This window comes from Phodopus roborovskii, unplaced genomic scaffold (assembly GCF_943737965.1).
Source record: "Phodopus roborovskii unplaced genomic scaffold, PHOROB, whole genome shotgun sequence".
Classification (NCBI taxonomy): domain Eukaryota; kingdom Metazoa; phylum Chordata; class Mammalia; order Rodentia; family Cricetidae; genus Phodopus; species Phodopus roborovskii.
Window position 1 is genome coordinate 29,934 of NW_026126603.1, and position 60,948 is coordinate 90,881.

General features: G+C 40.3%; 1 protein-coding gene across 1 annotated transcript; it reads right to left on the reverse strand.

Moving 5' to 3' along the window:
• Positions 1 to 50,305: 50,305 nt before the first annotated feature.
• Vim (vimentin) lies at positions 50,306 to 58,506 on the reverse strand. Its single transcript, XM_051205895.1, is given in 10 exon segments — positions 50,306 to 50,663; positions 51,413 to 51,498; positions 52,312 to 52,355; positions 52,782 to 53,002; positions 53,571 to 53,696; positions 54,117 to 54,278; positions 54,368 to 54,463; positions 57,219 to 57,279; positions 57,825 to 58,057; positions 58,059 to 58,506. Coding segments are annotated over 10 exon segments (1,401 nt in total). The 5' UTR covers positions 58,389 to 58,506; the 3' UTR covers positions 50,306 to 50,621.
• Positions 58,507 to 60,948: the final 2,442 nt, after the last annotated feature.

Below are 60,948 nucleotides of genomic sequence, written 5' to 3' on the forward strand. Positions count from 1 at the left end.
ACAATATTTCATCCTAAAAATTTGTGCAATAGAGAAGGTCCCTCAATTCATTTGCCCAGCACTTGCCTGAGCCTCCAGTACTTATGAATTTCAGCTCATGTGAGCTCCAGGGAAGACAATTTAAAATTTTTTTTTAACGTGTCGATCCCAGTTCCCTCACTTGCCATCCCTCCCTCCCTCTTACTCTCTCTGTCCCCTCACATGAACCCTTACCACGCTCCCCTCCCTTCCCCCTACCCCAATTCCACATGGCAATGCCATCCGGGTGAGGTCATATAAATCTGTCAAGTCATTTGAAGTAGGGACTACAACTTCTGTCCTGTCTCTAGATTAAGGCAGTAGCCCTCCATGGGGGATGTGTCTGCAAGGTCCTTTGTGCACCAGGAATACATCCTGGTTCCACTGTCTGAGGTCCCTTAGACTGCTCAGTCCTTCTGGCTGAGCCCCATATTCAGGGAACCTGAGTCAGTCCCATGCTGGATTCCCAGCTATCAGTCTATGTGCAAGTTAGCTCCTCCTTGTTCAGGTCAGCTGTCTCTATGTGTTTCTGCAACCTGGTCTTGTCCTCTCCCTCTGCATCTGGATTCTAGTTTGACTCAGTGTTTAGGTATGGGTGTTTGCTTCTGTTTCCAACAGGCACTAGATGAGGGCTCCATGATGGTGGATAACTTAGTTGTTTATCTCGCTATCCAGGAAGGGCATTTATCATAGCCTTTCCACGGTTGCTGAAATTGTTAGCAGAAGTCTTGTAGGTCTCTAGAACTTTCTTTAGGTTCAGTTTTCTCTTCAAACCAATCATGGCTCCCTCTCTTATGTTCATTCTCTCTGTCTCTGTCTCTGTCTATGTTTCTCTCTCTCCCTCTTTCTTCTGCCTTCTATTCCTATCCTGGCTCAATCTCCCTAATATCATGTGCTTTCTTCTCTTCTCCTTCCCTTTCTCTTACTTCTCTCTCCATTCACTGCCCCCCCCACTTCCCATGTGCTCTGGAGAACTTGTCCCTTTCCCCTTCTGTGAGGGACTTTATAAGAACTCTTAGAATACACCTTGTATCCTAGTTCCTCTGGAGGTGTGAATTACAGGCTGGTGATGCTTTGCTCTAGGTCTAAAAATCCATATATGACCAAGTACATACCATGTTCCTCCTTTTGTGACTGGGTTACCTCATTCAGGATGGTTTCTTCAAGTGTCATCCACTTGCCTGCGAATTTCAAGATTCCATTATTTTTTTTCTGCAGAGTAGTAGTCCATTGTGTAGATATGCCACATCTTCTTTATCCATTCTTCAATTGAGGGTCATCTAGGTTGCTTCCAAGTTCTTGCTATTACAAATAATGCTGCTATGAACATAGTTGAGCAAATGTCTTTGTTGCATGGATGGGGATCATTTGGGTATATGGCTAAGATGGAGATTGCCGGGTCCTGTGGTAAACTAATTCCCATTTTTCTGAGGAACCGCCATACTGATCTCCAAAATGGCTGTATGACTTTGCACTCCCACCAGCTGTGGAGGGGTGTTCCCTTTTTCTAATCCTCTCCAGCATAAGTTGTCATTGGTGTTCCTATTTTTAGACATTCTGTCAGGAGTAAGATGGTATCTCAAAGTTGTTTGGATTTGCATTTCCTGATACCTAAGGATGTTGAGCAATTTCTTCTATTGAGAATTCGTTCTTCAGTTCTGTACCCTATTTTTTAATAGGGTTATTTGGTGTTTTGTTGACTAGTTTCTTGGAGTTCTTTGTATATTTTGGAGATCAGCCTTCTGTCAGATGTAGGATTGGTGAAAATCTTTTCCCAGTCTGTGGGGGTGCCATTAGGTCTTGTCCACTGTGTCCTTTGGCTTACAGAAGCTTCTAAGTTTGAGGAGGTCCCATTTATTAATTGTCAGTCTCAGTGTCTGTGCTTCTGGCGTTATGTTCAGGAAGTGTTGTTCAAGGTTACCTCTTACTTTCTCTTCTACAAAGTTAGTGTGGCTGGATCGATGTTGAGATCTTTGATCCATTTGGACTTGAGTTTTGTGCATGGCGACAGACATGGGTCTATCTGCAGTCTTCTACACACCTCATCCACATTGTGCCAGCACCATTTGTTGAATATGCTTTCCTCCCCCATTGTATTCTTTTGGCTGTTTTGTCGAAAATCAGCTGTTCATAGGTGTGTGGATTAATATCAGGATTTTTGATCTGATTCCATTGGCCTGCCTTTTTTTTTTTTTTTTTTTTTTTTTTTTGTGCCAATACCAGGTTGTTTTTAGGACTATAGCTCTATTGTAGAGCTTAAAGTCAGGAATGGTGATGCCTCCTGAAGTTCTTTTATTGTACAGGGTTCTTTGGCTATCCTGGGTCCTTTCTTTTTACATATAAAGTTGATTATTATCCTTTCAAGGTCAGTGAAGAATTGTGGTGGGATTTTAATGGGTAGTGCATTGAATCTGTAGATTGCTTTTTGGCAAGATTGCCATTTTTACTATGTTAATCCTACCTATCCAATAACATGGGCGATCTTTCCATTTTCTGGTATCTTCTTTAATTTCTTTCTTTAAAGTCACAAAGTTCTTATTATATAGGTCTTTCACTTGTTTGGTTATTGTTGCTCCAAGATACTTTATGTTATTTGTGGCTATTGTATAGGGTGATGTTTCTCTGATTTCTTTCTCTGTCTCTTTTCGCCTGAAAAAAGTAGGGCTACTGTTTTTTTTTTTTTTTGTTTGTTTGTTTGTTTTTTTTTTTTGAGTTTATCTTGTATCCTGCTAGTTTTCTGAAGGTGTTTGTCAGCTGTAGGAGTTCCCTGGTAAAGTTTATTGGGTCGCTTATGTAAACTATCATATCATCTGCAAATAGAGACAGTTTGACTTCTTCCTTTCCAATTTGGATCCACTTGTTCGCCTTTTGCTGTCTTATAGCTTTAGCTAGCACTTCAAGTACGATATTGAAGAGATATGGAGAGAGATAGGGCAGCCTTGTCTTGATCCTGATTTTAGAGTAATCGCCTTAAGCTTCTCTCCATTCAGTTTGATATTGGCTGCTGGTTTGCTGTATATTGCTCTTATTATGTTTAGGTATGTCCCTGTTATCCCTGATCTCTCCAAGACCTTTATCATGAAAGGGTGTTGAATATTGTTGAAAGCTTTTTCAGCATCTAGGGAGATGATCATGTTTTTTCTTTTTCAGTTTGTTTATTATTGGGATCATGTTGATAGATTTTCATATGTTAAACCATCCCCGCAATCCAGGGATGAAGCCTACTTGGTCAGGGTGGATGATTTCTTTGATGTATTCTTGGATTCGGTTTGCCAGTATTTTATTGAGTATTTTTGCATCAATGTTCATCAGGAATATTGGTCTGTGGTTTTCTTTCTTAGTTGTGTCTTTGTGAGGCTTGGGCACCAAGGTTATTGTGGCCTCATAAAAAGAGTTTGGTAATGAACCTTCTGTTTTTATTGTGTGGAATAATTTGAGGAGTATTGATATTAGTTCTTCCTTGAATTCCTGGTAAAATTCTGCACTGAAGCCATCTGGCCCTGGGCATTTTTTGGTTGGAAGGCTTTCCATGACTGCTTCTGTTTTATTGCAGTTTATGGGTCTATTTAAGTGATTCTAAACATTCTTGTCTGTGTCTTTTTATAGTGAATTTTCTATATTGTAATGATCTAGGAGAACTCAAAAACATTATTTTTTCATAATTTCATCAATGAAGTATGAGAGACTGGGAAAGAAAAAATAGTGTTTTTTTTAGATAAGATTGGGCACATTCAGGGAGATATGGCCACAACGTGTTTCATTTTGACTGAAATAACTCAATGAAAAGAGTGCTCTGTACTCCCTCCCTCTCCTCTCTCTCTCTCCCCCCCCCCCCTCCCTCCCTCTCCCTCTCCCTCTTCCTTTCCCTCTCCCTCTTTTTATTCCCCTCCCTCCCTTGTTTCTTTCCTCCCTCCCTTCACCTCCCTTCTGTCTTTCTCTTTCCCTCTCTCAGGCACTTGTATGCTGTGGTGCACATGGACACATCAGAAGGGAATCTCAGGAGTTGCTTTTCACCTTCCAGCTTGTTCTGAGGCACGGTCTCACTTGTCTCTGCTGTCTCTATCTCCCATCCCACCTTAGGAATGCTAGGAGACAGGTATGTGTGCTACCTATTGCATCTAGTTTTTTATGTGAGTTCTAAGGATCTAAATTCAGGTTGACAGGGTCATATGTCAAGCACTTACTCACTGAGCCATTTCCCCAACCTTTTTCACCTTTCTCAGGCTGTGCATCAATTTTCTCATGCTTCCAGCATCCTGAAATATGGTAGTTCAAAGGAAATAGCTCTCTCTCTTTCTGAAGATACATGTGGGTGCATGTGAACTACTTTCTGTAACTGATTGTAACTAATTCTGACTTACTAAACAGGGACCATCAATAAACATGAGCAATATTGACCCTATGCTGTAGAAAAATCATGTTTATGTCCCCAAGCCTATAATTTTTCCATGAGGGTCTCAGAATGGTGGCAGTTAATCAGTAGTTCTAATGAAAACGAAAAGCTAATTTCACACCCTAACAATACTCGCCCAGTATTACAAAGAGAGACTATCAAAAGATTTACTTGGGGTTGTCCAAATTAATTATTTATCATCTATGTCATTTGTTCAAGATGGTACTATTTATCAAACATCTCCTATAGTCAGTATCAGCTACACTTGTAAGCTGGACCCTTATATGGTACACAGTAAACTTTGTAGGATACATACAATTATTAAATGTGAATAATCTTGATATTAAACAGACTGGGTAATGTGGCATAGAGAAAGCCTACCCATTTACAACTGAGCAGCCTAGCTCAACTCCATGCTACTGTCAGGAAATAAAAGTATTTAGGGATCATGTGGTCTCTTTAACTATGAAGTCAATGGAGAGCTGTGGGGACAGTAACAGAGGAAATTCTCAATTTCACAAGACATTGTGATTAAGGAAATGTTTATTGTTGTAAATACCAACTTCTGGTTACTTGTTTTGAGCTACAGAACTGTCTCCAAGTATGCGGTCACTTGGTACATATTGAGGGATAAATCAGAACTGTGTCCTGTGATTAAGAACCCACCAAGGCAGGTAGTCAAGGAAGATATAGAATAAAGAATTCTAATAAACATGAGAGGGAAACATGGTATGTGAAAAGTATGGCAGCCATTCGTGTGTCACAGAACTTTGTGGTTCTTTCTCTCCTACTGGGAACCCACAGTATGGGTTCATTAGTGTCATTAGTATGGAACTCAGGGTGCCCTGCAGAGATTTCACCCAGGCCTTGCTCACCCTGGTCTGCTCCTGGTCAGTAATGCATTTGTTTCTGCTGGCACAAGACTCTGAGACTCGGTCCTTGCTCTGGGCATCCCCATGGGCCTGATGACCTCAGTTTGCTCTCCTCCATTCTCCTTTCTCCTGTTGCAGATATCATGTTGTGAGTGTGGTCTGAAGGCTCTACCCCCTTAGTTTTTTATATGTAAATCTTCTAAATCTCTGTGTCTCATTCAATCATGACATTTCTCCTAGACCACTTGAACCAATGTTTAAAGATACAGTAGCTTGAAGACTCAAAGGAGTCATCAGCTCATCTAATTATATGACACACAGAAGGTAACTTCTGAGCTGGGCTCATCTGGGACACATGTAAAATAAAAACGAGCCCTCAGCACATTTGTCACCAAGTCTCAAACAGTTCATGGCAAAGATATCCAATGCCATTCTTTGAGGCTGCAGAGATGCTCCATTCACATCAATACCAATTCATTGTTGGGGTCCAGGGGCCTCTTTCTCACTGTTATCCAGCAGATCTCTCTTAGCCCTTTCTTTTCTCCTCCATCCCCTGTTCTGCAGAATAGAAAACTGAAAAGCAGTAAATTCCATAAATCACCAAGAGCAGTCCAGTGACAGAATGGAGAAAAGATGTTCTCCTAATGATCCCAGCCTTGAAATATCCCATTGCCAGGGGAGGATTTATGACTTCATAGGGACAGCCATTAGTGTCTAGCATCTCTTTTCTAGATTAATTTACCACAAACATTTACTCTTTCAAAATACTTCAGTAGGTTTTACTCCCCAGGAAAGGTAAGGAGAATATAAGATTTCAAAGTGCTCTCACCCCCCAATAAAGGAGGGGGTAAGGGAGTCTATAAATAAATAAGATCTAGAAACATCTGTGCTAAATTCTATACTGCTAGAACTTACGTACATATTAGCACATGGAAAGTGCTGAAAGAAACAAAGTAAAATATTCATTCATGTTCATCTATTTTGATGTTTCACAAACTTACTTTATTATGTGCCCTGACCAATAGGGCAAAAGGAAGGTCTGAACCTCAAAGGACCTGGAATGAAGGACAGGAGACACGAGAAACTGGCAGCATGACAGGCTTTCTGATCAAGCTGCAAAACTGTATTTTTCTCAAGCATGTTATATAGTGGTTAGGGCAGGAAGCTAGATAAGGTGGGGAATCAGAGGGACAGGTCATTGCCTGGACACCAGACTGCCTGGTGTTCTTCATTACAGGTCACTGAAGATGAGCAGGGTATCTCGACTAAGAGCAAATGCAGATAAGCAAGTTGTTAGCAGGGGAAGAGGCCTTGGAAGTTGCTAAATAACTGCATAAAGAGGGGTTACCTAACTGCATTTCTGTAAGCCCTAAATTCTACTTCTCAGGACATTGGGGGGGGAGGTAGATTGGGACTGAAGGTAGCAATCTTCTAACTCAAAAGAGCTATTCTGAGAAAAAGGCTGGCAACCTCCGTAGCTTATGCCACGATTGCAATTATGGAATTCTTAATTCAGCTTGCCTAATAAATATCTCATAAAACTAGCCTTATTTGAGAAAATCTGACTCAGAGAAGGCAAATTTACTACCTGCCTTGTATCAACCAAGTATGAAAGAGTTAAAAATCCATATCCTAATATCCTATAACTCAGCACCATTTAAGTTTGAAGACTTGTGTTTCAGACATGTGTCTGTACACACAAACATATAAAATGGTGTATAGATATCATAAGATTATTCAGTTCTTGAACCTCTCCTCATTATCCCTCTGTTCTTTGCCTCCATTCCTCCTCTCTCTCTCTCTCTCTCCCTCTCTCCCTCTTTTCCTCCCTCCCCATCCCCCCATCCCCTATCTTCTCTCTCTCTCTTCTCAAACACTGGCATCACTATCATCTTCCTCCTTTCTCTCTTGAGTTCCCAGTACAACAAACTTCAGACTTCAGGATGACACTTGCCCAGGGAAGTCTAACTTCTGCAGACCTGGCAATAGACACTGCACCTTCTGGAGAGGCCTGTCTTCATTGGCTCCTGGGAAATGAACTCCGAACTGTTGAATATTCACTAGATCCAAGCTTCTTTGCATACTGAATTCTTGGGCCATGTGGTAAACGTGAGATAATTATGTTAGCAATAAGATTTCTTGTGAGCCTGCTTTTATTCTGCATGGTTGAGGTCATTCTCTTAGACATTAAATGTATTCCTTGCAGATGGATTCTCAGTAAGAGCCCTGCTATTCAAAGACTCATTGCACTCCCTGGCTGGTAATAACTCAGCTGCAGTGTCTGGCATCACTGCTTGGAGAATTAAGTGTGTCCCTGTGACCCAGCTAGTGAGAACACCTACAGTTGGCACCTGGTTTCTCATGGACTTTGCCCTATAGGCCTTTTGTCTTTGGTAATTTAATACAGCTCCTGTCCCTGTGATAAATGACAGCTCTGAAGACAGTAACTTTTCTGAGGCTAGTCCTAAGCATCCCATACCCAGCCTTCATAGTCACCATCTTTCACCAGGTACCGTTTTCACTTTGTCCATAGATTCTACAGTGCAGAAATCTTCCTTTCATTGCTTTTCCTACAGATCATGTTTCATTTTGATTTTTTTTTTTCTTTTGCGAAGTCTCTGACATGGATCTCCTACCTCCAGAGGAAAAGGACATTCTTTTTTTGTTTGTTTGTTTGTTTAATTGTATTAGACTGCAATCAGAGAATGTGTTTTCTTAATATTTTTCACTTTTGAAAATATGTTGGTTCCCTTTGTCTGTGAACAAACACTTTCATAATCCAATATTATTCCTTCACAATTATTTGAAAGCACTATAGCAATGTCTGTACATTTAGGACACTGTTTCTCTGTTGCATCCTAAGATACAGTAGAAATGAAATATGCTTAGAATAGCTTTATTTTTCTTTGACCCCCCCCACCCCATCCCTCCAGTCCCGGTTTGACTTGATTACTTTTTACATGTATTCATTTCTTTGTATGTGTATGTGTGTGTGTATATGTGTGCCTCTATGTGCCTCTGTGTGTGTGTGTGTGTGTGTGTGTGTGTGTGTGTGTGTGTGTGTGTTGTATTCCTAATGCCCATGGGGGACAAAAGAGGGCATTACATTCTGCGGAACTGGATTTTCACACAACTGTGAGCTGCATATGGATGCTGGAACCTGACCTCAGATCCTCTCTGAGAACAAGTGCTCTCGTCACTGAACACTCTCTCCAGTCCCACCCAGGTTTGTCTTTTATGAGATTCGTGTTGACATTTCCCTCACAGCATGTTCAGGGGCAGGCAGGTTGAAACATTTACAACCTGTTGTTGGGGGAAAGAAGTGTGGATGGTAGAGAGGTGGGTGAGAGACACAAGTGACCCAGTAAAATAGAAGAGCAAACACAGTGTGGTAGACTCACTGATGAGAGGTCAGAATGGTAGCATATGAAATAGAAGGTTATTTGTCACAAGAAGAATGAGTTCATTTATAGTAAAATGAGGAAAATCAGTTTCCTGAAACAGACATGTTAAAGTGTTAGGGTTAAGTCACCATCTCATAAGCCTGGTTGTCAAGTACATATTTCTCAGCAAGTTTTTTTTTTTCTTATCACTATCTCATTTAGGAACAGCATCTTGTTTAGCAAGCAGTTAAGCAGTTCAACCTTGAAGACTATGGATTCTCCTAGCAAGTATCCATTGTTGTCTGTTGCCTGCTTGCTATTTAATGAGCTCCAAGGTCACTAGATGTAAGCATCTTTCACCTTTCTCTTCCCTTGCCTTGCTGGAAGAAAGGCAGCACCATTGGCCCAGCCCCTGCAGCTCTAGGATTAAGATTCACTTCCTCCCCAGGCTTACTATCAAATGATGAGTTAGACTTAGTGTTACTGTGGCTGAAACCCCTGATAAATCTACTTAAAGGAATGATCTATTTTGACTGAGGTTTCCAGTCTATCTTGGCAGGAAGGCATGGCTGAGCTGCTTAGTGCTTGCACCAAAAGCCTGATAGAAACTGTTCACATCATGGCCCACAGAGATCGGAGACCACTACAGAAATTAGTGAAGACCTGTGCCTGGTTGACCGATTCCCATGCTGGGTCCCCGCTCTTCCAAAGTAGCACATCAGCTGAGGGCCACGCTGTCTTAGGGTTACTATTGCCGATGAAACACCATGACCTCAAGCAACTTGGGGAAGGGAAAGGGTTTATTTCACTTAGAGTTCCATATAACAATTCATAATCAAAAGCTGTAAGGGCAGGATCCTGGAGGCAGGAGCTGGTGCAGAGGCCATGGAGGAATTTTGCTTACAGGCTTGCTCCTGTGTCTTCTCGGGCCTGCTTTCTTATAGAACCCAGAACCATCAGCCTGGGGATTGCACCACCCACCATGAGCTGGTCCCTCCCCCCCCCATCAATCACTGAATCAAGAAAATGTCCCACAGCAGCGGTTCTCAACCTTCCCCAATGCTTCAACCCTTCAATACAGTTCCTCATGTTGCAGTGACCCCCCAACCATCAAATTATTTTTGTTACTTCATAACTGTAATTTTGCTGCTATTATGAATTTTGATGTAGATGTATTTGTTTTCTGATAATCTTAGGTAGCTCCTGTGAAAGGTTCATCTAATCCCCAATGGGGTTGCCACCCATAGGTTGAGAACCACTACCCTACAGGTTTCTGTACAGCCAAATCTGATTAAGGCAGTTTCATAATTGAGGTTCCCTCCTCTCAGATGATCTTAGCTTGTGTCAAGTTGACATAAAACTATAGCTTGTGTGGGACATTCAGTCTAATTTATAACAGCCACTAACCTCTGTTTTCTCTTTGCCATTGTCTAGTTTCCAAATCACTCATTTAAGATATTTGTTATTTGGTTTAAAGTGTTGTGTGTGTGTGTGTGTGTGTGTGTGTGTGTGTGTGTGTGTGTGTGCATGTGTGTTCTGGAATATGGTTTATTAATTATGTTTCTATAGCAGTACACATATCTAGAAGTATCTTTACTTTTGTTGGTACATGCATATGTCACTTTTTGGATTTCATTTGGATGTCCATTGTCTTCCATTGTGCATTCTCCTACTTAATGCCAGGGTTATTTGTGTGTGAATTAAATATTCTTCCTAGAACAGTTTAAAACAAATGCGGAGATGGTGAGGTAGCTTATTGGATAAAAGCTCTTGCCCGCTAAGTCTGATATAAATAACCAGCTTCCAAAAGTTGCCTTCTGACCTCCACATGCACACCCAATTTTCATTAGGTATACACAAGGATTTGTTTTCAGAATCTCAGTTATTGAATTAGACTCAGCTGATGTAGTAAATAAAATAAGGAGCCCCCCATAAATATTCTCATTTTGAGAAACGTAAATGTGCTATGTAATATTACAGGAGGAAATGAAATGGTGAGTGGAATTAGAGCTATAGTCTCAAGATCCTGAGATAGGAGATTACCCTTGGCTATCTGGGTGGAACCAGTAGCCACAAGGGTTCTTCAAATTGAATTAAGAAGGCAGGTAATTCAGAGGCAGACTAATATATATTTTTAAATTTTACTTTATTTATATGAGTATGTGTGTATCTCTGTGTGTGTGCATATACACATGTGTGTGAGTACCTGTGCAGGCTAGAAGAGAGCACTGGATCCTCTAGAGCTGGAGTTGCAGGCAGTTGTGAAATACCCTATATGGGTACTAGGAACTGATATTGGGTCCTCTGCAAGAGCAACACACTGTCTTAACCACTGGGCCATCTCCAGTCCTCTTGCAAGTATTTAAAAATGTTACTAAGCCAGATTCAAAGCTGAAGATCAGGACCCAAACACAAGGAACAAAGGCAGCCTCTGCAATCTGGAATAATCAAGAAACTGGGTTTTCTTCCAGAAGGGACTCAGCCAGTATGATTCTGATTTTTAGTCACTGAGACCCAGTTTGGACACCAGAATCATAAAATGACAGACAGAATGTGCTTTAAGCCACTAAGTTGATGGGTATTTGCAATAATAGTAATAGAAAATTAATGCAGTTGATAAAAGAATAAAAAGAATTTTGCCTGCCCCATCTGTGACTTGGTCTGAGGTTCTGCACATATCCCCCACATCTGCAGTGACAATACACTCCAAGCTGTGGATAAAGAAGTAGAAACTGAAGTCAAAAAGGAGACAATGGCTGAGGATGTAGCTCTGTCTCTAATGTGCTTACTGTGAAGGTATAAGGATCCGAGTTCTTTCCCCAGATTCACATAAAAACCTGATAATAGTAGTCAATGCTTCCAATTCCAAAGCTGAGGCAGTGGGACAAATGGATCCCTGAGGCTCATTGATCAGTCAACCTAATTAGTGAGACCCAGGGCCCAGTGAGAGACTCTTTTCTCAAAGGTGGACAGTTCCTAAAGAATAGCATCTGAAGTTGACCTCTGACCTATGTATACACACACACACACATACACACATGCACACATATAATACACTCACATACACATAAACATATATACACACATGCATGCGCCATACAATACACACATATACATACACACACCATAAACATACACATAGAAACCATAAACACACACACATACACACACTCATACGCACATACATATACACACATACACATACATACACACATGTACACAATACACATAGCACATAGAGGAGGCCAGCGTGAAAATACTCAGATGGCCTCTTGGCAATTTTTAAAGAAAGGGTCTAATTATACAGTTCAGAATGACCTGAACTTGACCATGCAGTCTAGGAAGCCCTCCAATTAGTGTGTTATTCTCCTGCCTTAACCTCGTACTGTTAGAACTGCTGGCAGGTGCCACCAGGTCTGGATCCCCTTTCCATTTTCATCCTTTTTCTCCTGCTAATTCCTAGCAGAATATTTTCTTTTTTTAGCTTGGAGACCATCCATCTACCTATTCTTTCAGAGTATTTGTTTGGACTCTAGTGCTCGGTTTTGCTATAAATTAGAGGTAGCAGGTGAAAGCAGGGAAGATAAAAGGTTCTGAAAGACAAACTGGTCTGCTGAATGACTCAGCAGGCAAAGATCCTTGTCACCAAGCTGAGACCCTGAGATTAATCCTCAGGACCCACTGAGTGGAAGGGGAGAGCATTAACCCTGTGTGGTCCTCTGACCTCCACTCATACACTGTGGCATACGCCCATCCACCCACCCCACCCACCCCACCCCACCCCCACACACAATATAAGTCAGTAAAATGCAATTTAAAAAAAAAAGACAAAGCCATTTTAGGTATTGATTTTGTTGTCTGGGAGATAAAACTGGAAGTCTTTGTGGAGAGATTTTGACATATCCTGACCTGTGTAGGTTAAGATGGCCTCTGCCTGATTTTGACATTTCCTGACCTGTGTAGGTTAAGATGGCCTCTGCCTGAGACTAACAAAAATTAGTGGGAATAACTGACATGACCTGGAGTGCAAGCAAGATTAGGGTAGAGAGAGGAATGGACATGATGGGGTAGAGCCGTGTTTAGATATCCCACACAGAATTAAAAAGCAACAAACAAATTTAAGTAGTCTGGTACACTGTTGAGAACTTAGAATTTGATTGTTAATTAGAAGTCTTGCTTTATTTAGCAATAATTACTGCTGACCTGAAAATGCATATATGCAACAAAACTGTTTTTAATGAAGAAAATGTGTTCTCAAACACATTTTTTAAATCAAAACTTTGTATTATCACAGATAGAAATAAGTAGACTTAGGGTTGATTATTTAGGTTATCATACTAAAAGAGAATAACATTTAAGGAATGAAGTAAAATATCATCAAATGTTCAGGGAAGAATATAGTAGTGTGTAAGGGGGAAATGTAGTACATGGTCCATGAGAGAAACCACCAGATATAGGTTGAGTCAGTGAAGATGAGGCAGCCATAGGTATGAGAAGGTTCAAGGGTTGGTTAGACCCAGACCCTCTTAATATTTTCCACAGAAGATGCTTATTTGCCCAACAAATTTGTATGTGACCCTAGGTGTATGCATATCTAAAATAAGATACAACAATTAATGATAGTAACTCAGGGAAATCCATTTAAAAATACTTCCTTGATACATATTTTACCATTTATTAAAGACAAACTGATTTTGAATAATGAGATTGTATAAAAAGATTTTGGATGATTCTTTGACGAACATAGAATATCTTTAACATTTTTCAGAGTTCAATAATATTTTGGTTTTAGAATCATCAATGCTGAGATGTCATTTCACATATGTATATGACATACAAATCTATTTTACATATCTATATATCAAAGTGGAATAATGGATTTTCAGACCCATTTCAGAAAATTTTGAAATGTCACATGTATCCAAAGTCAAATTCACTGGATTTTTAAAATAAAAATAAAACCTTCCATTCAACAGCAAAATTTAAATCCAAATATTTGAGCACAACACATGCTAATCTGATACTTGAATGTTGAGAAATGTCAGTGGGGAACTATTTGTAGTTTTGATTCCTACAATTAATCTTTTGCTTCTATAAGAATAGAAGACTTTGTATGTACCATAAAAGACACAATTGCCTGGGACCAGCAAAATGGCTTGCCTCCCAGCTCAAGAACTAGAGTGAGATTCCTAGAAACCAATTTCTGCAAGTTGTCTCTGACCTTCAGACATTCTGAAGCACAGACACCAGCCACACACACTCACACACATACGCATTCCCATACACATACATGCAGACACACACACACACACACACACACCAAACACACACACACAAGTTTTAAACTATTTTCTAACACTGTAGTTTCTAACATCTGAGCCAAGACTTTTTTTCAGTAGCACTTTCTGTCTTTAGGACATGTGACCACTTGAAGCTAACATGTAGTGTGGTCAGAACCCAGGCTTCCATGAAATCATAGAACACAACACGGTGAGCAAAATCATAAACACCATGGGGTTGCATGACTGATTTGTAATTACTTTTTGGCTGTGGTGTATTTGGAAATCTTTTTCTGTTACCAACTTTTCCACCACCCCACCCCATCCTACACAGCTCAATACGGGGTCATGATCTACAGTTTCAGAAAGCATGAGCCAGAGCAGAGACAACAAAGTGAAAAGAATAACAGCATCCAGGTTGCCAGAAGAACAGAACACCAGAGTAAGGCAGAGGCACACATACCACAACCCTGGCACTTGGAAAGGCAAGTGGAGAATGGGTTCGAGGCCAGGCTGTGCTGTACAGGGGAGATTCCACCTCAAGCAAACAAAACGGACATCGGGATGTTCTTCCAAGCCAGAATTGGGAAGGTGCTGAAAACATGCCAGACTCACAGAGAGAATTTAAAGGAGGGAATTTAAAGGTGTGCATTGCTGACCTTTTTGCTTTCAACTGGAGCAGGAAAAGCTGATGCTTTAAGTCATGTACATGCTAGACAGGTATTCTACTACTGAGGTAAATATGTTTCCTAGATCAAGGTCTTTATATTGTTCAGTGTCATCCTTAATATCTTAAAAATAACCCTGGCACACAGTGGAGTCTGCCTAAGTGTGACATTCCACTCCTATGAAGCTGTTCTCATGATCTCATTACTGTAGATTTAACTATTTGAACCAAAATCTTTTACTTTTTCTAACATCTTTCTATCAACAAGCAGGACTCTCCACTAGGTGTCAAAGCACAAATCCAATCTCAGCTGTCAATAAATCAAAACTAGAACAGTAAACTATAGGTAAACACACTGATTTCTCAAGCTTGTATTTGCTTTTCTTACCTCATTATGTCTTGTTGTATCTTCATTCATTTTTGGTTTATCAGTTGAAATTTCCAGGGTTGTGTTCACCCTGGATAGCTAATATTCACTTAGGAAAAACAAAAACTACGTGATGGCTTATACAGCAAGAATCTTGTGTAAAGAAGGAAAATGTGTATAAGTTCAAGTTAATTTAAATTTTTCTTATGTTTCCAAAACATTTACCCTATTCTATTTTCCTGTCTTTACAAAGAAATAAGTATATTTGAGTGATAGCTATAGTTAAGGTGGTCTTTCAAGGATGTTGTGGTCCCATCTATTTGGTAAAAGAAATAGTACATCTTTTTCACTTCTTTGAAGTAATTTCCAAAGGTTTAAAGTAGCACAAGGTTAAAAATTAGCTCTCATCTTGATCTACTGCAAGCAATGGGTATTTTAGGTTCCACACAGGCAATGATATACATCATAGTTCATGATTTGATTCTGAAATGTCCCAGACTGGCCCATGTTTTTAATCCTTGTTCCCCAGCTATTGGTGGCTATGGAACCTTAGGTGGTGGTACTTAGCTGGCAGCAGCATCCTTTTCATGGCTTCTGGTCCTTAACTCCTAGTCTGTAACCATACAAGAAGCCTCCTTCCCACAGTCCTGCTCTTGTGAACTATCTGCCATACCTTACCTACCATGGTTGACTGAAAATGTGAGTCACAGTTCCTCCTCTAAATTGTGGTCATAGTGATGAAGTGTAATGACTACAATAGCCAAGCAGGCAAAAGCAAATTTCGTTTGCAGTTTCATAAAGAATTAATGTATCTCCAAATCTCAAATAACCATCACCCTGACATTTCCTAGTTTTTGCTTAGGAACTGGAAGGAGCAATAAAGCCGGGTGGTGGTGGTGCACATCTTCAATCCCAGCACTTGGGAGGCAGAAAGCAGGGGAGTTTGAACCTAGCCTGATCTACATATTGAGTTCCAGAACAGCCAGGGCCACACAGAGAAACCCTGTCTCAACAAACAACAACAAGAAAAACAAAGATTCTCATTTCCTTCATTAGAAATATTATGAAATGCTAATATTTCTAAATCACAACTTATGCTATTATTTGACTTTAAGTGTCCTGCAACTGTGTTCACCTCAGTTCTTTGTGGAGAATCAAAATAAAATATAGAAAGAACGGAGTGCAGTTGAGAGGCTATTTTTTCCTCTAAACATTTAAACTCTGAATGTAAAGAGTTTGAAAGAAATCATAAGTTCATTTCCCCACTTAAGTTCATTTCACTCAAACTTTGAAGTTATTTGAAATAAATTTTTAATAAAATTGAATGACACTCAAGGTTAAAGAAGCAATTAAGGTATTTAAGAGAAGGGCAGGAAATAGTTCTTTTGACAGAGCCAGTTTGGTTTTGAATGGTGATATAAATTAGATTTAATATCTTGGTAACCTGATCCATTATGCAGTTGTTTCCAGGCTTTCTCAAAATATTGAGTAATATTTTAGAATTCTTCATGAACTAATGATGGGTTATGTTATAGAGCCTGGTTTTATTCCTCAGTCTAAGATGAAACTCTTATTCCCTAAGTAAGTTTTCATACTGACCTTTCTTTACTCCTGCACAAACTACACCACTGGACTTATTAAAAACATACATGCTCTGCTTTTAATATGAACCATAAATCTGTTTTGTTTTTGTTTGTTTGTTTGTTTTGCAGTGTGCATGCTAGGCAAGTGCTCTAAAACTGAGATACAATCCCAATTCCTTTCTGGAAGTGCTTTCACAAAGCTCCCTTCAGTGATGCAGCTAATAGAGTAACATGCACCCAGTTTGGAAGCATTGCTGGTCATATTGGCTGTGTATATTTGATAGGAAGTAGTTGCTCTCTTCTCACATTACCTCCAATCCAGTGGATTTTCTTTCTTCTGAGATCTTTTATGTAGGACGACTTCACAGACTTCAAAGAGGCGTGATGGATCTCACCATCCTTAATTATTTAAAGCACTATTATTCATTATTCCCTTCCATATTTTTCTCTTCTGTGGATTATAAATAAGACATCATTCTTTCCAACATATTAAATATCAATAATAATTAAATACTGATATATGGCTAGAACTCTGTAACAGTTCCAGGGGTCTGACATATATCAACCACTATACCCATGGAGGGAGAGGCTGCAACATTCTTTCCTAAAGCCATGCAGTGTTTGCTTATTCATGAACGCCCAGTGCATGTTCCCATTAAGTATGGCTCTCTTTGCAGGAGCACACCTCATAGAGTCAGTGTCTTGACATTAATATCCACAAAATATCAGCTCCAAGTCTGACTATATTCTAGACTTCACCTAGCAAAACAAAAATCAAATGAAGAACACAGATGGGGAAGGACAGACAATTCCTGCAATATCCATGTCCTTTATTTTCATGCAGAACCAAACAGAATGTCTGTGAAGTCTGTCAACTCTGAAATTGACCTTGAGTCAGTTAGGCATGTATATTATTTAGATGCCTAAGGAAAAGCAGAAAGAATGGAAAGGAAGCAAATGAGAAGACGTCTGGTAGTTTGCCAGACAGAAAGCATTTATACTTAATGATAATCATGACTACTATTGTTTTCCTTTCTGGAAACCTTGAGTAGAATCTTTTTACAGTGGCCATTATCATCTGACAAAAATGCATTTGGAGAAGCATGGTATAAGACAGTATGTTTGTAAAAAAAAGAGAGAGAAAGATGGATTGATTTTAACCCTTAGTTTACATTAATAGAAGTTACTCTGCCCACTTGAAAAAATGGAAATCAAATCAAGATCTATTTAGACGACAATTGTACCATCCCTGTGCTAGATGTTTTTAAATGTATTTGTTTTTAGAGCAGAGAAGGAAACTTCATGGGGGCCTCAGACTCACCAGAGTGTCAAATGGCTGCTTGACTTTATAGCTTGTCTCTAGTACAAGGTAAAGGAAAGCCCCTTAAACTAGAAATGATCTTTCATTTTCTTCCCTTGCAGAAGTACAATTTCTATTCAGACAACTAATGATCCTTAAAATGTCTCATCAAAGAGGCTGCAGAACCCTTTTTAATGTATAGTTGTTTTTCTTTTTTCCAGGTAATAAACACTTGACATTTAGGAAATGCAATTCTAAGTTACAAAGCACACAGCACTTTTCAGCAAGGCAGTGTTGAGAGGTGCTAGTCACAGACATAAATTTTTTTTGAGTGGGCTTTTTTATGTGCTGGCACCTTTTGAGGAAGGGAGATATTCACCTGACTCAACAGAGAATGAAATGATATTCAAATTAAAATTTTTAAAGAGGGATAAATTTCCTTTTAATTCCTTACCCTCGCTCTCTTATTACCTTGTGCATCTCAAGCAATACGGAATGAGATATTGGCAGTAACTGCCATGAGGGAGGAGGTATAATGGAGCTGATAATCCCTAGTTTGGTTGGTCAAGGGCTTCTTAGCCAACCATAGCATCCAATGCTGGCTGTTACTGAACATACCGATTAGTTACTGTAGTGTTATAGTAATTGAAGTAGAGAATTTGGACTCATGCAGATACATTCAGCATTTCTCTTTTCAAAACTGTGTGTGTGTGTGTGTGTGTGTGTGTGTGTGTGTGTGTGTGTGTGTGTTTGCATTTATAACTGCATGTATGCAAGCATTACCACAGCATGTGTGTGGATATCAGGATACAACTTGAAGAAGTCAGTTCTCTCCCACTACATGGATACAAGGGATACAACTCAGGTCTTTGGAAAGTACCTTTGATGGCAAGTGCTTTTCCCTACTGAGACGTCTTGCTGGCCCTAACATTGTTGGTTTTCAGATAACATAATAGATATAAATTATAAGGTCATTTCATGCTGTAATAAAGTTTTCCAACATTTATTTTTAAGAATCATTATCTGTATGCTTGGAACAGCTAGCACATTTTTATAATGCATGCTGATTGGCCTTCATAAGTCCTGCCCATCCTCTGTAAATTAATAAATGCATATGCAGATAAATAATAGATTTATTTATGTAATATTGACACTTGAGTATGACTTTCAAACACATAAAGAGCACTAATAAAACAAAAAATAGAGTTTAATAAAGGCACCCTATGTAAGTTGTAGCCTGTTCCCAGAAGCCTCATGGTTGTTGGGGTGGGCTACATCTCTGAGTTGTTAGGCAAATTGGCCATGAAGCCTCCAGATCCATGAAGATTATTGCTACTGCTATTATTTATATACTGAATTAGGTGCCCAGTCTCTATTCCTAAATACACTGCAAGCTTTGGCTAAAGGTCTTGTAGAAATCAAGCAGAACTGCAATAAAATCTTCCTATGTGTGGGCTGGATTTCATAAAACCTGAAAGACAATGTAGAGATTGCTGAGTAGAATAGTCACCAGCAATCCTGCTTGATTATGGACCTGTGAACTATGGTATCAACTTATTAGGGAAGATGTGCCTACTGGTGCAATAATGGCATGATTATTATAGATGCAACAAACTACTTTCTGATTAGATTTAAGGTCAGCCTCATAGGAGATAACTCACATCTAGTAATACAAGCCATAACCTATGGCTGTGGCTGGGGAGGTCATAGGCTAACATAGGGAAAAAACTACTATTGTTTTGTTAAATGATTGTAATAAATTGTTAAATTGCTTGTGTTAATAATCATTAAGGGAGACATTTTTAGAATGGAAATTGTACTACAAAGATTAATACTCGACTATATTATACCCTCCAAGCATCACAGAAGAGGAGGCATAAAGAATGTAAGAGCAGGATGAGGGAGTGCAGTGCTGTGTAGCTATTTTCTCTGAAATAAATCATCTCCTGTATGGAAGAAGGACTATAAATGAAACATAAAAGCCTAGCTAATGTGCAAGCCTCAGGAAGAACCTGAAATTTATAAGAGTCACAAGGCTTCTTCCCAACATTATTTAAGTAGTAATAATTGATTACTGGGGAGAAGAAACTCTTCAGCTGGCTGAACCATCTACAGGTCCTGTGGGGAACTGATTTTATGAGTTATTACCTAAATTCCTATAAGGAATATTTTACCTATATTCCTGTAACTCCAATAAACTTACTGCTGCACTAAGCTAGAGCCAAGAATGAGTCAACTTTTAAGGTCTGTAAGCTGTGTCCTATTGGAATAAACAAGTATTTTCTCATGTCTCCCCATGAATGTCACACAGCATAGTGGTTCGCTCATCACCAATAGGAAATAGTGTTATGACTTCAGTCATATTTTCTGAGACCACAGTGTTATGACAGCTCTACAGTCATGTAGCTATGGAGTATGGAGTTATGTAGTTATGCCCTACCATCATACAGCCATGTGTTGTACCCAGATGCCCACTTTGTTCTTCCTTCCCTTCTCCCACTATCCCTTTTCCTCTTCCCAGATATCTCACTTGTGCATTCACATAACAGATACCATGTAAACATAATCTAGATTCCACATTTGAACAAATGTGTAATATTTTTCTTTATAAGGATGGATTTTTTCACTTAACATTGTGATCACCAGCTCCATTACTTTTTCTGAAAAGACATAAGATAACTTAATTCTTTATGACTGCAAAAGAACATTAACACAACTTATCCAACAAAAAGTACTACAAAACAACAAACAGGAACACTGAGCATCTGTTTATAGGGCAATGGAATTTGATATCTCTTTTACCATGTACAAAAATAAGTTTAAAGTGGATTAAAAGTCTTTATAGGAACCAAAACTTTAAAACTAGTAGAATAAAACAGGGAAATACTATCAATTTAAAAACCAAAGCCAATTTTTTTTGTTTTGTTTTGCAAAAGATCCAATCGCTCAGAAAATAATAGAAAGTAAGAAGTGTGATTGCATGAAATTAAAAGGCTTCCCAACAAAGGAAATAACACCACCAACTTTTCCCTCCAACTTTGTGTGTCCTCCAAAGCAAACAAAAACCCACGGAGTCCCTAGTGCTTCCTGTGTGGTCATGGTATATGTTCATTGGAGCATGGGGGAGCCTGTCAGAACCACTTTGCTGAAGTAAAGATACTTCCCCTCTCCCAGTGGCCAAAATTTGCCAAAGCTCTTCAGAGAGGAGTGGGATTTTGTGGTCCCTGCCCTACCAATGCTGGTATTTTTTATTATCCTTGCTCTTGTGCATGGAGTTCATGTGGGCAATAGCCCTGTCATGGTCTTCAAATACTGTTTTTCTATAATTGTGTACTCCCTCTGGCACTTACAATTTTTCTGTTCCTCCTCCCATAGTGATCCCTGAGTGGTGAGGCATTTGGAGCTGAGCATTCCATAGTCTCCTCCTCTCTCCACATAGACTAGTCATGAGTCACTATATTAATTATCATCTACTGCAAAGAAAGAAGCTTCTCTAGTAAGGGTACAAGAAAATAAGAGCCTAGGAGGAAATTTATTATTGTTTCTGTTTAGCAGAATAACAGTATTAGACTCTCTCTCTTAGGGACTATGACCTACTCAGTTGCAGGGGTTTTGGTCCACTTAACAGTAGAAGATATAAATTTCTCCTTGTTCAATGGGTTTTAAATCCAATCAGAAAGTGGTTGGTTGCTCTAGGCCAGTCATTATTGTAGCTCTTGGAGTTCAGAGCTTGGTAAGATCACTGATAACCTTTCTCCCTTGGCAGGATACATAGAACCTTCCAGTACTATTAAAGATAGCCAGAAGGTATGAAGCTTCCAGGCTGATGCAAACTTGATGTCTCTACATCTTATAAATTTTTCAGCATTAAGATTCTAGAGAGAGAAAGCAATGTTAGTAACTGCAATGCCAGGGCACCCATGGCACTAAACTGACAAAACAACTTGAAAAGAAATAACCCCAAACCCTGTAATTTTAACTGTTAATAAGTGTTGGATTCTGCACCAAGCTTAAAGTAGAAGCACAACAAATTTACTATCAAGTTTTAACTTACCAAATGTCTCTTACAGGACGTTTCTGACTAGGATCCAACCTCTCATGGTAAGTATAATCCATGAATTGATTAGGAATGAAAATGAATTTTTCTAATTTGGAAAATTAGAAAATTACAGCTTGCCTTCCTTTTTTTGATTTTTGTTTTTTGTTTTTGTTTGTCTCTCTCTCTCTCTTCTCTCTCTCTCTCTCTCTCTCTCTCTCTCTCTCTCTCTCTGTGTGTGTGTGTGTGTGTGTGTGTGTTTACCTATGCAGTACACATGCATGTGGGGATTTGAGAAGACAAGCAGTTGGCATCTATATGTCTTTCTCAATGTTTTGCTACCTTTTTAAGAAAAAAGTTCTCTCACCAAACCTGAATCTATTGTCTAGACCAGGCTTTCTAGGCCGTTAGCCCCAGAGACTGATCATCTAATCTCACCACTCCCAGTGCTATGGTTAGGTATACCTCTCATAACTTGTACTTGGATATTGGGGATCTGAACCCTCAGGACCTCATGCTTGCATAGCATATACTTTACACATAGAACCATCTCAATAGCAGGCCCAGCCTCTCTCAGAAATTGTCTCACTGTGTTGTTTGGGCTTGTGTTGAGCTGTCTCAGTTGGCATCCTAGTAGCCAGGCTCACAGATATGTTGGCAGGTTTGACTCCTTGTGTATTTCTTATGTATTCTTCCTCCATGCATTACAATGTATGATGATTTCAAACCCACTGGATCTCATTTTAAAAATTTACAAAAGGAGGCAATCATTAGAAGACATCTTGATTCATCTGACCGCTAGAGGGGACCTAGACCCATGGATTCCTTAGGCTTAGACTGTTATCAAGACTGTAGTGGGTAAGCTGTCTGTATGTGTTTCTGCCACATGGTATTGTCCTCTCCATCTGCATCTGGGTTCTAGTTCGACTCAGTGTTTATGTATGGCTGTTTGATCCTGTTTTCAACAGGCATTAGTTGAGGGATCCATGGATAAGTTAGATGTTGATCTCACTCTCCGGGAAGGGCATTTATGGTAGCCTTTCCACAGAAGCTCAAATTGTTAGTTGGGAGCAGTCTTGTAGTTCTCTAGACCTTTCTTTGTGTTCAATTTTATCTTCAAACCAATATTTGCTCCCTCTTTTATGTTCTCCTCTCTGTCTCTGTCTCTGTCTCTGTCTCTCTCTCTCTCTCTCTCTCTCTCTCTCTCTCTCTCTCTCTCTCTCTCTCTCTCTCTCTTTCCTATCTTCCATTCCTAACCAGGCTCAATCTTCCTGGTCGCACATGTTTTCCTTTCCTCCCCCTCATTTTCTCCTACTTCTCTCTCCATTCGCTGCTCCCCCACTTCACCTGAGCTCTGGGGGACTTGGCCCTTCCCAGTTCTGTGAGGGACTTTATATGAATCTCTTAGAATACACCTTGTATCCTAGTTCCTCTGGTGATATGAATTATAGGCTGTTGATCCTTTGCTCTACGTCTAAAATCCATATATGAGTGAGTACATACTGTGTTCCTCTTTTTGTGACTGGGTTACCTCATTCAGGATGGTTTCTTCAAGTGCCATCCACTTGCCTGCGAATTTCAAGATACCATTATTTTTTTCTGCAGAGTAGTATTCCATTGTGTAGATGTGCCACATCTTCATTAACCATTCTTCAATTGAGGGGCATCTAGGTTGCTTCCAGGTTCTTGCTATTACAAATAGTGCTGCTATGAACATAGTTGAACAGATGTCTTTGTTGCATGGATGTGGATCATTTGGGTATATGCCTAAGAGGGGGATCACCAGGTCCTGTGGTAAACTAATTCCCATTTTCCTGAGGAACCGCCATACTGATCTCCAAAATGGCTGTATGAGTGTGTACTCCCACTGGCAGTGGAGGAGTGTTCCATTTTCTCCACATCCTCTCCAACATAAGTCATCACTGGTGTTTCTAATTTTAGTCATTCTGGCAGGGGTAAGATGGTATCTCAAAGTTGTTTTGATTTGCATTTCCCTGAAAGCTAAGGATGTGGAGCATTTTCTTAAGTGTCTTTCAGCCTTTTTTATTTCCTCTATTGAGAATTCTTTCTTCAGTTCTGTACCATGCGGCAGAAACACATATAGACAGCTTACCTGAACAAGGAGGAGCTAACGGCCACTAGACTGATAGCTGGGAAGCCAGCATGGGACTGACTCAGGCTCCCCTGAATATGGGTCTCAGCCAGAAGGACTGAGCAGTCTAAGAGACCTCAGACAGTGGAGCCAGGATGTATCCCTGGTGCACAAAATGACTTTGCGAACATATCCCCCATGGAGGGATAACTGCCTTAATCTAGAGACAGGAGAGAAGCCCTAGTCCCTACTTCACATGACCTGTCAGATCTACATGACCCCAACTGGATGGCATTCCCCTATATATGGAATTGGGGTGGGGGGAGGGGAGGGTGGTTAGAGTTCATATGAGAGGGCAGAGAGGGTAAAAGGGAGGGAAGGAGGGAGGAAGGGAAGGAGGGAGGGAGGGAGGGATGGAGGGAGGGAGGGAAAGGGAACTGGGATCGACATGTAAAATAATAAATTAAATTAAAAAAAAAAAAAAAACGCTTTGACTCCAAAATTTAAGTTGAAGGACAAGTTACTGGGGAAAAGGATTTCTATTTTTGTTTCCACAGAAAATGAAAAGATGTGGATTCCTTCCAGACTAATGTGGTTTGATCACGCTAGACTGCCTGAAACAGAGTACAAGGTGATCCTACATTCAAAACAGCTGGACAAAGCAGCCTTACAGACTACAGCCAGGATTTCTGAATCTTCTTTGAATCCCCCATGACAGCGCCCCTTACCAGCAGGAAGTCGTTTGGAAAGAACGATGCCCAAATTCCCAAATATTGTGTATAAATGTTTGTTTTCATTTAATTGGACTTTGTTATATAAAATAATAAAAAAAAAAGACTGTAGTGGGCTATTCACCCTGTCCGCACCTGTTGCACTGACCACGCCCATTGGGGTGGAGCAGGTGTGGATGTGACCTGGGGGAACTAGGTCTGTGGTCCTGGACCCCAGAGCTCTCTCTTGATTCCTGGTCGGAGATAGTATCTAGAGGCATCTTTGGGACAGGAACCTGTAGGGGATCATATGTCTCTGTTGTAAGTTATTTCTCTCTGAATAAACATCTATTTATCTTATCTGTTTTTCCCCCGTCCTTATTTTTCCATGATACAAGACAGCAGCATCAGTAGCACTAGGGAGCTGACAGGACTTGCTGTATCTGAGACTGTGTCCTTGCCCCTTACCTAGCTGAACCAGAACCTTCCCAGGAACAAGATTCTCTGGTGATTTGTGCATGGGTTAGAGTTCATGAGATGCCCACTTAAAGTGTAGTTTAGTCAGTGAAGATGAAATGATTCCAGAATATTCTATCCTTAAAGTGTAATAACAGCTCCCACTATTGAGAATTTGATGTGAGCAATTATCTATCGATAGAGTTATCCAGGATACATGTCTTTAATCCCCCTTTTTCAGATTAAAAGACTGAACTTTAGAGAGATGAAGCAATTTGGTAGAAATGACAAAGCCAATAGGTGGAGGTTCCTGCAGATCATAGTTCTCATTTCAAAGGGAAGAGATGAGTTTATTCTGAGCCCAAAACAAGTGACCATGGCAATCAGCTGTCCCAAATGACACATTCCAAATGGTAGTCATTACACAAAATTTTAATAGGACAAAAAAATCAAAAGTCATAAAGACATTTAGCAAGTAAGTTGGTGATGACCTCAGGTGGGGTGAGTTGCAGCAAAGTGGAGAGGATTCTGTTATAATTTTTAGATGCTCTCTGATGGATGACCTTCCTAGTGGAAGTTTCCTGTGTCAGAGCTACTTGGTTTCAAATACCCAACAGGTGTTTCCAAAATTACAACACAGAGGCTTAATATTACTTATAAATGCTCAACCAATAGCTCAGGCTCATTATTAACTAGCTCTTACAGTTTAAGTTAATCCGTGTCCCTTATTTACTCTTTGCCACATGGTAGTATTTTTTCTCAGTATGGCATGCCCGTCTTGCTCTCTCTGCATCTGGCCTGAGTCTCCTAATTCTCCCTTCCATCATCCTTAGCTTGGTTGCCTCACCTATAATACCTACCTGGCTACTGGTATGTTATTAAACCAATTAGAGTGATCAAATCTTTATAGTGTATAATTATTTTACAACATTTGGGTATAGTGGAAGCTAGTGATCTGTTAGTTAATACAGGTTTCCATGTGATTCTCACCCAGAAGTTAGATCAGATAAAGAGGTGGGCAATGAATGGTGACTAGGAGGACTAAAGACTGTACAGGATAATTTTGCTTTTAGATGGTTAACATTCCAATTCACCTCAACCACAACATTCTAATTTGTCAATCACCTTTGTGGAATCTTCAACATAGATGTGGCCTTTTATCCTGGGACCTTCAGTTCATAGCGCACAAGTCTATCTTCTGACCAAGTAATGCTGCTTCTTATTCTGGACATGTTTTGAAGTGTTGATTTTGACAAGGTCTGTTCTGAGTTCATGAAGGAAATGGAATCTTGCTTGTTGCTCTTCCCAGGATGTTTGCTTCTCTTGCTAAATACTTTAGCATCCAAGTCAACAACTGCCCATCTTTAATAAATAATAGAGAATCACAGAGAAAACTTAATGGTTATTTGTCATCTTTAAGTCCTTAGGAAGCCTGAGTTATACCCACTGTGTTTTAATCCCAATGCCCTGGATCTAACAATGGCCCTTGGAAAGGTCTTGTGATTTCTGGACCTGCCAGTAGATGTCAGTATTTCTTTGAACACTACAAAAGCCAAGCCATTCTTTGTCATAAGATCAATTATATCCAAAGAATGGCTAGTGGTTTCTTCAACAGTTTTACTTATTCGGAACATTCTTCTCAAGCAAGTGTCTTCTTCAGTGGTGCTACAGATCCCAAAGAAATCCTTTTTTATGGAGGGGTGTGTTTGACAAATGGATAAGGATAAAATCCATAGCATTCTACCACTGACCTACATTCCCAACCCCAAAGAACAATTTTTTATACAATCTCTTCCTCCCTCCCTCTCTCCCACCTTCCCTCCCTTTATCCATCCATCTCTCCTTCCCTCCATTCTCTCCCACCCCATTTTCTTTTCTCCCTTTTCTCCTCTCCCTTTTCCTTGCTTCATCTTTCACAGTTTTCACGGGGGGGGGGGGAGCACCCCCTTTGTTTTTTTACTAGAAAAATGATTTTCTCTTATAAAAATATTTCTATGAAGGTGTTGGCAAAATAAATTGTCAGACCCTCTGGTTGGTAAACCAAACAGACTCCATGATCTAGGAATTTAACAACCCCTGTATGTTAAATGCCAACCTAAAAGGAAGGGCCCTATAAAGTAAGTCAGCAATCCACAGGACGAACACTGGTGGCTTTGAGCATCTTCGGATTTACCTGTGGTAAAACCTTTGTACCCCCCAAAGGCTGTATCTGTTTCTCAAATGGTCTTTTATATATTCCAGGTCCTGTTTCAGTGCATTATTAAATGTATAGAAAGGCTGAATAATTGATTGAGTTAGCCAAAGACTAGGATTTAAGTTGACATACATTTGATTTTAGACACTGGCCTTTGATTTGTGTGGCTTTTTCATGGTCCTGCTGGCACTAGTTGTGCTAATAACAATTAAATTCTTTCCAGCTGAGGGCTTTTTCTTGTTTGCTTTCCAGAATGACTCTGTTCTCCCTGACCGCTCCCCCAACACACCTTAACCTTTGCTTTAGCTTAACCACATAAAATCCGTTGACAGGTATCTGCACAGACTCACTTCCCTGACAAGGGAGGTTATTAGAGGCTTCTCAGTAAGGGAAAAAAGTCCTGAGAGGGATTAAATAAGAGAAACATTTTCTGAGTCATTAGATGCTAGACAGGTTAAAATAGCAGAAAAACACCCTGTAGCACTCCATTTGGTATTGGTAATGACTTAATGGTTTTTCAGACTTCTAATATTCTATGAGGAATGCTTAAACACTTCTGGGGCCTGATTAGCAAACACTCAATTCCTGTAGCAAAAGAGAGTTGAGACCCTTGGAAGACTGGGAGACAGACAAACATAAGTGCTTCAGGATTACTCCCAAGGCCTGCTTTGTAATTTAACAATTATGCAAATTGGCAGCATGAGTCATTATCCTCAAAATGTCTGAAAATTGAATAGTTCAATGTTCCTCAGGACCTCAACCTGCTACAAAGTAGAGGGTTTTTTGATTTGTTATGTTGTTTTTCTTTTGTTTTTTGGTTTTTTAAACTAAGCTTTTTTGGTTAGTTGAGATAACACACTTTAGAAGTGGATTTAAGTCCCAGTTTTCTGATTTACTCCCTGGACTCCTGTCAATATTCCTCAACTTCTATAAACCCCACTTTTCTCATCTATAAAGTGGGAATTTTAATGCTTGACTGATTGATGACTGTGTGGGATTCACAGGGCAACTTTTTCTCTGTCCCCATCTTTCACTATTTTTAGAGTATAAATATATGCCCTGCCTTAAAGTGGAGTTTTTATTTAATATTTTCCTATTAAACATGCACTATCAGGCAGTCTTTATGGACTGTTGAAGATATGCCAGTGAACCAGATTAAGTGGGCCCCTGAACTTACGCAATTATACTCTAATGAGGCCACATAAAATTATTAAATGATCAAATCCATAAGTGTGCAATAACAGGTTGGAATGAGTGTGTTACAGAAAAGCATTTTAGAGAAAAACATGACTAATTAAAGATACAGAAAGTAATAAGGTCAAGAGAAGTCACTTGGCTGAGGTAACATTAAAAGGAAAAGATAATTTAATAACAACGGTAGAAGAAGAAGGCTGTGAACTTGAGAAGTACAGAGGCCAATATGAGAAGGCCAGACAGCGGAGAGTTAGGGGAAATGATGTCAATTTTTTTTTTTTTTTTTAGAAAGTGATAATTTTGGCACTTCAGAGCTTTGAGAAATTAAGAGAGGCCATCAGAAGGATTAAAGAATATGGACATTTTTTCCAGAGGCACATTCTGAAAAGCGAGAAAATAAAAGGCCCGGTGTCCAAGTCTTTAGAAGGTTTAGGAGACCCTTTTAAGCACACAGGTGCTTAAGGAAATGGTTCCCACCACTAAGTCACTTTGGAGGAAGGACTTGGAGCTCGGAGTCACGTTGAAAAAGTGGAACCCTTCTCCCTTATGCTCCCTGCTGGGTTCTGAACCGAAAAATCAGCTCAAGTGTGAGAACTGAGCAAAAAAAAGAGACACATTTTTCTTACATGATTGCCACCAGCCTTTGTCTCCTCCATCCCTGCCTATTATTCCTGGAGTTAAGAAGCACTGTTGGTAGCTGGCTCTGCTTTGTCCCTAAAGAAGTAAGGGTGTATGCCTGATCTCTACAGCTTCCTGTGACTCAGTCCATCCTCTTTTCATGTCCTTCCATCCTTGCAGTCATTATTATCATGGTGGCTCCCTGGATTTTAATAGCTACCGGATGGCCCCAATCTCAGGTTAGTAAACTGAACTAAATATCCACCTCACCTGCTATCAGCTTCAGTCTACAACCCCATTTTACCACTTGTCTCCCACCACTATGGCTCCGATGGTCTTCTAAGAAGATAAAAATTCTATTTATTGTATAAAAGGATTTATTGTGTAAAAGAGCACATGATTGACAGTTATGGTGCATGCCTTTAATCCAAGCACTCAGTAGCAGAGACATGTGAATCTTTGAGTTCAAGGCCAGCCTGGTCTTCAAAGTGAGTTACAGGACGGACAGCCAGAGAAGTTACACAGAGAAATCCTGTCCTGAAAAGCCAAAAAAGAAAAAGAAAAACAGTCACCCAGACATGGATAGAAGTATAGTTCAGGGGCCTCTACCCCTCACTGGTGAATTATTTGTTCTGATAGATTCAGGAAGAGGGGGGAGCATTGTCTTCAGTTTTGTTCATGTCCTGTGACACCTCCTACAGGCTCCAGTGGATGGTTCCAAAGCAGATAGCCCTGCTTAAATTAAATGAGACAAATATGAGAAAGAAAAAACAATTCAAAGCATCATGAGTCTATGAAAGAGATCGGTAAGCATGAATGTGAGTGAATGGAGACAAGGTATACAGAAGGGCACACTCTGAATGTTATACATGTATGAAATTGTTGCATAACAACCTTAACAAATACAAGAAAGATTTATTAGATAAAGTGCCAGTGACTGAAAGAGGGACTGAGGAGGAGCAGGCAAGGGAACACTTTAGACCATAGTGAATGTTTGATATTTTTGCAAAGAAAGAATGATTAAGAAGAGTCTTTGCTCATAGTTCTCACATGTCAAAATGCCTGTGATGGCTATTCTTTGTTATCAACTTGACTACAGCTGGAATTAACTAAAACCCAAATGCTGGGCATGCCTGCGAGGGACTTTTCTCTTAATTAAACCATTTGAAATGGGAAGACCCACTTCTAATCTGGATCTTTTGAGGTGGAAAGATTCGCCTTTAACTTAGGCCACACAGTCTGCTGGATAAAGAACATGGAATAAGGGAGCTTGCTCTTTTTGCCTGCTTGCTTTCACTGGCAAATCCATTCATTCTTTGACTGGCACGAGAGCCTACTTCTTTGGGATTTGGATGTATTCTGAATATCAGCTGAGACATCCAGCCTCATGGACTGAACAACTAACTATTGGTACTTTGGATATTCTGTTCATAGGCAGCCACTGTTGGATACAGCCATGGCCTGTAAATCATTCTAATAAATCTCCTAAGACATCTCTTTCTCTCAACTGTTCTCCGTGTGTGTGTGTGTGTGTGTGCATGTGCGTGCACATGCATGAGCCCATGTGTGTGTACACACACACACACATACACACGTGCATACACACACACACATATGTATTCACACATACGTATGGAGGAGAGAATCATTTTATAAGTTCTATTACTTTAGAAAACCCTGACTAACACAATGTCCAATATTACAACTTAGGGGAAACAACTGTTTGTGGGACCAGCTAAGTAGCCATATACAGAAGTTTCTGGAACCTTGTGCCAAAACAAATCTTTCTTCCTTTAAACTGTTTTTCTCAGGTATTTTGTTACTGTTCAGTCCAGCCAACTAGTCTATTTCATACCTGAGAAGGAAAGATTGAGGAAAGAAACAGGCTAGAGACAAAAGATAATGTTGGAAGAGCATTCAGTGAATAGTGGGATCAGCTCTAAATTTATGGGGGAAAGATAAAAGAACTTCCTTACCAATTATACAATGAACAAACAGATGTAATTACTTCCTTAATTCTCAAAGCATCTAATAACCATACCTCCTGATAACTGGCCTTGAGGATCATCTAGTAACTACATCTTAGGATGCTGTGTGATAACTTGAGAACTTTCCATTTGGTAATGTGTTAGGGACCCAGTGGTCCTCGAATACCCGGATATTCCTTTTAAAGCAAACGACAATTGTTTTCTTTCCCAGCATCCTTTCTCTCCCAAGTAGCACAGCCCATTAGAACTCTTTAAGTTGTAGAGTAGCATTTTCCACCACAAAATAATGCCCTGGTCCTTAGGTCAGGGACTATTATAGAAGGTTGCCTTCTTTGCAGTCCAGAGTAGAAAAAAGAGATTTGCAGCAGGTCAAGACAAGCTGCCTTGATGCATTAAACATCAAATCTAGTTGACTTGATGATGTGAGAGGGGCTCTTTGTTGAGAAAAGAGACATGGTGTCATTAGTGGAAGCCTAGATAGAAGAAATACTATATAAAATTCCTGTCTCTGCAAGAAGTCTATGCCAAGCAAGGTACCCCACCATAGAGAATGGGTTGCAAGGGGTAAGGTGGGGGGAGAGGGGAGGGAGGGGGAACTGGGGTTGGTATGTGAGATAAAAAATAATGAAAAAAAGAGAAGTCTATGCCATGCGAAGAAAATCATGTTTAGAGAAAAACTTATGACTGGACTCCAGTAAATATCAAAATGGGTACATTCAAAACTGAGCCTGAGAAAGACTTAAAAAAAAATACTCATGAGCTACATGAGTAAGTATCATACATAGGTCCCCTTGTCAGCATGAATGCATGGTTCCACTGTTACCCCTTTTCCAAATGACAGCTGGCCATTTGGTAAGACAGGCCACACGAGTAGCTGAAGAAGGAGAAAAATAAGTTTGGTTTACATATGGGTTGATTCAGTTTATGCATGTGAGCCAAAAATACATGGTGGCCCTATTGCTCTAACATTCATGGACAGTCTTTTTTTTTTTTTTTTTTTTTTTTTAGGTAAGAAAGTTTCTGCTTTTATTGGAAATTTATATGAGACTCAGTATTGTAATAAATAAACACAACCATTTTCACAAAACACAGTGCTATGCTAGAGATGCAATCAGAGATTTACTTATAGTGCCAATACAGACTTATCAATACAGAAATAAATATTAACAGCATTCATGAGCCAATGTTGAGCCACAACAAAAAGTAGGAACCAAGCAAGGTGTAATAAATAATTATTCAGAGAAAAGGATGGCGCATCATCAGATGATACAACTGTCTTTATAAACTGCTTCTCACCTCACAGTTCACCTTTCAAACCACAGGGTTTATCTCAGGCTACCTTAAAGGGCCATCCTCCAAGGAGAGCAGAGAGGAACTTTATTATCTTTATGTGAAATGCAAACAACTGCAGAAACCCCAATGGCAAATGGGACACAGTTTTGTCAATACACAGAATATGATCTAACTATGAGATTCGGGTAACAGTGTTGCATACAGAACTGGGAAAAAAAATCATTCATGACAGTTTTTTATTCCCATTTGCCCCCCACCCACTGTCATTATGCTACTACCAACAACACTATAACAAACATGTTTCAAATTTTCATCCATCCAAAACAGAAGGAAAATGAGGGAATCCTCTCTCCCCCTTTTGGACAGTTTCTTGAGCATCTCCATAACCGATCATTCACAAGATGTCTGTGCAAATCTACTTCACATGATTGCAAAAACGATTTCATGATTAACTCACAAAGAACCTTACAGATATCTGGAGTACTGTATATTATCTGGAAAGGAGGAAAAGGGAGGGTGGTGGTCCAGAAGTACAATCCAGTCAAACAAAATTTTAGAAAGTTTTAAATCAACCAGTCTGTTGATGGAGACCTAAGGCTAAGCTGCAGACCAGACCCCTCATGGACAGTCTTAAAAAAGAATGGAGACAGTCCCACTGATCAGTATGAGCCTGCAGTAACTGCCATGGATGGAGAAGTTGTTCAAGGTCTACACAGAGATAACTAGGTTAAAACCAATAGCATGGCTGGCTGAAAAGAACCTAAAAGTAATGAGCCAGATTATTAAACATAAACAAGATTAGGTGGAGGCATGCATATGTCCATATAGGAGATGTACAGAAGATTTACTATATGCCAATGCCTACCAGAAAGCATCTCATCACAAAGATGTTGAAATATCAGCTGTAATAGATGACTCAGCCATTTGGTACTACCTAACCTCCATGTAGACCATATTGGAATGAGAAAGATGGTCATATAAATGGAGTGGCCATGATGGGTGGCAGGATTGAGCCATGGAGCCAACAACATAAACATTCATTTCCTAGAGAGTATTTATTCAAGAAGCTCTCTCACCATTGGCCTTGGGATATTCTGGGTGATTTTTGCACTTTGTGTATATAACTAGGGATACTGAATATTGCGGTAAATAAGGATCAGGATAAACAAATAGGCCGAATAGATGTTTATTCAGGGAGAAATAACTTACAACCTAGACAGATGAACACCAGGAAATTCAACCCGATCCTCTCCTGTCCCAGTCACGCCAGAAAGAGAGCGCCTTTCCTGGCCCCCTCCGACCTCCTTCCACAGGTCACTTCCGCCCATGGCTCCACCCCCCAATGGGCGTGGTCAGTGCCACAGAAGGACTATCTCACTACAACTGAATGTTCTGTGTTCTTTAAGCAGCTAGTTGGATGCTGACCACTGTAGGGTGTATGGTTTTTCCTCCTGCCACCTGGTCTTGTCCCGCTGCCACGCCAGCCCCAAATAACACACAGAGACTCTGTATATGATATAATTCTGTTGGCCAGTTACTTGTTTTTTATCTGCTTGCTCTGTCATAATTATTAACCCATTTATATGTATTTACACGTGGTCTTACCGGAGAGCGGGGGGCCAGCAATTCTGTTCTCTCCCTTCTCTCCATCTTGACCCTCCCTCCTACTTCCTTTCTTATTGGCCAACAGTGATTTATTCATTAACCAGTATGATAAACATATATACATAATGTCATCTCCCATCATCTCCTCTTTTCTGTCTACAATAAAAAGAAGGGTTTTAACCTTAACATAGCAAAATATATCACACAACAGTTATCCAATAAGAATCACAGTTAACAATATTTAGTCCATTAACATTTAGTAAGATTTAAAAAGCTATTTTATCATCTATCCTATATTTATGAGTCTAAAGTCCTATATGTAACTTATCTTTAAGCCTAACTAAGGAAAACTATAACCATAACTATCTGACCACTTTCTGCAGTTTTGGCCCACACAGTGCATCCTTGGCAAGAGCACAATCACAACATATTTTTGAGTACTTCTTCTAAAACCTTAGTACTTGAAGTTTTAGTGTCCTGGTTATGTCTAGGTTGCTTCATTTGCCAAGATCTAGTAAAATAAGGTCTGCTAATCCAATTCTGTGGATGTGGAGTTGCTTTGGACTAACTAAATTTGTAGTCTCCCTCATAAAGCATTCTCATTTGTTCACCACAAATATCTCACTTTTTGTTGCTAATTTTAGCAGAGAAAATAAAATGTCATCAATATGGTATTGTCAAGGGCACTTACAATTAAGCCAAGAAATGTCATTACTCTCTGCCCTGAAGGCCAAGCATAGACTTAACTGCATTGAATTATTTCTCTTTTTCTTTACTATTTAACTTAATTGAGCATACAGAGTAATAGTTTCCATGACATCATCTTCATATATGTGTGTATATATATTTGTGCATGTATATTCATATATATGCTGTCATGCTTTCTGCTTGTTTCACTACATCCAATTTCTGACTAACACACACTAGAATTTTGTGGATGTCATCCTGCATTTTCTGAGCTCTGTCAGTTTGAAAGCAAAAGAACAAAAATGTAACTCCCGGGCTTGAAAGGTGACAACTGAGAACATGCAGAATGACTTGCTGAAGCTCATGGCAATTGAAACAAAAGCTGCCTGTTTCTCCAAGTCCCACAGGGAGAGACATTTTGAAATGAATTCTGCCAGGAGCAGATTACATTATGTTACAGGCAGTTCAGCCTGTACCACCCGCCAATAGCTCCAACCTATCCATTCCTTTTATTCTCCCAGTAAACCAAGTTGTGATCGATGAATCACAGAGGGAAAACTATTTATCTGGAGGTGGTGTAAAAAATGTTCAATTATCTAACTATACTCATGACCCTACATACTGGATTATATAACTGTGCCCACATTTAATTGTAACTGAAACATGGACCAGGTGTGGGAAGGGGAAAGCCAATGAATGCAAAAAGAAAGACCCTTGATGCAAAATTCCCCAAATTAATAGTAGACTATTGATATAAAATTAAATTTGTTGAAAATGAACATTTAGTCCAACCAATTTAACTCTCATTGTTGAAATGCTATATAAGCTGAACTTATAAACCACCTTTCAGAACATTATTTCACGCATGAGGTACATTCCTTTTATATTCAAAATAAATGTTTTGTAAATATCATTAAATGAAAAAAGAAAATAAATACTTAGGTATGAAAGTTATGTGTCATTAAATTTTTGAAAAGTTAGAAATGGACATTAAAGCCACCATGCTGTGATGCTGGTTCCTAGTGGCATTAAGTGTTGCATATTACTTCAGTTTAGGGTGAAAGTTGCCAGAAAAAAAATTGGGGTGTCTGTTACAGCAAATAGAGTTTTTATATATGTGGACTTGGGGGTATTCTACTTTATGCCCTTGCTGTTTATTTCTGTGTCAATGTGGGGTAACTCTCTTAGCAGGACTCTTACCTTGGTATTCCCAAATGTTACTTCACCTTATCACATATTGAATGACATATTTCCTCCACGCCTTTTGCTTCATCTAATACAGAGTTTGTACATTGTTTCAGATTCAGCAAATAAGCAATGACATCATTTACAATGTATGATTTTGAAATTTCTTCATTATTTTGACTTAATTTTTTTCCCTATAGTGCAGTATGGTTTAGAGTAAAGATCATGGCTATTCTTGCTCTATTTGGTCTTATAGGACCAATTAGCCCAAGCTAGTCTCCAACTCACAATCTCTCAGTCTTAGGCTTCCAAGTTCTTGATTCTAGGTGTGGACCACCATACCTGGCCATTCTCTTGATTGTTTACAGTTTCTTGACATAAAGTTAAGAAATGTTCTTCTATTCCTAGTCTAAGAACATATACAATGACTAAATGGTCAATTAGAGAGATTTTTTTCCATTATATAGTTTTTGTTTTCCCTTTATTCTTTAAATATTAGCTTCTAATTAATCTTGCATGTCTGAGGCATACCCAACCCATAAATAATTTTTGCATAGTTAAAGTATATAAAGATATTTAAATATATAGAGATATTTAAAGCATTGTAGTGGCAGGAAAGCATGTCCCTAACATCTGCTTCAGGATCATAATTAACTGACTTTGCACCTACCACCACATGTGGGTCAGGACCCACTTCCCCTCAGCTGTTCCCAATGAGTACATGCATATCGTGAACAGAGCGGTCCTGGTCCATGGCTTCTAGGCCACTCCACTGTGCAAGTGGCCTGAGGATTCCTCATTGGCTTGTCTGGAACATTCTCTCTTCTACTGTCAACAATTCTTGCTCTATCTTTCTCACTCTCCTTTCTCTCTTCTTAGACCACGCCCAAGACTCACCTCACCTGTCCACTCTTCTTCCCATTCATCCTGCACAGTAAAGCAGCTGTCTCATCTAACCCACCTCCTGCCTTTTACAGAATCTTGGCCAACACAATTTGGATGGTTGGTTTGTCATTACAAAACATGCTTCTGTATCAATTATAAAACTGGACTATAGTGTACATCTCCCATTGTATTCTAGAAGGTGACTTTGTCATGAGGTCTTCACTTGTATAAAAGGGTTTCATGAAGAGTTTATTCCTTCTTAGTCTGTAGTGAGATAGTCCTTCTGTAGCACTGACCATGCCCATTGGGGGGTGGAGCGATGGGCGGAGGTGACCTGAGGAAGGAAGTCGGAGGGGGCCAGGAAGGCGCTCTCTTTCTGGTGTGACTCGGACAGGGAGAGGATCGGGCTGAATTTCCTGGTGTTCATCTGTCTAGGTTGTAAGTTATTTCTCCCTGAATAAACATCTATTCGGCCTATTTGTTTATCCTGATCCTTATTTACCGCAATATCTGGTGTCAGAAGCTGGATTTACCTGGGTTTTGCCCCCAGGTGGCAGAAGCCGCCCCCCTCCCCCACCTTCCCCAACGGGCAGGGTTTAACCAGGTGGACTCACCACAGCTTTGGGACATTTGCCTCTTCCTTACTGCAAAGGAGATCTTTGCTGCTAAAGCAGACCTGAGAAGGCACTTACCACTTAATATTTTTTGCCCATTTCCGCACAGGACTTTGCATTTGCGCAGAGCCGCTCAGCGGCACCTGCCCGGCAGCACCCGCCCGGCTTGTACGCGTTTCGTCTTGTGTTATAAGTAACTCCAAAAGTCCCCTTTTAACAAAATTCTGCTTGTCATAGTTTGTTAAGAACTTTTTACAGGAACCGGGATCAGACGAGCCTCGGCGGCTAGGCGCTATTTGGTGACACACCTCCAGGCGTAGCTACCACAAGCTGAGATATACAACTAAAAGCATCAAAGTTCCAGGACAGCAGAATTACACCTAAGGTAATTGTAACATCCTTTGCAATTTAAGCTGATATAAAATCTGAGATAAATTGTTCCATAACTATGGCAGATAATTTTACTATGCAGAACTTTAGGAATTATTTTACTTCATATGTAGAAGGGATTTTAGCAGAAGAAACTTATGACTGGACCAATATATACTTTTATTTTGTAATAGCAATGGGTTTCATCATTAACATGATATTCTTAAAGAAATAGTTTGAGATTACAGCAAACAATAAGGAACTTGCACAAACCATAGGAGACTTAGTAACAAAGATTCGAAACATTGAAAATGATAGAATTCAAAGCATAGAGACAAGGATTCAAAACATTGAAAATGATAGAATTCAAAACATAGAGACAAAGATTCGAAACATTGAAAATGATAGAATTCAAAACATAGAGACAAAGATTCGAAACATTGAAAATGATAGAATTCAAAGCATAGAAAATATAGAAAGAAAGGTTCAGAATATTGAAGATGGCGTTGGCGAGCTGAAAGGTATAATTTGTTTAATGTCAGATACCTCAATAACCAGAACAGAAACAATGCAATGCATTAACAAACTAGCAGAAACAGCCCACTCCTGGTCGGAGGAAGCTACTAATAAGTTTAAAAAACTGGAACATCAGATAGAAAGACTAGATGACAGAATCTCTTCCATGTCTGAGGATAATGGCAAGCTAGCAGATAGAACATTGTTTCTGGAAGGCAGTTTACACGCCATTCAGATAATATCTAAGGATGATAAGATTAAAAACATGGAATCATTTGTAGTTGGAGAAAGTAAGAAACTGACTGATGCAATGAAGTCTCTAGAACGTTATTTGATTCAAGAAGTTCAGACACTCAAAGAAACAATGGTGAATAGATTTCAGGCTTTAGAAGACCTTCAGTCTGATACATCAGAAGAAGAACTACAGGTAACAGGGCATGAAAAAGATTTAAAATTTTCCACACCATTTAGGGTCAGGGGAGCTTTCCCTGTATCTATTCATGAAAAGCCAGCAACGAAGAAACATCCAAAAGGTGTCGTTGCATATCAGTGGGAACCAATACGTATGAAAGATTTAAAAGGTATAAAGGAAGCAGTAGTCTCTTATGGCATGCACTCACCTTATGTGAAGCAATTAGTAGAATCATGGGCATGGAATAACAAGGTAAACCCTAAGGATTGGGATCAATTAATATCAGCTGTCCTTGAAAGCGCCTCTCAAATAGAATGGAGGGCTTTATGGAGAGAGGAAGCAAAAGCTCTTGAACTTCAGGGCTTAAAGAAAGCGTATAAAGCTCCCCAAGATAAAATTCTTGGTGAGGGTCTCTATGCTGACCCAGAAACCCAAGCTGCCTATGATGAACACATCTTGTCTCTATGCAGTACAGCAGCTTTGAATGCTTGGGATAAGGTTCATGAATTAGGAGAGAGGATAGAACCCTATACCAAGATAAAGCAAGGACCTAGAGAACGTGTTAGTATCTTTCTAGAAAGATTATCTAGGGCAGTACAATTAGAGATAGCAGACATAGATGCTAGGCGAATACTCATAGAATCTTTAGCTTATACGAATGCGAATCCTCAATGCAAACAGGTGCTTTGGCCTTTAAAAATGCGATCAGCACCCTTGGATGAATGGGTCCTATATACAGGCAACATTGAGTATAATGACAATAAGACTGAAGCATGGATAGGAGAAGACATATCTAAAGGTCAGAGAAGATATCAAGATAACAGAGTTCCTTACTATGGTGACTTAGAAGCTTGGGTACGAGAAGCCATCCCAAAGGTTTGAAGAGATATCAACATGTCAGATGTTATAACTGTGGTAAGATAGGACATGTAAAAAGAAATTGTAGGCAAAGCTTCCCTAGAAATAACACCCCCACGAATGAATCAAACAGAAGGCCTCAGCCTCCTGGGTTATGTAGAAGGTGTGGCAGAGGCAGACACTGGACAAATGAGTGTAGATCGACCAGAGACAAGCAAGGAAACCCTTTACCATCGGGAAACTCCTTGGGGGGCCTCTCGAAGGCCCCCACGTCACAGGTGGTTCGAACATTCCCAGTCACAGTGGAAGACAATCTCCCACAGGACAATTAGAAAATTCTGTGCCTATTATAAAAACTCATACTGCTCTGGATGACGAACTAGTGACGGAAGTTGAATCAAACATGACAGAAGGAAATGAAAAACGTATATTTTGGCAAACTGCTATAAATAGTCATAGGCCTAGATTGATAGTTAAGATGAATAATAGACTGTTTGAGGGTCTCCTGGACACAGCAGCTGATGTAACTATCATATCTAATAAATCTTGGCCTCAAAGATGGCCCCTGCATGAGGTAAATGTTCAATTCTTAGGGATTGGAACCCTGTCTCAGGTAAAACAAAGCACGAGATGGATTGAATGTATAGGACCAGAAGGACAGAGAGGGAGGTTGAGACCATATGTGGCTGATGTAGTGATAAATTTATGGGGTCGTGATCTATTACAGCAATGGAATACACAGATTAACATTCCTCCTGTATTAGATAGGAACGATAGACGACCTCATGATTATGGAAAGAATACTGTTAAGCACTATACAAGACAGAGACCAAATATCCAGGCAGTACAAAAAACAAAATACAAATGCTGAACAAACAGAGGAACCAAAAGCCCTACCTTTAAAATGGCTAACAGAGGAACCTGTCTGGGTAGGACAATGGCCTATGACCTCTGAGAAGTTAGAAGCTTTAGAAAGCCTGGTTCAGGAACAGCTAAATGCTGGACATATTGAGGAATCAACCAGCCCTTGGAATTCTCCTGTATTTGTGATCAAAAAGAAATCTGGTAAATGGAGAATGCTTACAGATCTGAGAGCCATCAATAAAGTTATCCAGCCAATGGGCTCTCTACAGCCTGGAATGCCCTTGCCTTCTTTGATACCCAAAGAATGGCCTATTATAGTTATTGATTTAAAGGATTGCTTCTTCACTATACCTTTACAAGAACAAGACAAAGAGAAATTTGCCTTCACGGTACCTAATTATAACAATTCTCAACCGGTGAAGAGATATCAATGGAAGGTTTTGCCACAGGGAATGCTAAATAGCCCCACCCTGTGCCAATATTTCGTACAAAAACCGTTAGAAATAATTCGTAAACAGTTTCCACAATCCATAATCTATCATTACATGGATGATATATTGTTAGCTGACTCTAAAGGAGAAATATTAGAAAAAATGTTTGAGAAAGTAAAGGAAGTTTTACCTCGCTGGGGATTACAAATTGCACCTGAAAAAATACAAAAAGGAGAGTCTATCAACTACTTAGGATATAAAATAGGTCTACAGAAAATTAGACCACAAAAAGTACAGATAAGAAGAGATCGCTACCAGACTCTTAATGATCTTCAAAAATTACTAGGAGAGATTTCTCAACTGCAAACCATAATTGGAGTAGAAGGGCATGATTTGAAAAACTTGAAAATGGCCTTAAAAGGAGATAAGGACTTGAATAGTCCACGAATACTATCAGCTGAAGCTGAGAAGGAATTAGAATGGGTAGAAAAGAGGATACTAGAAGCACATGTGGACCGTGTGGATCCAAACCTAGACTGTATTCTGGTTATATTACCATCTAGAGAATATCCTTCAGGGATTTTGATGCAGAGAGAAGATATCATATTAGAATGGATATTCCTACCACATAAACAGAATAAAAAACTGAAAACATATATAGAAAAGATCTCTGACTTGATTATAAAAGGTAAATTAAGACTTCGTCAGCTAATAGGAAGGGACCCAGCAGAAATTATAGTACCTTTAACTAATGAGGAAATTTCTTCCTTATGGAAAGATAACGAATATTGGCAGAGAGCTTGCAGTAACTTTTTGGGAACAATTAGTAACAACTATCCCAAAACTGAGAGAATCAAATTCATAAAGAAAATGATTTGGATTCTTCCACGCATTGTAAGAAAAACACCTATTTCTGGAGTTCATACATTCTACACTGATGCAAATAAATCAGGTAAGGCAGGATATAAATCAGGAAATATTAGTAAAGTGGTTCAAAGCCCTTACAATTCTGTACAAAAGGCAGAATTGTATGCCATTCTCATGGTACTTATGGATTTTAAAGAACCCCTCAATATAGTTACTGACTCTCAATATGCAGAGAGAGTCGTTTTACACATTGAGACTGCAGAATTTATTCCTGACAATACAGAATTAACTTCATTGTTTATACAGTTACAAGATACTATCAGAAAGAGGACTCATCCTATATATATAACACACATCAGATCCCATACGGGTCTGCCAGGTCCTCTAGCACAAGGCAATGATGAAATTGATCGTTTATTGATAGGAAGTGTGCTAGAAGCCTCAGAGTTTCATAAGAAACACCACGTGAACAGCAAAGGTTTAAAAAAGGATTTTTCTATCACTTGGGAACAAGCCAAGGAAATAGTAAGGAAATGTCCTACTTGCTCATTCTATAACCAAACTCCTTTACCACCAGGCAGTAACCCTAAAGGTATAAATAGGAATGAAATATGGCAAATGGATGTGTTTCATTTTGCAGAATTTGGAAAATTAAAATATGTACATCACACTATAGATACATTTTCAGGGTTTCAGTGGGCTACTGCTCTGAGCTCTGAAAAGGCTGATTCTGTTATAACGCACCTTTTAGAGGTAATGGCCATTATGGGCATACCTGCACAAATAAAAACTGACAATGCTCCAGCATATGTCTCCAGCAAATTGAAACAGTTTTTTGAGTATTACAAGATAAAGCACATAACTGGTATACCACACAATCCTACAGGACAAGCAGTGGTTGAGAGATCCAATCGTACTTTAAAAGAAATGCTCCATAAACAGGCAGGAGGAACCAAAACACCCAAACACAGATTACATAATGCTTTATTAACATTAAACTTTCTTAATGCTGATGAAAAAGGAAAAACAGCTGCAGAAAGACACTGGACAATAGAAAAAACTTCTGAACTAAATCAGCCAGTGTATTTCAAGGATGTACTGACCTCAGAATGGAAAGCAGGATATGTGTTACGTTGGGGTAGGGGGTTTTGCATTTGTATCTACAGGAGAAGAAAAACAATGGATACCATCTAAGTTAATCAAGATCCGAGTTGAACAAGAGAAGCATCTTAATGAAGAGAAATGACAAGTCATCCAACAAACTAGGTCCTATGAGGTGTGCGGAGGCCTCTCAAAGGTAGGGGAAGTGTTCTGTTCTTGTTTTTACAGGAAAACAGAGAAAACCTATCATCAAACAGCCAAAAGACACTGAACATGTAGGTGCCTACAGAAGAGAAGACAGCTCTTCAGAAACAATCACTTAAGGAAGCAGAATCTGATATATGGTAAAAAATAAATAAATAAATAAATAAATAAATAAAATATTTAATTGTAGTAAACTATTTCTATATAGAAATCTATTTCTCTCTATTATCTAGTATTCCTGAAGTTCCAAATTTTGTAAACCAATGCTGGCTTTGGAGTTGGATTTGGCTTTCCTTCTCTAAATTCAAGCATGTTGTTAAGATTAAATTCATGGTTTCTGCCTTAAATCAAGAAGCCAATTGGTGTAAGGCAGAAGAAACAAAATCTGGGGACTCATATCTTATATGCAATTTTCTCTCTGAAATCCTAATTTTCTCACATACTTTTAATGCTTATTGTTGTCTTTCCCTAATTCATACCTTAAAACTTGAAAATTTTACTTTAATATTGATGTGTAACTTTTCCACAAGGAATAATAACGATTCCTAACAGCAGTCTTTGAACTTTCCGGAAAGAAGATGGGGCCCCACATCGTCGTTTCCACTTGACTCAACCTGATGCATCGGAACTACAAACATCACCCTAAAACCGGCTTGAGACTGTTTTGCTTGAGACAACTCATGACTAGCTAGCTGTAATGGTGCACCTTTTATTACACCCTGGCCAGTTTCAAATAGAACTACAGTCAAACATTTTCTGCCACACAGTGACTAACTACATATGTCACAGCCAGTTCTGTTGAGAAATTTGGTTGCTAAAAATTTTCTTCCCTACAGGATCCATTGGAGCAATCATCGTCCCATTTCAGCAGGAAGTAATCTTAATATGACTACGCCCCCTTTCCCTACCCTTGGAATTTTGGGATAATAGTCATCGTCTTTGGGTTGGTTTTAGTTATTTGGGATTGGGTGATGCTTACACTCGGGTTTATCTTTTAGACAGGAATAGGGAATGGTTGGTAAAGGTATGGTTTAGATGGGATATAGGTAGATTAGCCTATTTTCTTGAGAATTTGAGTAAGAATGAGATAGTATTTTACAGCTTACATTGTTGTGTATTCTTATGTGGTAAGCTATGTAAAATTAAGTTTATATTTTGGTATATTGTGTTAAATGTTTCCACTGATAATATTTTATGCACATTATTTTTTACCATATTCTATGTATGTATACTTTTCCTGTATTCAAGATATTTTGTATATTGATACAATTTGGGATATTTATCTTGCTGCCCTTTATAGTTCTACCTCTTGTCTTGACACTTATACTCTACCTCTATTTTAGGGATTTACATGTAGGTATATGTAAATAGTTATATTGTTTAAGTATTTGTTCCTGCTTTACTCAGGAAAGTTTTAATCAGTCTTTTTAGCTAAGTTCCCGAGTATTACAGATTATCTTCACTCACATTTCCTGTACCTATGAGATTAGTCAGATATAGATGCTTAATCTTCAATCACTTCATAGACATGCAGAACATGGCATTTAAATGTTTTAATATTAGTACTCCATTGACATGAGACACTGTTGCTCCTGACAGCACCGTGCACTTTCCCGAAAATATGTTGGACACTGTTGTTGCTCCTGCTGGAGTTCAATCTCGCCTCAGCTAATGGCCTGTTGGGCATAGAATTGCCCCCACCTTGACCACTGATTTGGACATGCAGTCCTATGTGCTTGCAGGAGACAAATATAGAAGACTGCTTGACCTTGCCAAGTCAGGGTAAGACAGCCATTCTATTTCCCTGCTGTTGTTGTGGTCTGTCAAGTTCTCTTGGCCTTAGCCAAATCTGGGTGTACCAACGTCGCTGTGAGACCTAGGGTGACTGTTCAGGTGGCTTGTTGTTTCTGTCCTTGCTGCACCTTTTGGAAGTTGTCCATCCGCATTTCCTGTCTACTCTAGTATTGTTAATTTCCTTCTCAGGTCTTGATGAGGTTGAAGATTAAACTATCACAACTATTATTCTCTCTTCCTAGTTAGATATATTAGGTACTAGACTTACGTTTTCCAGCTTAGGACAACTCTATTGTAAACTCCATTATGCCCTCACCCTAGGACTAGATATGTAGGTCATTTTGTTCTCGATTTTCCTTTTCTTAGAGCACACTTGTTATTCACTGTTTTGTATATATTTTTGTATTAAGCCTAAATCTTTTCTTTAGACTAAAAGGGGAATTGTAGTGAGATAGTCCTTCTGTAGCACTGACCATGCCCATTGGGGGGTGGAGCGATGGGCGGAGGTGACCTGAGGAAGGAAGTCGGAGGGGGCCAGGAAGGCGCTCTCTTTCTGGTGTGACTCGGACAGGAGAGGATCGGGCTGAATTTCCTGGTGTTCATCTGTCTAGGTTGTAAGTTATTTCTCCCTGAATAAACATCTATTCGGCCTATTTGTTTATCCTGATCCTTATTTACCGCAATATTAGTCCATCTATCTGTTGAACTGTTTGAGGACATGGTTTCTGTTCCCTCCAGAAGATTCAATGAGAAGGCACCATTTTGGAAGCAGAGATTAGACGTTAGCAAACACAAAGCTTGCTGTAGCCTCCAAAAACTTCTGAATTATTTTTTTAAGTTACTCAGTCTCGGATATTTTCTTTTAGAAACATAAATAGATGACAACATCTATATAATGGTCATTTATAATTAGGAAGTCATTTATGATTATTTCACATTCAAATATTAAATGGTTTGGTAGAACTCAACTGCTGGACCGTCTTTTCTTGCTATTGTTTTTCAGTGAAGATTTGATTATTTATAACAACATTATTCAGGTTTACTGTGTCTTCCTGTTAGCACCTTGACCTTGACTCCCTTATCTCCAGAAGTTATTTGTAATAATGTATGTTTTTAAACCACCCTGTCTGTAGTGATGTGTTATAACAGATGAACAGAGCAATATAGACTTTTTATTTATCTGCAGTCTAACAGGTTAGGCTGCTTGGGGACCTTCCTTGCTTGTTTCAGGAAGCCTGTGAAGGCTCCTTAGGGACAGAATTGTCACAATCTGTTTGGGTTGACGTAACATACAGTTAGATTGAGTAACTTAGAGACTCATTGCTTACTGTTCTATACGATGGAAGTCTATGATCGAGGCAGCAGCAGATTCTGTGTCTGGGGAGAACCTGCTTTCTGGTTTGTACTTGGTGACTTCTTGCTGTGTCCTCCCCAAGACCTGTTTAGTAAGTACTCAAATTCTATCAGTGAAGGCTCTGCCCTCCTGGCCAAGCCAACCTCTCAAAGGTTTGGGAAATAGGCTTCACTGTGTTTTAGAGGAAAACAAACATTTGGACAACAGCCTGAGTAGAAGCTGAGGTCCCTATCCACTTCCCTAATCATTACTCATATCACTCCGTTGTCATAGAAAAGGAAGTTTGGATTTTTGGTGTCTGTGGTAAAGGCTGATCAAGGGAAGGCACATGACTGCTGTGCATTGAAGGCTACATACACTTGCTTGGCCAGTAGCCTCTTCCATCTGCCACTGCCGTGAGAGAAGATGTGTCATTTCATATTGTTCTCCTGGTGTCCTCAACGCTTCTGGTAGATTGTTTAGACTTACACTTTCTGCCATCATTCTTTCTCCCCATTGCCTACTGGGTTAATATCATATATAAAAGAACCAAACATTAATCTCTGCTTTCACCTTAGGTTGTGAGAACATAGTCCCCCTTTGATTAGTTTTCCAAAGTTAAGGAAAATGCTAACAGTATAATTAAAGATAAGAACAAAAGAAGACTTAATGAGACTTGAATTCCCATGAGGTAGATTCCTAGGAGGCCTTCCATTAAAGTCTAATTTCTGACAGTCACAGATAAGGGAGATGAACCCAACCCCCAACTCCTCAGTTGCTGGAATGTGATTTTCGACAGAGCTGTCAGGGACTTTGCAGGCTGGGAGCTATTAGTCTCAATGGGTATTGGCAACAATCCTTATTGTCTCAGTCCTTCATACCCTCTGGAAAAACTGTGATTTTAAATTGTACTAAATGCTAAAGGATCACACATCGGAATAAAATGAGTATGTGGCTGAGGGAGTTCCAGTCTTATAAGACTCGTAAGCAAAGGTGAGTTAGAAAGGAGAGGAATGATGGGGGAAATAGGATTAGGACACCAAGAACGTTGCAAAAATGAATAGAGGACAAAAAATGTGGCTTAAAATTATGTTTATTTATTTTCCAATCCTCTTGATATAATTGAGTCATTATGAGTCCATAGACAGAAAAATTACTGTTATCATATAGAATAAGTTACCATCATATTTATCACTTACATTTCAGAAGTGGGTCTGTGGGGATCTGGTATACTCACAGAGTTCATTGTTACTTTTTGCTGAAGCTGGCTTCAAACTTGCAATAGTCTTCCTGACTCTGCCTTCCAAGTATTGAGATTATAGGTATGGACCATCATGCTGAACATAAAGCTCTTTAGGGGACTAAATGCCTGAGTCTTTTCACCAGTCATTGCAATCACAATTTCATCCAGCAGTTGTAACATTGGGTGTTAGAGAGTCAGGCACATCAGTGGTCCCTTTCCTACTAGATTATCCTACACATACAGTGACCAGATATCATCTATTATCAAATTAGAAGGTTTGCAGGTTAGAACAGAAGCACTATTAATAGTTGTTCTAAGGGCTGGGCATGCAGTTCAGTTGGTAAAATGACTCCTGAGCATGAATACATGAGTTTCATTGACACATAACAAAAAGTGCCAGGTGTGTTGCTATGATGGCTCATGGCTTTAATCTAAGCATGCAGGAAACAGACACAGGCAGACCACTGTGAGCTCAAAACAAGCCTGTTCTACATATTGAGTTTCGAGCTGTATAGTAAGACCCTGTCTGGGAGCAGGGGGAGAAAAGCAACAACTGGATGTAGTGGCTCACTTGTAATTCCAGTTCTAGGAAGGCATAGGCATACAGATACACAGATATAGACACCTACAACATAACATACACGCAGACACACACACACACACACAGAGAGAGAGAGAGAGAGAGAGAGAGAGAAGTACACACAGAGGTACATGTAGATACACACAAACTCACATAGACACATTCACACATACACACTCAGAGATGTACATACAGAAACACACCTAGACACATGCATTCACAGAAAACATACACAGGCACACAAATTATGATTTAAATGGCCCATGCTTTCTCCATCCTTGAAATCTCTATGATATGATATAAATTACAGCTAGTGTCACAACCTGTGGGCAAGGCTTTGAGTGAATTCCCTTGACCCCAAATGGAGGTAGATATGAACAAAGAAAAATCATATCTCATGCCAGCTTATTAAGGGGAATGGATAATCATAGCATAATAATTTTAATGTAGAGAAGTCCAGGAGGGCTTCTACTCCAGAACACACAGTCAATAAATCTACTCCCTGCAGATAATACCTTCTGTTTTCTTTTACCTCAGTGCTACTCACCCTCTGAAGGCTTGTTCTTATAGCAGGGCCCAGAGGAAGCTTTTTGTGTCTAGACTATTTTTCTATTGCTCCAGGCTTTTAAACCATGCACACTTGAGTTAGTATGGTTTAATTTGTGATCCCCACACAATAATATCCTCAGAAGAAAAGATTGAGGTTTGATTTTGTTAGATTTCTTTCTTCAAACATGAAAACAGCATCTCTATTTACCAGAGGCTTCATTTTGAATGACAACTAAGCTGGCTGCAAAGGGGAAGTCCTGAGTGACAGGCTGTAAAAATTTTTGTTTTATGTATCTCTATATGTACCTCAGTAGACACACAGGTAGGAAGCTCTTATGAGATATACACTCACACATAAAAGCATAATATTGTCCAGTTTTATAAGTGAAACTTGATGAACTCTATTCCTTCATCTCTTTTCCATTATTTTACAAAGTAGTGTCTCATGAAGTCGATGCTGGACTTGAACTCAGTATGTTGTAGAGACTGTCCTTGAACTCCTGGTCCTCCTGCCTCCACCTTCCAAGTGCTGGGATTGCAGGTGCACATCCACATCTGGCAGCTAATCTGTGTCTCACTAGAAGAAGGTGTGACTCTACATCTCAGCCACTGCATACAATTTCAGCTCACATATTGGAGTTTCTACTGTAGCAATGCTAAAATACGTCTTTGTTTTGTAATCATAGCAAGTGTATTTGTCAGTATTGAAATCCTACTTGAACCCAAATCCAACTTAATTGATTTTAAAGAGAGCTGTCAACATTTTTGCTCACATTAACTTCTTAGACAGGTGTCGTACATGCAGTGGGGTTATGTTTTGATATGCCCTTCACAGAGTTCAAACATAATAAGCAGAAAGTGTCTTTAAGAAGCCAAACCTACTTAACATCCTAACCTAGCAGTGTAGACTTCTGATTGTCTCCCCTTGTGTTTGTGTGGCTGTGTAGGAGCCATAGCTGCATCTCCCATGTCACGATGTCACTGGGCTGGGAAGAGGCCATACTGCAAAGTAAAGTATATCTTCTACTGAATGTCTATCATTCTGACACATTGTGTCATAAGCCGAGCTGTCATAAACCGAGAACCTTTTATATAACACCTCTTTTATTATACTGCGTACATGGCATAAGCGTACATGTATGTGGGTGCTCATGTATAGACGGAGACCGGTGTCTCATACTCTGCCTTTTGAAAAGGTCTCTCACTGAACCTGGAGCTCACAAATTGACTTAATTGGCAGTCTTCAGGCTCCAGGGATTCTTGCCCTCCCCTCCCCCACTCATGCTTGTGCTGAAATGGCAGGTGTACACCACCATGCTTTTTACATGGGTTCCAGGAGTCTAAACTCAGGTCCTCATGATTCTGCAACAAGAACTTTACCAAATGAGCTATTTCCCAAGCAATTTATAGTATCTATGAATCAATTTTAATTTCTGTGTGTATAAGTGTGTGTGTGTGTGTGTGTGTGTGTGTGTGCGCGCACGCACGCGCACATGCAGACACAAACACGCATACATTCACCACAGATTGAATCCAGGGCCTGGGCATGTAAGCACAATTCTACTGATAAATCATACACTCATCCCAAATTCAAATAATAAATAATAAAAAAGAATCGGTCTCTTTTAAAAGGCAAACTTAAAAACTGTATTGCAAGTGTAAATAAATTGAACCTATAACTTAAAACCCAAGTGTGATCTCTGTAAATTAGCCAATAGAACAGAAGAGATTGGTTTAAATATGACAGAATAACACCTCAAAGGAGTATTTCTGAAGATTTATTGAAGCAGTAACAAGTTGGTCAGGTATTTACTGGGGAAAAAAAGCAGTTTTAATGGTATTCAAAAATACTTTAAAAAGTATTCTAGCACAAGATTTCTTCGTAAACTAGATTGTGTTGTAAACCCTTTCTAAATATTTTAGGGTGTCAGTTGTTAGAAACTAGAACTTATTTCTATCTCAAATCTATCTTGCGCTCCTGAAAAACTGCTGTAAAGGCACTTGAAAGCTGTTTCCTTAAGATACGAATTTCTTTTTTCTTCTTGCTGGTACTGTGCTTTTGCACGGAGTGTGTGCAGTTTTTATTCAAGGTCATCGTGATGCTGGGAGGTTTCATTGATCACCTGCTCAAAAAGGAAATAAGTCAAACCAGGTAAGGAGACACAGCCCTAAATAGACAAAATGTATTAAACCGGCTAGGGGGTTATGCTGACTCTTTACAGTAGGATTTATGGGGAGATGTATAGGCAAGGGGCCTTCTGCAAGCAACAGAGTTATCCAATGGAGGGTTGTGAGGTGTAATAGAATACTTGAAAACTGTGTTTGGGAAGTTTGCAGTAGCAATCCTAAGCACAACATGTAAAAGCAACTAAGATGTATTGAAATGTATTTAATAAATGCTTTTTATATTCCTGTGCAAGGTTGAGCTTTCATAATTATAATAAATTGTAACCATTTGTTTCCTGGCACAGAGAGGTAACAAGACACTGATTGGCCATATGCCAGTCCTTGTATTATATAAACAGGTGGCGGTCACAGAGAGAGAATTGTATGCCCAATGTCACCATCCCTGATATTTACTGATGTCATTAGTGAAGCTCTTTAATGCATTTCACCTAAAAAGTACTTAAAGGGTATTCAATTCCCATTTCAAGTTACAGACTTCAGAGTGCAGGAAGATTACTGTCACATCCAAGGACCAAATAATTAGTTGGTCTTATATTGGAGGAATCAGGGCCCATTCTTCCAGTGCCTGCATCTGATATATATGCTTGTGGATTTAAAGGGGATCGAGGCATATTTGAAATGGCTCTTTATTTATTCACTATCATTTCTTTTGCCCTTTCCCATATTTTATCTAAAAGATACCAACCTGTCCATCTCTGGTTTCCACCGTCTTAATCAGGAGTGTTCTTTTTGAGTGGGTGTCAACCAGAGGGAGTGACTCCAGATTAGTTTCTGAATTCAAAAATCAAGTAAAAACGAAAAAAATTGAAATGTAACCATTTTATCCAAAGCAGAATGAGTTTATATTTGCAGCAGTTTAAAGTGCTACTCATACACAATCTTTCAAAGCACCATCTGCTTGAAGACACAGTACCTAAGGCCTCCTTCACTCAGACTAAGGTAGTAGGTCACTGTGTGCGCATTTAGCAGGAAGCAATCTGAAATCTACACTTAACTGAGCATGTGGAATTCAAGAGTATATTGGATTTGAAACTTAGGGTATTAGTCTAGGAGTACAGCTCAGTGGAAAGGCACCCGCTTAGCTTGAACCTCTGGCTTTGGTGTTCAACAGTAATGTAAACTATAATTAAAAAAAGGGAAATGGGTCCAGCACAAAATGGTCAAGCCTGAAAACATACATGCAAATAACATTAAATGGACTGAGCCATTGTGTTCATATATTTAGGAATACATAGTTAGCTGACTAGATGGTAAAGTAGGTATATACATATCAGCAACTAAACAAAACAAAGCCATGAATTCAAAACACAGCCATGTGTGTCAAGGGGTGGTACATGGCAGGGTTTGGAGGGAGGAAAGGGAATAGGAAAATGATGTGATTATATCATAACCTTGAAAAATGTAGAAAGTAAAATAAAATGGATTTACATGCATACTTATAGAAAAAGGAAACCATAGATGTTTCATAGACTTTCCTTTCATATAGCACTGTTCAGTTATTCCTAAAATGTGGACGCCCTGCTACATAGTGATTGGCTCCAACCTTGTGACATTTTTTTCCATAAAAGGAAATGATAATCTTACCTCTCAGGTTCAGGGAAGAAAAGTTGGGAAGAGGCAGAGAAATCCTACAAAAGCAAAGAAACATTAAAAAAAAAAAAAAAAAAAAAAAAGTACTTCAACAAGAAGAAACAAGTTCACACACTTGTAGTTTTCATCCACTAGGAAATCTGTGGCTGTTAAAGATCTGATTCAGAAACTCTACCCATGGTTGGTCTCATTAGCACATTTTGAGTACTGCAATCATTTTTCTTCACAGGGACATGGACTAGAGAATTACAGAGGGGAAAGTATTGACTTTGGCATGGTAATGGGTTCAAATCCCAGCTCTGCTGTTAATTAGCTCTAACCACAGCAGGTCATTCTCTTTCAACCTTAGGTTTCTCATCTATGAAAAGTGCAGCTACCTTGTAGAAATGGTCTCAAGGTTAAATGAAATGCACCTAGAGAGACTGCAACAATTCGATTCCCACAAGGAAGTCTGCCTCCTCTACCTGCTCTCCTCGCCTTCCAGCAGCTTCCTGTAGGTGGCAATCTCAATGTCAAGAGCCATCTTAACATTGAGCAGGTCTTGGTATTCACGAAGATGACGAGCCATCTCTTCCTTCATGTTCTGAATCTCATCCTGCAGGCGGCCAATAGTGTCCTGGTAGTTAGCAGCTTCAAGGGCAAAATTCTCTTCCATCTCACGCATCTGGCGTTCCAGGGACTCATTCTGTGGGAAGGGAGAAGGGCTTCTGATGTGATTTCCCAACCCCAGCTATCCTCAGAACCACGTACAAACCACATACCAACTAGTTCTCTCGATAGCAGGTGCCTACTAGCTTTAAGCAGAGAACACAGACACTGAGTCCCATGTTTTGTTTTGAGATAAAATTACTATGTGAAGCCTAGCCTAATCGTGAGCTTATAATCCTCCTGCCTTAGTCTCCAGAGTACTGTGGTTACAGGAGTGTACTCTTGTGCCCAACTTTAAAAATCTCTCTTATTACATTCAATAACATGTCAGCTAAGTCTTTCAAGATATCCATTAACTAATTCTTAAAACTCTCTTGATAATTCATTACATTATCTCACATTATAATATTATACATTACAATGTTATGTTAATATTATATAATATTGATATTATACTATCTCATATATATCATATGTATCATATGTATATATATCATATATATATAGGCACACTTGATTTGTATGCACAGGTATCACTGTTAACCTAGTCAACAGAGCAGGCTGAGCTCACCATTGTCTCCCTTTTGTTCCTGGATGGTACTCACAGTTCCTTTAAGTGCATCCACTTCACAGGTGAGTGACTGCACCTGTCTCCGGTACTCATTTGACTCCTGCTTTGCCTGGCGCAGAGCATCATTGTTCCGGTTGGCAGCCTCAGAGAGGTCAGCAAACTGTCAGGAAGAAATCAGAAAGGAAGATTGCTCACCTCCAAGACTTTTCACTCTCTTAGAAGAGTGATCATCACTCCAGCTCTGTGTTTCCTAAAATGGCTAAATATCTGTTTGGAGCGAACCCTGACGCTGCCATTTTTAAACAGCATTTGCTCTGCTGCAATTCTTTACAAGTGCTGCAGGTCGAGAGCTTGGCAGGGAGATGTTCTTTGAAGTAGAGTGAAAGACATTGAGTGGAAAGGGTGTCTGCCATACTACAGGAAGCAACAAGAGTGACAAGGACACTGTAACAACAAAGCCAGCTACTGATGAGAACCGGGGTGGGGGTGGGGTGGGGGGTATTGATGGAATCACTGGAATCACGGCAGGTGTTTGAGAGCGGGGGAGGCTTTCCTATTGTTCACTTGGGCTCATTCATACCTTGGACTTGTACCATTCCTCTGCCTCCTGGAGGTTCTTGGCAGCCACACTTTCATACTGCTGGCGGACATCACGCAGGGCAGCGGTGAGGTCAGGCTTGGAAACATCCATGTCAATCTGGACATGCTGCTCCTGAATCTGGGCCTGTAGCTCCTGGATCTCCTGAGGAAAGAGCAAACAGCGAAGGGTCAGATGTGGACAACATGGGTACAGCTTAGCATTGTTCGCTCGCTAAAACTGATGCCACTTACTTCATCATGAAGTTTCTTCAAAAAGGCAATCTCTTCTTGTAAGGATTCCACTTTACGTTCAAGGTCAAGACGCGCCAGAGAGGCATTGTCAACATCCTGTTTTGAAGAGAGAAAAGATGATGTGGGGGTGCTAAAGTCTATTCTTTAGCTTATCTGCTTATATTAAATATTTTTCATTTTATTTTATATACTTGGTTATTTTGCCTGCATGAATTTAAGTGCTGTGTGTGTGTGTGTGTGTGTGTGTGTGTGTGTGTGTGTGTGTGTGTGTGTGTGTGTGTGTTGCCCATGAAAGAAGAGGGCATCAGATCCTCTGGTACTGAAGTTTACAGAGCAGCTCTGTGGGTGCTGGGGAATTGAACTCTTAACCACCGACCCATCTCTACAGACTCTTATTTGTTTATTCAAAAACTATGTGAACCCATCCTCCTTGCTATTAAAAAAAAAGATGCTGAAAATTTCATGACCATTGATAAATTTATACATTTAGTGTCACATTCCAATATACATTCTTAGCTATAAAAATGAATTGAAAACCATTTTGTCATATTGAAGGTAGCTGGTAGACAATCTAAACATAGATGCATATATATGCACATGATATGGTATGGCAAACTACTGAGTCCACATTTCTGCATATAAAATGTCATTATCAGTTTTAAGCCTGAAAATCAGTGTCACAGTGTTTATTTTTTTTATGATGATCATAGTCAGTCAGATTCTAATACTCCATGTCTGCATGAATACATGTAATAAAAATACGCAAGCTTCAAAAAAGTACATATTTTTAAAAGTGTGGTGTGGGGCGACTGAAGAGATGACTTATTCAGTAATAGTATGCTGGTTTCTCAGAGGATCTGAGTTTGGTTCCCAGCACCCACATCCAGCAGCTCACAAAGGCTTATCATTCCAACTCCGGGGATCAGATGCCCTCTTCTGGTCCCATGCATACCTACACAAATGTGCCATATTTAAAATATTCCCCTCAAGGGGTCTAGCATATAAGAAAGCTCTTTTTGTTTCCTTTGTGGACACCTTCTGATTCCTATCTTTGGGATCTACAGCAAGTGCTCAGTTATCTGGCATCCAGGTTCACAGGCTAGACTTGCATTAAGTAGCAATTCATCAATCACACTCAGGTCATGCATTTGCAGAGACATGCTCATCAGGCAAGAAGGAAAAGAAATGATGTAATACTGAACTGTATTGGTTTTGCCTTCTCTGAATCTTTTGAAGTGCCCCTCTGACTCATCCTATATGGTATTTCCATCTTTCTCAGACATCATTGTATCAATTCAGTGACATCAACTACTATTCCAGGATGGCGGGACAAAACACATTGAAACTATTTATAAACTCCTTTACAGAGTTTATAAAGTGATCTATTTCAAGATTGTGCAATCTTGCAAGTGAAATTTTGTTTCCCTTCAAGAGAATGTCAGGATACCTATGTTCCCTTTCTTGGAAGCAACTGTATTTGCAGTATAGGTTTACTGTCTTAAAATATTGAATTACGCTATCATCCTCAAAGAAAATACTAATTAATAAAAAGGAAATAAGAACGGGTAGTTGTAGCATTCATTTCTGCTTTCCACTAAGCCCTAAAAAATTCACTGAAATGTGCCTTTTTATTTAAGGGAATGAAACAATTTTATTTAGTCCATAAATAAGAAATGTTGCATTTCACCCAATACCTTGCAGAAAACATTCCTTGGGTGATGACCATATACCCTTACTGACTAATATGAGCCACATGTTCTTGTACTGCTGTTAAGTATGCAAATATCTCTCAGCTTCAAAATGTCACCCTAAAGTATTCACCTTAGAATTTTGTAGCTGATCCTAATGAGTGTTCCCAAGGATAAGTCTGTACTGGCCATCTTTCTGCTTTGGTATGATGTGAACACCCAACTTTGGAGCAAAAACAAATGAAAATCCCACCTGCATATAAAACTCCATTCTTCAGTCTAGGATTTATTTGTATTTGTGTAGGGTACTAATCAGTCTACAACCCCATAAAGAGGAGCCTTTCTGGGAGGACTGAAGCTTTAAGAACTTTGTATACCACATACTTCACAAGCTTGGGCCAGACATTAGATAAGGGATGTTAGCAAATACTTGTGTCCAATTGGAACTGCGGTTACATCATTACATATTCAATAAGAATGTAGCCTGTTGCAAAGCTGCTCTGGGAACACAAAGGCTCCTATTATTTCTGTCCAGAGCCACCGCATTTGCCAGAATGTCAGTATCGACATTCCATAGTGAAGCCCATGGAAACTTTTAATACCCTTCAGCAGCGGAACAGATGGCTTCCTTTCACCCTTGTTAGATTACAAAAATAGTTGCGCAAAGACACTTCAGCTAACTTCCATGCAGTGTCGAACTTCGAAGAAAGAAAGGAAACTTGGCTTAATTCCAGTTAAATTTTCTCATCCTCCAGAGTAGTCTACAATTCAAACTGGAGGGTACAACTGTGATTTGTGTGACCTTGTGAAAATTAGCTGATTTGATTTTCACAAACCACAATCTAATCAAACTGTAAGCCGTTCAGAATCAGAATTCCATGTTTCAAAAACGAAAGGGAAATAGTTGGAGGGAGAAGAAACATCTGGAAACAAAGCAAAATCCCCCCTCCCCGGGGAAAAAAAACAAACAACGAAAAGAAACAAAAACAAAACAGAAATTTCATGTTGCAAGGATTGGCCTAAATAGTGTTTTTCAGTCTGTGGACTTTCTGCCACCAGGGGGCTTTACAGGCAGACATAAAGTTTTGCACCTTTTAACTTCTAGGTGAAGTAACTTTTAGAACTGCCAGTGGTTTGGGTGGGTGGGGCTGCTGGCTACAAACCTGTCTGAAGGACTGCAGGGTGCTCTCGGCTTCCTCTCTCTGGAGCATCTCCTCCTGCAATCTGAAGCAGTAGTACAGTAAGCAAAGTGGAACTGGGAAACCACCAGGGGCCGGGCGGGGCGGCCACACCCAACCACATCACAGCCAAGCCTCGAGGCCAGAGGCCAGAGCTGCTGTGTCACCTCCACCCACACCAGCGACAGCAGCTTTGTCAAGCTCCCGGACTTCTGCAGGTGTTAGCTGGCGTTGAGGCACATCCTGAAGAGACAATCACTGCCTTTCCCTAGACCTGCACGAGGAACCCCAGCCCCAGTATCCCAGCCACCTCTGCCATCTTTGTCTCAGATCCTTCACGCCCATCCTCTCTTCCTGCCACCAGAAGGGGCTAGAAAACTTTTCTTTAAAAAAGTTCAGGTGAAAAACTCGAGTGGAGCCCGAGAGGAAATGTTCACTGCAAAGTTTAGGTTCAGGGCGGGGCCGCTTCCTCTGCGATCCTCCAGACAACCATCAACCCTGCCACATCCCCCAGGGTGTGGCAGCCCTCAAGCAGGGCCCAGGACTCCTCTCCCTCCCACAGCCCCACCACTTGTGTGGATCAGGCCTTACTTCTCTCGCAGCCGCATGATGTCCTCAGCCAGGTTGTCACGCTCCACCTCGACGCGGGCCTTGTCATTGGTGAGCTGATCCACCTGCCGGCGCAGCTCCCGCATCTCCTCCTCATAAAGGTCGCCCAGGCGCGACTTGCCTTGGCCCTTGAGCTGCTCGAGCTCGGCTAGCAGGATTTTATTCTGCTGCTCTAGGAAGCGCACCTTGTCTATGTAGTTGGCGAAGCGGTCATTCCAGCTCCTGAAGTTCTACCTTCTCGTTGGTGCGGGTGTTCTTGAACTCGGTGTTAATGGCGTCAGCCAGCGAGAAGTCCACCGAGTCCTGCAGCAGCCGCACGCCCGGCATGCTGCTCCGCAGGCGTACCGCGGAGGATCGGGTCACATAGGCGCCACCGGGGGATGAGGAATAGAGGCTGCGACTGGTGCTGGGACGCAGCGCGCTGCCCAGGCTGTAGGTGCGGGTGGACGTGGTCACATAGCTCCGATTGGAGCTCTGCCGGCTCGAGGTGCCGGGGCCACCGAACATCCTGCGGTAAGAGGACGAGGACACGGACCTGGTGGACATGGTTTCGAGGGCGAAGGTGGGCTGGGCTGCTGCAGCTGCAACGACTGGCTCCGAAAGCAGAGCAAGGGCGCGGTGGATGCGAACCGTAGAAGCGCTGCTGTCTGTGGGGTCCCGGAGCAAGAGTGGCAGAGGACTGGACCCCGCCAAGGGCGCTGCTTTTATAACACTGTTAGGAAAGAGGGTCCCCTCCCACTGCCATCCTAGCCGCAGGGCGCGCCAACCAATGGGCACCCGGAGAGAAGTGAAGAAGGCGGGAGGGGGGAGGAGAAGAGTGGGGGCTCCCTCGAGCTTTCTTCCAGGGTTGTCGGTGATCGGACACAGTCCCACTACTTCTTGGACTTTCAGGAAGATACCCAAACTTTTTGCTTACCCCTGAGTTCCAAGAAAGGAGGGATCGAGGGATGGATGCGTGGGGGAAGGGGAGCTCCGGAAAGTTGAGCAAAGTGGTCCCTGGCACTGCGCCAACGGGGCGTGGAACAAGGCGCGCCGGTGGGAGGGGCGCGGTCTCAGTGCTGCGGTCTTCTGGGACTGGGTGGGTGGAGAGACCTGTGAACAAGGAGCATAAAGAGCCAGCAAAAGCGGTCCTGCAGATCGGAAGGCGGGGAGAAAGAAACAAAGAGGGCCTGAGATTAGGGCGTGGGGCAGAGAAGCTCTTAGCCCAAGATACCAGGCTCAGGGCCCGGGCACTTGGACACTTTGCAGAGGGCTTGTTTTGGGTGGTCACATCCCGGGAACTAACGGACTAACTTAGTCCAACTCCAGAGCGCCAGAATCCAAGGCTTCCTGAATAAAGCCCAGGGGATAGGGGTGGGGTCGCTGAGTCAGTGGTGATGACTCAGGGAGCCCTGAGGATGAGATCGTCTAGCGGTTCAGGGAAAACCGTTAGTTGAGATTGACTCTAGACTCTGAGAACTCCAAGCTCGTTGTCCCAAGTTTTTAACCAAGTCCGAGCTTGACCTCTCTTTTGATTGTTGTATGGAGACGCCAATGTGGCGAGTTCTCCTTAGGACTAAACCTCTGGGAGCCACAGAATACATCCCACCCCTCCCAGACCACAAACTCACGCAGAAAGACTTTTCTTGCAAAGTCCCCTCCCGCATTTCCCTCCCTTCTCTTCTTCCTGCATGAAACCACACCCTAAGTTCTGGGTGAAAGAGGAAATTACACTAATAGTTTCAAAAACAAGCTCAATGATCATGGCCTTTTCTGAAGAGTGGAATTCATTAAAAGATAACCGGAGCCAGACAAGAATTCATTAGGTATTGTTAAAACAAACAAACAAACAAAAAACACATTAAGTTGTCCAATTTGATGAATGAGTTCAAATGAAAAGCAGTTATGTAACTCAAGTGATAGACCGAAGAAATAGGTTTGTGTTGATTTTAAGGAAGCAATGCAGGGGACAAGATTCTAGTGACTGGTCTGGACAATGTCACTGATCCTTTCCCTCCCCCACTCCCCAGCAAGAATTCTTGAAATATAACTTGAAATTGAGAAGCAACTATCCACAGAACAAAAGGTTCAGAGGGTGCTTAGATTCAGCGACTGTAACCTTTCAAAGAAAAAACAACCTTGCAACTCACAGCTATTGTTTCACTGTTAGCAAGGAGGCAGGACTAAGGGATCTCCATTCTCCCGGAGAGAAGGAGCTTCCTGGAAAGGGAAGTCAGGCCCCTTGCGATTAAGCAGGAAAAAAAAAAAAAAAAAAAAAATCATAGTTGCTTTGGGGAGTACTTTGAAGGGGTATTTATGGAGTACCGAAAGAATTAATTACAAAAGAACTGGAAAATGGGTCCAACTGTGAAGAGACAAGGAGAAAGAGCTTGTGTAGTATTTTTACTTTTGTTTTTCTTTGGTGCAGAGAGAATCCCCAGCTTACCTGGCAATTAAGAGAAATGGCATAGGAACACTTGGCAGATTGATGTTAGCTTCTCTGTGCAGGACTCTTTGAAACAGTAGTGTGTTTACCTCATCTCAGTTAGAACTGGGGCATGTTTCTGCCAAGGTTGAGGCTGCAGGACCCTCTGTGGCTGGCCCAGCTCTCCTGCTGTGGCTTCCTTTATTCTCTCTTTCAATGAGAGACTGTGGGTCCCTCTCAGAAAGCATTCCTGGGGTTAGCCTGTGCCTCACGTTACTGTCCTGTGCACTGAGAGCCTTTTATTCTAGCAAATGTCACCATTGTGAGTTTGCTTGGAATGGCCCATGATGAGAAAAGTGATTTCCCTGAGGGAGGAGGGAACACAGCCCTTCCCCCTTCATAGCATGTTGATTTCAGGGCAGTGCAGTGGCTTTGTTAGTGGGCTCCAGCTGAATGAGTCACTGTGGAAAATGAGGGCTGGATTCTGGTGTGGTGTGGCAGCGTGCCATGTGGGCACCCACAGAAAATTCCTCAGGTTGTGATGACTTCTTCAGTAGGCTCTGGTCCCCCCTTCATCACCTGAAGACCATCCCTTCTCTCCGGCTAGTTTCCCTTCTGTAGTCTCAGGAATGTCTATGAATATTCTCCTTCTACTGTTGATGCTTGCTGATCACCATAATGGTCATGAACGGAACGGTGTAT